The 60481-nt window shown below is 44.8% G+C and overlaps 1 protein-coding gene across 1 annotated transcript; it reads right to left on the bottom strand.

Moving 5' to 3' along the window:
* Positions 1–40042: 40042 nt before the first annotated feature.
* PROKR1 (prokineticin receptor 1) lies at positions 40043–59969 on the bottom strand. The gene is made up of 4 exons (XM_084623071.1): positions 59894–59969; positions 49166–49273; positions 46752–47424; positions 40043–42121 (listed from the first exon to the last, which is right to left on the bottom strand). The coding sequence occupies exons 3-4, from the start codon at positions 47237–47239 to the stop codon at positions 41425–41427; spliced, it is 1185 nt and encodes a 394-aa protein (XP_084479197.1). The 5' UTR covers positions 47240–47424; positions 49166–49273; positions 59894–59969; the 3' UTR covers positions 40043–41424.
* Between the last annotated feature and the right edge of the window lie 512 nt (positions 59970–60481).

Here is a 60481-nt window from a genome sequence, read left to right as displayed (position 1 = left end):
AGATGGGGTGATCAGAACTGCACACAGTATTCAAGATGTGAGTGTATCATGGATTTATATAATGGCATAATGATTAAGGCTGCATGATTAAGATTCCATGACTTTCTGTGACCTCTGTGTCTTCTGCAGTGGCTGGTGCTGGCTTAGGGGCTGCCCAAGCCAGGCAACCCCTGGGCCAGCAGCAGCAGTTTGGGAGTGTGCGAGGGGGCTCGGGGCTGGGACAGGGGTTGGGCTGCTGGGGCGATGCTTACCTGGGGGGCGGGGGGGCTCTCTGGCTCCCACCAGCATGTCCCTGCAGCTCCTATGCTGAGGGGGCTCCAGTACCAGCAGGGGTCCCAGGCTGCAGGCCACCACCCTGCCTCCCTCCCAGCACCCACAGGGCTCCCGGTCCATCCCCCCAGAGCACCCGCGGTCCCCCAGTCCAAGTTTTAGTTAGGAGTATATAGTAAAAATCATGGACAGGTCACGGTAAGATAATTTTTGCTTACTGCCCAGGACCTGTTGATGACTTTTACTAAAAATATTGTGACTAAAATGTAGCCTTAATTATGATATTTACTATCTTCTTATCTATCCCTTTCCTAACGATTCCTAACATACTGTTGCTTTTTTTGACTGCTGCTGCACATGGAGCAGATGTTTTCAGAGAACTATTCACAATGGCACCAAGATCTCTCTTGGGATCTAAATTATCTGTTACGTGTTACCACTCATCATTTTGTATGTATAGTTGAGATTATGTTTTCCAATGTGCCTTACTTTGCATTTATCAACATTGAACTTCATCTGCCATTTTGTCACCCAGTCTTGTGAGGCTCCTTTGTAACTCTTCTCAGTCTGCTTCGGACTTAACTATCTTGAGTAATTTTGTAACATCTGCAAATTTTGCCACCTCACTGTTTACCCCTTTTTCCAGATCATTTATGAATATGTTGAAAAGTATTGGTCCCAGTACAGATCCCTGGGGGACATGACTATTTACCTCTCTCCTTTCTGAAAATGAACCATTTATTCCTCTCCTTTCTTTCCTATCTTTTAACCAGTTGTCGATCCATGAGCGGACCTTTCCTTTCATGACGCCCTACTTTTCTTAAGAGCCTTTGGTGAGAGACTGTGTCAAAGGCTTTCTGAAAATCTAAATACACTATATCCACTGGATCACCCTTGTCCACGTGTGTTTGACCCCCTCAAAGACTTCTAATAGATTTGTGAGGCATGATTCCTTTTACAAAAGCAGTGTTGATATTCCCTAACAAACCGTGTTCATCTATGGGTCTCATAATTCTGTTCTTTATTATAGTTTGAACGAATTTGCCTGGTACTGAAGTCAGGCTTACTAGCTTGTAATTGCCAGGATCGCCTCTGGAGCCTTTTTTAAAAATTGGCATCACATTAGCTATCCTTCAGTCATCTTGTACAGAAGCTGATTTAAATGATAGATTTACAAACTACAGTTAGTAGTTCTGCAATTTCACATTTGAGTTCCTTCAGTATTCTTGGGTGAATACCATCTGGTCCTGGTGACTTATTACTGTTTAATTTATCAATTTGTTCCAAAACTTCCGCTACTGACACTTCAATCTGGGACAGTTCCTCAGATTTGTCACATAAAAAGAATGGCTCACTTCGATTGTCCGATGGCCCCACTGATTGTATGGCAGGCTTCCTGCTTCTGATTTTTTTTTAAAAATTGGTGTTAATTTTTGAGTCTTTGGCTAATTGCTCGTCATATTCTTTTTTGGCCTGCCTAATTATACTTTTACACTTGACTTGCCAGAGTGTATATTCCTTTCTATTTTCTCAGTAGGATTTAACTTCCAATTTTTAAAGGATGCCTTTTTTTTCCACTAGCCACTTCTTTTATTTTGTTCTTTAGCCATAGTGGCACTTTTCCCCCTCTTACTATGTTTTTTAATTTGGGGTCTATATTTAATTTGAGCCTCTGTTATGGTGTTTTTTAAAAAGTTTCCATTCAGCTTGCAGGCATTTCACTTTTGTGATTGTATCCTTTCATTTCCATTTAACTTGCTTGATTATTTTTGTGTAGTTTCCCCTTTCCAAAGTTAAATGCTACTGTGGTGGGCTTCTTTGGTATCCCCCCTGCTCCGCCCCCCAGGATGTTACATTTAATTATATTACGATTGATATTACTAAGCAGTTCAGCTATATTCACCTCTTGAGTCATAGACCTGCAACTGACTTTACGCCAGTCAGCTTTACTGACTTTTAAGCAGTAGAGAAATAGCCCCCAAATCAGTTAAACCTACCTTTGTGTCTGTCCCACCAGCTTCTTTTCCCCCCTTTGAAATTAAATCTAGCCTGCCTGGTGAGTACTGGCAGGTATGATCATTCATCTGCATGAAGGTGAGAAATTAGCATAGTGACAAGACGATCTTTTTACATTTTATATTGTGGTGGTTGATATTACAGTTTCCCAGTACATTCTCTTTATTAAGGGATTTGATTTTTTCTAGCTGGTCTCTAGTTGGATATTGGCTCAGTCTTTCTGGAGGACCTTATAGTTCTTGAGATGAGCACATGGTAAAAGATTGTGGTACTGTCTCTTTAAAATTAGTCAAGCATAACAACCAGTGGGATCCCTCCTTTTGAGGGGTCTCTCACTTGATGCTGACACACTTAGGATCTGCATCCTCAGAGTCTGTAGGAGCCATTGTGTCATATAACTAATAAAGAGAGCTCTGGTTTAAACTTTATATCCTTGGTCTCGCTCAAGTTCCTGCAGCATATTCAAGAGGAAGATACTCTCGGCTGCTTGAGTGGGCTAGACAGCATGACACACATAGGGGACACGATGGGAGGATGTTGCATGTTGTACTTACCATGCACAGAACTGCAGGATTTAAAATTAAACCAGAAAATTGTCAACTGCTATTACAATGTGTGACATTATTAGGCCATGTTATATTTATCAAAAGGGGCAGCCACCGACCTTGCAGAAATAAAGTGCAAACTTGACCTAGCTAATCTGAGGAAGTTAAGTAGACTTCTCTCTTTGGGCTGTTGTTTTTTCAGATTGCTGAAAAGCGTTGCTGAAACTTCAGAAGCTCTTGCCCTGCATGGAGACGAGAAGGCAAAATTTTCAAACAGAATTGAGTGCAAATAATCTTTTAATAACTCCCCACAAGTGTCTCTGCAACCTTAATGCCCAGTTTTGGTACCAGTCCATCCCACATTGGAGAAATATTTTATATGGGTACCTGGAACAAATATTCCCTTATCTCCTGTTATTCAAACCTTAATGAAAGCAGGCAGAAGATATAAAAGAAACATTGCTAGACTCCATACAGTATGTGGTCATAAACACATTTGATATTACCAGTGCAGCTCTTATTAATAATTGAAAATCACCGACCACCCTATGCTTAACAACAACCTTCACAGAATTCGGCCAGCTGCTCAGCAGCCCGTCAGAGCAATTAGATATGTTTTATAAATGTGATATGCATTTAATAGGGAAACTTGAGGTAAAGGGTTCCCTTAATGACTTGGTTTAAAGTATGGTCTTTACAGAGAGACATTTCTGTAGTGATCACCAGCACTGGAAAGCCATTTGGCACCAATTGAAAAGGCATTATTATGCAGGAATCACTGGGTGAAATTCTGGGGCCTATATTTTTCAGGAAGTCACAGCTGATGATCACGTTTCCTTTAATAGTGAAACAGTTTCCATTATAAGTTCAATTTCACCTCTGATCCCTGCTCCTAGAATCCACAAAAAAAGAGAGTAAAATTGGCCTCAAAATTGCCGGGAAACTAACTTCCCTTCTATGGGTCCTAGGAAATGTTCATTAAGAACCCCTTCCTGCAGACATTAGGAAGGTGGGAGGGGCATCCTCACCCTTCCCCAGGCTTATTGTCCTTCCCAAGCTCCTCTTGTGACTATTTAAAAAAAAAAAAAAAGGAAATTTCTCCTTCCTCCCCCAACAATCACTGAGATTAAATGAAGGTTCAGTGGTGTGTCACCTTTAAGAATATTAGAATTGAGAGAAAGAAGCACCAGACTTGAACCACCCAGAAAATGCAGAAGGCCAAAGAATGAATGGGGACGGAGAATGAATTACCTACTCCTCCCTCCAGAAGAGGTGGTCCCTCCAGGCAGGGCGAGGTTAAGGCACGTTCGCAGGCCATTGTGAGGTAGCCTGCATGCTGATGCCTGTGCTGTATCTGTTCTGGGGCTATTCTAGTAGTTCTCAACCCAGGTGATACAAACAGGTGTCAGTGGGTCATGACCATCCTACTCTTCCCATGTCACTAAATGGCAGAGTCCCAGCTAGATCCTGTATAGATGGGAGAAGAACCCTGGAGGAAGAATATGGGAATAAAATGAATTTGGGGTCCCAGTATGGGAAACATTGAGACCCACTGAACAGGAGGACTTCCCTCTCCATGGCTGTCAGCCTAGTAATTTTCAGGATTGTTAAATTCAGATGAAAAAAATTAGAAACAAACTTTTAAAAGAAACAAATCTAAATATTTGAAATATGAAACATCTCTGGGTAGAACAGTCTTTTCTCACTAACTCCATCAACACAAGAAGCACCCTAATCATCCCAACATCCTAATCAATAAAACCGTGTTTGTGGCAAATTGTTTGTTACGTGCAGCATTTGGGAACACACAATTTCAGGAGGCAGGGGGCTTTGATGACATTTTGTAGCGGCGAGTGGATCTCCTGTGGAGCAATCCAAAGCTGAGAAATTACTGAGGTGACCTCTCAAACTGCTGTGCATCGGCAATATTGCACCCACTGAGTCTCATTTTCCTCTATTATTTGCTCAAGAATAGTTTTTTTTAATTTTTTGGTTGTTTCTTTAATTGTCTGTATTGCTGCATGTTTGCAGAGAGGCTAACACTTTGTCCATTACTTCCTCAGGTCACGTGTCCTCTTATTTATCACTGTCAGTTACTGTATGTGACCCTTCTGCCAGGCTTTGACAACAGAAAAAAGGGCTGGGTTCAATTTTCCTTAAAGACTTAGTTAACACTGGCTCGAGCCCCAACCCAGAAACCTAGGAAACTATATCTACCATCCTGGTTGCCTTTGAAGGGCAATGCTTCCCCACTCGCAAGCACTGAATCCAGGGGTTTAAAATGAAGAACTTCATTAAGGGGTGGGAGGGAACAACCAAAAAGACTCGGGAAAACCAGCAATTAATAAATCAACAAGTCTATGAGGTAAGACTCCCACCGCTGTCCTGGGCTGGAGAAGTCCAAGGCCCGTGCTGCTCTGGGGTCTTTATCCCCTAATCTAGATGGAGTGATTTCAGCTTTAATTGCTGGGTAGGGCGGCTCACACCAGAGTCTGTTAGGTAGGCTGCTGCTTCAGCCCAAGCTGCCTCAGCTTTGCTCCAGCTGCCGCTTGGCACCGTCCATCACCTCAGAGCTGCCAGCACCTCTCTGTGCCATCCATCGCTTTGAAGCTGCCCCCGCTCAGCTCTCCACTGTCCACTGTTTCCTAGCAGTCTCATCTCTTTAGAAAGGAATAAGTGGAATCTAGGACCCTTTACAGGGTCCTCACCACTAGAAAGGCATGGTTAGCAGAAGACGAGCCGTTTTACCTCCTTACTCTCTTCCAGGCTCCCTTACCCAATGGTGCATAGGTGCATTTGATATCAATGTCTTGTCCTTGTACTTCCCAACAAGGCTGGTAGCACTTTATTCCCCCTTCCCCCCAAGCCCCCCGCCCCGCTAAATTTAACTGTATTTTAAACAAAACTCATCAAAATGTCTTATAACACCAATGCAAATAAGGCATGGCCCATTTAGTCAGTTCCCCTTGCTCTCCAACTGATGCCAGCAGAGAGCTCCCTCACCAGTGGAGCCCTGCACCACCTGCAGTTCTGAAGCAGTTTGGAGCTGCTCTTCTCCGATTTTGCCAGCAAGTAACAAGAGAGAACTCTTCACTCTCTCTAAGGCTTCAGGCCACAGGACTGGCTCTGTGGATGAGGGGAAAGCAGTGGACGTGTTGTTCCTTGACTTTAGCAAAGCTTTTGACACGATTTCCCACAGTATTCTTGCCAGCAAGTTAAAGAAGTATGGGCTGGATGAATGGACTATAAGGTGGATAGAAAGCTGGCTAGATTGTCGGGCTCAACAGGTAGTGATCAACGGCTCCATGTCTAGTTGGCAGCCGGTATCAAGTGGAGTGCCCCAAAGGTCGGTCCTGGGGCCGGTTTTGTTCAATATCTTCAATAATGATCTGGAGGATGGTGTGGATTGCACTCTCAGCAAATTTGCGGATGATACTAAACTGGGAGGAGAGGTAGATACGCTGGAGGGCAGGGATAGGATACAGAGGGCCCTAGACAAATTGGAGGATTGGGCCAAAAGAAATCTGATGAGGTTCAACAAGGACAAGTGCAGAGTCCTGCACTTAGGACGGAAGAATCCCATGCACCGCTACAGACTAGGGACTGAGTGGCTAGGCAGCAGTTCTGCAGAAAAGGACCTAGGGGTGACAGTGGACGAGAAGCTGGATATGAGTCAACAGTGTGCCCTTGTTGCCAAGAAGGCCAATTGCATTTTGGGCTGTATAAGTAGGGGCATTGCCAGCAGATCAAGGGATGTGATCGTTCCCCTCTGTTCGACATTGGTGAGGCCTCATCTGCAGTACTGTGTCCAGTTTTGGGCCCCACACTACAAGAAGGATGTGAAAAAATTGGAAAACATCCAGCGGAGGGCAACAAAAATGATTAGGGGACTGAAACACATGACTTATGAGGAGAGGCTGAGGGAACTGGGATTGTTTAGTCTGCGGAAGAGAAGAATGAGGGGGGATTTGATAGCTGCTTTCAACTACCTGAAAGGGGGTTCCAAAGAGGATGGATCTAGACTGTTCTCAGTGGGAGCAGATGACAGAATGAAGAGTAATGGTCTCAAGTTGCAGTGGGGGAGGTTTAGGTTGGATATTAGGAAAAACTTTTTCACTAAGAGGGTGGTGAAACACTGGAATGTGTTACCTAGGGAGGTGGTGGGATCTCCTTCCTTTGAGGTTTTTAAGGTCAGACTTGACAAAGCCCTGTCTGGGGTGATTTAGTTGGGGATTGGTCCTGCTTTGAGCAGGGGGTTGGACTAGATGATCTCCTGAGGTCCCTTCCAACCCTGATATTCTATGATTCTATGACTTGCATGTATGTATATTGACAGCTAGATCAGAAGCTAGGTCCTGTATTGTTAGCCTTTGTAATGATCCTTAATTTCAAAGCTTTTTACAGAAGAGCTCAGACCCTCTGTTGGTGTAAATCAACAGACCTCCATTGATTCAGTTTACTTCATCCACTCACTGCAGTGATGCTGATTTACTCCAGCCAAAATTTGGCCCTGAATCTTTTTACGAGGAGGGCAGTCCTGTGCAGAAGTCCAGCACCTGTCTTTGGGGGATGGCAAAAATGGTGCTTATTTAAGCACATTCAGACTAGAAGAATAAAGAGGAAACAAGGAACCATATTTACTCCAGGGTCTGGCAGGCCCTGCCTCAGGATCCCTGGGGCAAAGACAGCATCAGGAGGGCTGTTGTGGCACCACAACCTCCCATTTGCTGGGTGTTCAAAAAGGCACTTAGCATAGGTCCTATCTTCCAAAAGTGGGCAGTACAGGTAAAATAAGTGTAGTATGCTGAAGGCTGGGTGAAACTTCACTGAAACAGTGTTCAGAATAAATGTAAAAAGCAATTAAGCTCCTTTGTGAAATAGATAGCTAAAACTATAGGCATCACATGCCAGCCTGGAATCAGGGATGCCGGAACGAGGGGGGGGCAGGGGCTACATTTAAAAGTGATGGGGCCTCCCACTTTTTACTAGCTGTAAGGGCAAGCTATGGGAGGGAGGGGGCAGAGAGGAGTGAGAGGGGGATGGGATCTTGGGGGGAAGAGGCGACATGGAGGGCAGGGCCACAGTTCGGACACCGGTGGGCCCCTGCACACTTTTAGGGACCTTCTGTTGTCCCAGGCTGGCATAAGAGTTGAGCAGTCTGAGGGATTTTACCCAGAGGTGGTGGTAAGTATTGACTTGTCCTATGACAATCTTATCGAGCCATGAAGTCTGAGAATGAATGTGGCAACTCTTACAGTGTCCTTTTGTCAGGGCTTGATCCAAGGTGTCAAATCAGAAGAGCAGCACTTGCCTTACAATATTACATTCAGCAGTGTGGGCAGGTGCTAAAGCTTTTCCAGCACATCTTGCAGAGTGGATATATCTTGGCCCCAGCTCTGTTGATTTTCATTCCTGCAGGGTGCCCTGCCTGTACTCTCACAATAGTTGATTCTATTTTCTGAGCTGCTTTGAGATCAATCAGAGGATCTTTTATTTTTTTGACCATTTATTTCAGCTAATATTTTTCTTGCTAGGCAGTCAATTTCCTCAACCATTGTCACTCCAACCCAAGTTTCTGATCTTCCAACTTTGGCCAGATCATCAGCTACCTCACTCCATATACATGTGATGGAATCCATTGAAAAGTCAATTTATTGCCTCACTCTCCAAGTGTCCTTATGAATTGCATTGATGATAGCCCTCTGGTTTCTTCATAAAGAACTGATGATCACATCCTGTGAGCCAACAAACATCACATCGTCCACCTTTATTTCTGCTCTGTTTATTGCTTGCAATGCAGTGAGAATAGCTTTCATTTCAGCAATGTAATTTGAGTTAATATAGCCTGAGCTAATGCACTTTCTTGTATTCTCTAAGGGTATGTCTTCACTACCCCCCGGATCGGAGTGCAGCGATCGATCCAGCGGGGGTTTATTTATCACATCTAGTCTAGACGCGATAAATCAACCCCCAAGCACTCTCCCATCGACTTCTGTACTCCAGCTCAGCGAGAGGCGCAGGCAGAGTCGACGGGGGAGCGGCAGCAGTCGACTCACCGCGGGGAAGACACCACAGTAAGTCGATCTAAGTATGTCGACTTCAGCTACGTTATTCACGTAGCTGAAGTTGCGTAACTTAGATCGATCCCCCCCCACCCCACCCCAGTGTGGACCAGGCCTAAGTAAATAGGTTCATGTGGAGGAATTACTGGACATACAAGCTTCTTCATGCACACTACCCTCCTATCATCATCAAATCTGTCATTTCTTCAGAAGCCTTTACACATCTGTCAGAACAAGGTGATTGTTTCAACCTTGATTTGGTTTTCCAGTTTCTGAACAGATCCGAACAGTGGTGACATTCAGGTAGGGAATGGAGACCATTTCCATACTACATTTGCCGGTCTTTCCTATGATTCCTATGTGGTTGAACATCAGACTACTGTTCACGAATTGCTGTTGGAGTGGATCTTACGGCTCCAATTATCATGTGGACTACAGGTGACTGCACAATGTTGATCTTGGCATGGTTACTGGAAGCAGTGTGTGGCCAGACAAGTGAGGCGTATTCAAGTATTGGGCAAACTATTGAGCAGTATATTGTTTTCAGGGTCCTAACACATGAACCTCAGTGTGTGCTGGCAACACATTGTAGAAGATTGTCTGTTGCTGCTTTGGCTGCCATCTTTCTAACTTATGGTCCAAACCTTAGTTCTGTATCCCAAGTCACTCCAGATATACTGATTCCTCTCAATGTCAATATCTTCTCCACCCAGTGTGAATTTTGACCAGTAGTTGAATCTCTTATGATTTGTGGCAAAGCAGGCAGACTTTGTTTTTGCTGCATTCAGCTGGAATATAATGTATATACAGAGGATTTCAAGTGGCCTGGTAGTCCAGAAAAGTATAACTGGAAAAGGAGAGGACTTAAAACTAAGCCCTTGAGAAACTCCCATTCTGAGTGGCCTTGTCTTAAAAAAAATTAGCATTTAGTCTTACTGTTGTCCTCTACCATAGGAAATCTCTTATCCAGAGGTATGTTTTGCCACAGATTTCCATCTCATTGAGTTTCACTAAGAGCTGATCACACCAGACTGTCTCAAATGCCATACTGAGATCCAGAAAGATTCCTATTGATGACTATGGTGGCTTTTGTTGGAGTTTATTGATAACAAGCTGACAGAAGTCCATCAGTAGATTCATAATTGAGTTCAAGAGTCTGTATGCCTTTTGGGTAGGTTCTATCTTCCCTTCTTTTAGAAGCCACCATAGTAGCCTTGATTGTACCATTCTTTCCATTATTTTGTACAGGTGATTGGTTAAAGATACAGGCTGATAGCTGCCTAGAGAAGAGGGACCCTTGCCAGTCTCAAGAGGAACTATAACTGCTAACTTCCACTGATTAGGTAGCTTTCCTTTTATCCACTATTCATTTATGATGATTAGCAAACTTGGATTTAGCCTTCTTCCCAAAGAGCTTTATCATATGACCATAGATGAAGTCTAACCCACGGGATTTGCTTTGTTCAAGCTTCTCTGTTGCATCTTCTAATCTAGCTCATGTATAAAAAGATTTTTCTGAAGCCCGGGTACTCAGTTGGATCTGTGTGCACATTCTTAGATTCTCTTTATCTTTCCATTTGAATGCTCCCAGGGATCTGAATGCAAATACAGGGGGGTGGATATTTTGTGTGTGTGTGTGTGAGTGAGAGAGAGAGAGAGAGAGATGCAGCAGAAACACCACACATGCTGATGGAGAAGGCTGCAAGGAAGCCTCAGAAACAGCCAGGGAAGTGTTACCTTGAGAAAAAGCTAAGAGAGAGCATTTGAGCAGAGTGCTGACTGGAAAGAGGCTTGGAACTGTGAACAAAGAAGCTATCCTGCTGTTTGATTCCTACCCCGTTCAGGGAAACAGGATTTTGTGTATGTTCTTTGTAAATAACAGAATTACATCAAGGAAATACCTAACTTCATCATCAGTTTTTCCTCCTAACAGAAACAACCCTGAATATTGGCTAACCACTCAGGTCAAAATAGGTAATAGGTGGGTGTTGAGGTGTTTAATACTCATTGTTAAAATAATTCTGTGCCAGGAAAAAAATGAAATGTTAATTTGTCAGTGGGATAAGTGGTGTGGGTTAAATGCCAAAGGGCCTGTTCCTCAGAAGCATTTACTGTAGGTAATTTCTGTTGCTACCATTGGAAGTTAGAGGGGCTCAACACAGACTAAGCCCTGAGTATTCCACCCAAGTAAATAAGCACTGAATTCATTGTGCAGCTGCTGCTCGTGCTTGCCTCTCTTGCTACCAATTCCTCATGACTAGTGCCTGGATACCCTGCAACCAATAAACTATTTCACAATGCCTTCCATTCCTGATTGTGCAGGCCTCCTCCCATACCACTGACAATTGAAAAACATCTCAGGGGTAATTACAGCAGGGGCTTACATGGGAAAGTAATGTTAAGTAAGTATTTAATGCATGCTTAGCTTCTTTTGACACAGCAGCTGCAAACAAGGGGAAGGAGCAAGCACCAGCCATTTCTCAGCAGACCACCATCTAGCACTCCATGAGGCACAATTTAAGAACCATTGGATCAGATGGCTAGAGGGTCCCCCCAGGAAATGGTTGTCCATGTTTTCTTTCTCTCTCTGAATATTCTATTTTTCCATGGAGTGGGCCAGATCTTCAGCTGGCATAAATTGACAGAGCTCCAGGGAGCTGAACAGAACTAGGCCGATTTGCAGCAGCTGACTCTGGTAGTTTTTGGTGGGTCACTTCTTGCATTTGAAAAGCAGTCTTGCATTCATGTCAATATTGATTCTAGTTCTGCCTGTATTCCCCCCACTCTGTCTCTCATTCTTTACAGCATCGAGTAGTAGATTTACAGCAGCAAGGAGAAGTGGGGACTAGAGGTGCATTCTGTCATGCCCAGTGCATGAGGGACAGCTGGGAAAACTTGGAGACTTTCTTTTGTAGGTGCTGCCACGGCTGGAGCAGTTGGACACCATGCTGGAAGTATTAATAAGCACCCTTCAACAGATTGGTGCACTTTCATATGAATTTTGCTTTTCTCAGCAAGACAGATCAAAAACTATTTTTGAAGATTTAAAATCTGAAAAGTGTCCTTTGTTTCCAGCAAAATACAACATTGCTTTTGCTTTTCCTGTTTTGTACCTTGCTATAAGCCTCTTTCACTACCTTAGAAGCGATCAGATTGTTTGTAGCATCTAGACTGGAGATCATTATTAAACCACAATTAAAATCAATCATGAAAAACGTTTGGTTTTCTCTCTGAAACTCTGCAATGTGCACTCTCTTCTTGCCCCAGTGATTTCTCCAGAGCTTTTATGTATGTGATGACAAATGGGTAAATGTACTATGTTATCATGTGCATCCTAGCTATGCTATTTATTCTCTTTCATAGTTTTTTTTCCCCCACTGGTGTTTAAAGGGAACTTTAAGTGAATTACTGAGAATAATAGAGATAGGAGACACAACCTTTTATTCTTTTCTATTTTTAGATTTAATCCACTGGAGAGGGAACATAATCAGAATAATTTTTGTGCTGTTTCTGCTGCTGGGCAAATCTTCCAAATGAAAACAAGAAAGAAGTAACCTTTCAGGTCCCAGCTCTTATAATGATCATTATTCTTGGAAATTACATCCAGTAATTAATTATACACTGGGAACCTTAACACCTACCACGAGTGTCTCTATGGAATTAGAGAGATCCTCCACCTGCCAAATTAAAAATGATCTAACACTGTTTTTAAAGTAGCAAAAGTACTAGGGGTTCAATAAGAGCCTGCTCCAAAGCCCACTGACGTCAATGGGACTTGGGAGATTTTAGCGATGTAAGCAGAAGAATGTACATGGAGCTTAATTTAAAGAGGCCCATAATATAAGGGGGCCCCAGTTACGCAGCCTTTGATTCACAGCCAGCAGAACTCTGTGGGTTTGTCTACAGTGCATCTGGGAATAAGCCTCCCAGCCCGGGCCCACAGATTTGGGTTGGTGGGGCTTGCCCTAGTGTGCTCTGAGTAATTTTGTAGCTATTGAGACTTGGGCTCCCAGCCTGGGAGAGGCTCACTCCCAGATGCAGTGTGGACGTACCCTAAAGCAGGGATGGGCAAACGTTTTGGCCCGAGGGCTACATCGGGGGCTGCAAAACAGTATGGAGGGCCAGGTAGGGAAGGCTGTGCCTCCCCAAACAGCCTGGCCCCCACCCCCTATCCGCCCCCTCCCACTTCCCGCCCCCTGACTGCCGCCCTCAGAACCCCTGACCCATCCAACCCCCCCGCTCCCCGTCTTCTGACCGCCTCCGCCCCATCCAACCACTCCCTGTCCCCTGACTGCCCTCCAGGACCTCCTGCTCCTTATCCAACCCCTCCGCCCCACTCTCCACCCCCTTACCATGCCGCTCGGAGCGGCAGGACTGGCTTATTGGAAAGCCTGGGAGGTGGGCGGGTGCAAGCTGCGCTGTGGCAGTAGGGAAGGGGGAACAGCAGGGGAGGGGCCAGGGGCTAGCCTTCCAGGCCGGAAGCTCAGGGGCTGGGCAGGACAGTCCCGCGGGCCATAGTTTGCCCACCTCTGCCCTAAAGCATTAACTGATTTTTGCCTAATATTTGGACTAGAATTTGCCAACTTTAGAGGATTCAGATTCACTGGTATAATAATGATGAAACCCAGCTGTAATATAGAGCTATAATAGATCTCTACGTGCTTTGCAAAGGAGGTAAGTGTCATATAATTTGAATAGATCATCAGATCAATAGATGAATATGATTTTCTTCTAATCTAGCTATATAATTTGTGTCAGTGAGGCCATTAAGGCTATAGGCCATGTAGTTAGTTGTTGACTGTGTGTATGTTCTCTCTGCATGCTGCACTGGCTCTGGCCAGATAGCCTGTACAGCAGGCTCCGATCATGCCCAATAAGATCACAAGACTTGGTTTAGTAGTGAAGGCACCCGGCCAGGTTTATTGTCGACCAAACACGGTAATAGTACCCGGCAGACTCTACAGGAAGACTAAGACATGTATGCCAGAAGCAACGGTATGTCCCTTCTCTGGTTCCTATACATAGGGGCAGTCAGGGCACTCTGCGCATTGCCCTCCGCCCCAAGTGCTGGCTCCACAGCTCCCATTGGCCAGGAAGTGCAGCCAATGGGAGCTGCAGGGGTGGTGCCCGCGGATGGGGCAGTGCGCAAAGACGCCTGGCTGTGCCTCTGCATAGGATTTGGAGGGGGGACATGCCGCTGCTTCTGGGAGCTGCTTGAGATAAGCACCACCTGGAGCCTGAAACCTGACCCCCTCCTGTGCCCCAACCCCCTGCCCCACCTGCTGAACCCCTCAGTCCCAGCCCAGAGCACCCTCCTGCACCCCAAATCCTTCATCCCCAGCCCCACCCCAGAGCCCGCAGCTCCAGTTGGAGCCCTCACACCCCTCCGCACCCCAACCCTCTGCCCCAGACCAGAGTCCCCTCCCACACTCTGAATCCCTCAGCTCCAGCCTGGAGCCCGCTCCTGCGCCTCAAGTCCCAGCCCCACACCCCCAGCTGGAGCCTTCACCCCCCTGCACCCTAACCCCCTGCCCCAGCCCAGCGCAAACTCCCACAACCTAAACCCCTCATTTCTGGCCTCACCCTGGAAACTGCACCCCCAGCCCAGAGCCTGTACCCCCTACCACACCCCAATACCCTGCCTCAGCCCAGAGCCCCCTCCCATATGCCAAATCCCTTAGCTTCACCGCCCAGCCTGGAACCCCCTCCTGCACCCCAAACCCCCTAATCCCTGGCCCTACCCCAGATCCTGCACCCCCAGCCAGAGTCCTCACCCCCCTGCATTCCAACACCTCAGCCCCAGCCCGGAGCCCCCCCCCCACCTTCAACACTTACCCATTTTCGGCTTTTGTAGTGATTGTTCACCATTTGGTCCATTCCTGTGCAACCACAAAGGCTTGACAGCCTGAGAGTCCAACATTGGAGGGGGTCTGCCTCTGGGCCGCCTCCACTCCACTGTTGGAGGAATTTTATCCTGGATGTTACAAGCCACCTGGAGAATGGCGTTTGCTGGAATGTCTTGTGGCATCCTTGTGACATATCTGAAAAGCGTAAGATGCCACCCATGGACAGTGGCCCCAGTAGTCTGTAGACGCAAGTGACCATAAACATCTGGATTACAGATGAAGTCATTCCACTTTATACACAATATACGAAGTTGACCTTTTGTGTGGAAAGCCTCCAACTTTATGCAATCTGCATGGCGTTGTGTCTGTGTTTTGCAGCCGAACAACAGTATGGGAAGGATACAGCTCGAATAAATTCTGAACTTAGTTGTCATACTAAGATGATGTTGATTCCATATCCATTGTAAACAGCCCATGGCAGATGCTGCAATGACAATCTAATGGAAACCGTCCGTGTGAGATTTGGAGGAGCTGTTAAGTATAGAACCCAGATAGCAAAAGGTGGAAACTGGTATGAGTTTCATTATTCAAAGAGATTGGAGTCACAGGTGGACCTGGTCCTAGATTTTGCAGTTTGTCTTTGACCATGAAACATGGAGACCAATCTTGGCTGACTTCTCCTTCATATGCTGGAGTACCTCACAAAACCTGTTGGGGCTCTGTACTAAAAGAACAATGTCATTAGTGTAGTCAAGGTCTGTGAGCGAGAGATCACCGATCTCAATGCCTATGGACCTGATGGAATGCTGCATTATGAAATCCATTGCCCGACAAAACAGTGCAGGGGCCAAAACACAACGCTGCTTAACACCAGATACTGATTTAAGAGGCGCTGACATCCGATTCCCCAGCTGAACACTGGCAGTGGTTCCATTATTCAGCTCTCTAATCAAGTCCAGCAGTGTGGTAGGGACACCTACCCCCTTTAAGGCCTTCCATAGCATGACATGGTCTACTGAATCAAATGCAGCCTTAAGATTAACATACACTACATGCAGGGGCTTCCTGAATTTGTGATGTATCTCTGACAACAAGCGAAGGGCCAAAATGGCATCTAATGTGGACCTGTTCCCTGTAAAGCCTGACTGTTGGGGACAAAGCTTCAGATGTAGCAAAGGCTCCAGGCATGCCAGCAAAACATGCGTAAACACCTTCCCTGGAACGGAGAACGAGGTGATCAGCTTGTAGCTCTTACATTCGCTGCGTGGTCCCTTGCCCTTATAGAGTGAGATCACAATACCGTCCTTCCCGGCAGTTGGCAGGGTTCCAGTTCTCCACACCAGATGAAAGATGGCCAGAAGTGATTCTGCTACAGGATCAATAACACATTTTAGCAGCTCTGAAGGGATTCCAAAAGCACCGTCTGCATGTTCATTTTTCAGTTAAGAGATGTCACACTTCATTTCATCCAATGTTGGTGCATCAGTACAAATGTCTGGATCTGGAACCGCAGTGACAAGTGGCAGCTGGAGGATGGTTCAGGACACTGTGATAATGTTCCACCCAGCGTGAGAGAATGTCAGCATCCAATTTAAATGGGTAGCCTTGGCTGTTGTTCAGGATGCCATTCGTAGTGACTACCACTTGACTGCTAAGGTTGTGAATGGTGTGGAATGCTGGCTTCAAGTCGCCCCGGCTAAGCCAAATTCAACATCATCCTCCATATGGTTATAATATGCCTCACAATCACAGAGTGCCAGGGTGTTAAATTTTCGCTTCAGCTGATTACAAGTGTGGTTATCACCATACTGGCGAGCTGCGGCCTTCAATTTAATTATGTAGAAGGCCTCCTATGATAGCCATGGTCAGCGTGCTGGATGCCTACAGCTAATCATCTGCTTAGCAGATCAGTTGAGGATAGAAGTGAACAGGGACCAGGCAACCTCCACGTCGTCTGGCAGATTAGCTAGAGCCAAGAATCTGTTGCTGACATCCATACAAAAACCTACTGGCTAAATCTGGCACATGCAGTGCGTTGATGTCAAACTTCTTCATCGTTGCAGAAGGCTTACCTGCTCGTTGGAGCATCAACACCATATGGGCAACCACTAGATGGTGATCTGTGTTCACCGTGCATTCTGCACCATGATATACTCTACAGGAGGCAAAGAGATGCCTATCGTGTGTAATGATGAGGTCCAACTCCTTCTGAGTGACACCATCATGAGAGATCCATGACATCTTGTCTATGCATCGCCACTTGAACCATGACCCAAGAATGGAAAGATTCTGTGAGGCACAGAATATGAGCAAGCAGTGAGAGTTATCATTGGGTGTGCCTGAACCATAATGACCAATGACCTGTTCAAACCCAGTTCTTAGGGAGCCAGTAACTGCATTTAGTCACCCAGGATCACGAGATTATCATGTGGAGGGACTGTGCATACTAGATGTTCCAATTGATCATAGAAATGATCTTTAACTGAGTCGACAGATTCCTCTGTCGGCGCATAGCCTACTATGGCAGTGAGGTAACCGTGCTGATGTTTAAGTCGTGCAATAAGTAAACGAGGAAATATGGGCATCCAGGTTGTCAGGGAGGACTTGGCCTCACCTTGCAGTAGTAGTGCTACCCTATATAAATGGTCGGGGCTGATAGAATACATCAGTAAAGAATCTTGCACCTCGTGACATCCGTGATTATCAGCACCCCTCCTGCACCCCGAATCCCTCATCCCTGGCCCCAGCCCAGAACCCATACCCCCTCCCACACCGCAATACCCTGCCTCAGCCCAGGTCCCCCTCCCATACTCTGAAAGCCTCGGCTCCACTCCTTCCCAGCCTGAAGCCCCCTCCTGCACCCCAAACACCTCATCCCCTGGCTCCACCCCCACCCCCTCCTACATCCCAACCCACTGCCTCAGCCCAGAGCCCCTTCCCACACCCTGAACTCCATAATTTCTGGCCCCCCCTGGAGTCCGCACCCCCTCCAGCCAGAGCCCTCACTCCCTTCCACACCCCAACCCCCTGAGCTAGCATGGTGAAAATGAGCAAGTCAGTGAGGGTGGGGAGAGCAAGTGAGAGAGAGAGGGGGGATGGAATGAGCGGGAGTGGGACCCCATAGAAGGGGCGGGGCAGAGGTGGGGCCTCAGAGGAGGGGCGGGGCAAGGGTGTTAGATTTCATGCACGTAGAAAGTTGGCAATCCTATTTCCAATATTTCAACTTGCCACTACTTGAATCTCGGTCTTTGTTCAATAAGCTTATACTTGATTTCACTGTAAACATATCTAAGTGCTGTGTGTTAAGCCGAGCAGTGATCTGAAGGGGAACTGGTAAGCTGAGGGGTACTTTTTCTTTGGAAGCAGTGGATCAGTGAATACTGCGAGTGTCCAGAGGACCAGAGGCTTGACAGTCCAGGGGGAGACACTCGGAGGGCTTTCAGATTGGGGTGTGCCAATCACTAACCTGTAGAATGTAAGAATGGCCATACTGGGTCAGACCAAAGGTCCATCTAGCCCAGTATCCTGTCTTCCGACAGTGCCCAATGCCAGGTGCCCCAGAGGGAATGAACAGAACAGGTAAATGTCAAGTGATCCATCCCCAGTTGCCCATTCCCAGAGTAACAGCAGGGCCTGAGGCCTAGGGGAAGTGATTGTGTTGCCTATGGTGACTGAAGTTGGGGAGCTGACCTATGGCAGGCACAGAAAAAGCTTTCTCATGTTAATGGCAGGTGATATTGAGCTACCACACAACCCCAGGAAGCATAACACGTTCATCTCCTGGGACAGGAGGGTGGTATTAAGATGGGGGTGGGGGGAGGATCTGAAAGGAAACAGTGTTGGAGGGGGGAAACAGTGTGGGAGGGGGAGGGAATCTCAATGCATTTAATTTGCACAAAACATCCACATGAAGCCACATAAGACTGGGCAGCTTTTGGAGTGATGTGGGGGTGGGGGGGATTTGTGATGTAGAATGTTTGTATGATTTGCCCATGTTTGCCATGTGGAGTGAGGTCAAAGGGTGATTGGTTGGGGAGTTAGGACAGAAGTGGAAGTGTTGGAAAGCAAGGTATGACTGTGTGCAATGCTGGTTTCTCATGTTTAAGAAAGATAAATTCAAATGGCAACAGGTGCAGAGACAGGCTACTAGAACGATGACACGAATGGCAAACCTATTTTACAAGAAGAGAATTAAGGAGCTTTGCTTGTTTAGCCTAACAAAATGAAGGCTAAGGGGAGATATGGTTGCTCTCTATAAATACATCAAAGGGATAAACACCAGGGAGGGAAAGCAATTATTTAAGTTAAGGGCACAAGAACAAATGGTTATAAACTGGCCATCAATAAGTTTAGGCTCGAAAGTAGATGAAGGTTTCTAACCATGAGAGGAGTAAAGTTCTGGAATGAGCCTTCCAAGGGGAGTAGTGGGTGCAAAAAACCTAACTCGTTTAAAGACTGAGCTTGACAAATTTATGGAGGGGATGGTATGATGAGATTGCCTCCAAGCTGCAGTCTTCTATAATTTCTGAGAGATGACACAGAGACTAAATACTTGGGTGCTCTCTGGAGACCAAAAGAGCCTTTAAAAGATTTTGCTAAAAACAATGCCTTGATTCAAGGAATTTAGTTGATATTTTGTGGTGGGAAAGGATTAAACAACAATTCACAACTGTTTTAGTAATGTCTTCATAGTGTCTTGAGTAACTAGGCAACTCCGATGATTTGAAATGGAAGATGGAGATTTTCATTTCCAAGTTGCTGGCCTGAATCTAGTCCAGACTGGTAGTGACCAGAAGTGGATAAGTATTTAGTGGTACATGAAATGAACTACACGCTACCCCTTATCGGGAGTATTCCTGTTAAGGACTGTGGCATACTTGGGTTCAGTGTAAGAAAGTTGCATTGCTTCTAACTGTGGTGTACTTCACTGTTCTCTAGTGAGAGGACTGTATTCACTAAGGCTTTACTGTCTGTTCCTCTGCCTAGTGCAGAAGTGGAGGAGTGGGGATGAGAGTGGCTTTAAGCTACATTTACATTCACTGTATTCTTGGACCGTTCAGGAACCTGTCTCTAGTGTAAGTTAGAGAAGCCCCAAGGTTGCTCTAACTTATGTTTTGCTTTACTCTGTGGTACCTGTAAAGCATTCAGACTCATCCCTGTGGCACCTCCTGCTGGTCCTTCTTGGGAATTAGCTTGTCCAGCCACCAGAGCGCCCTCTGCAGGGTGGTGATCTGCCTTACCACTGGCCCCCCGTGTCCGTCCCAGACCCAGTGCCCTTGCCTTGGGAGCTTCCCCCCTGGCAGTACCCCCACTCCCTGGGTCTCCCCAACCCAGGAAACCCTCACCCACTATCCCCACAGCGCCTCAGTCGTGGCTATTGCCAGTCACCGTCTAGCCCCACACCCTGGGGCGGACTGCAGTGTAAAAGCCAATCATCACAGGCAACAAGAGGTTTGGAGTGGCTGCCCTTACCCACCCTCAGGTTGCCCCTCTGCAACCCCAATACCTATATGGGGCTGGGACCAGGACCTGCAGCTTGGGGAGTTTCTGGCCTAAGGCTTCCCAGCTCCTAAGGCATTTCCCCAGCCCTGCCTTACTCTAGGTCCCCAGATAAGTTCCCCTGCAGGCAGGCAGGCCTCTCTCTCTACCTCTAGCCTGAGCTTCTGGCTCCCAGCCTTTATAAGGGCCAGCTGGGCCCTGATTGGGGCATGGCCTAGCTGCAGCTACTTCCCCAATCAGCCCAGCTTCTAGCCCCCAGCCCTCTCCTGGGCTGTTTTAAGCCCTGAAGGGCCAGAGCAGGTGACCACCCCGCTACAGTACCCCATAGGGAAGCAGGAGTGCACCACCATCTGACCATTTCCTTTCTGTCCCCCGGCACACCTCCTATGTTAAAGTCTGGGTGCAAGAAGCTGGTGTAGAGACATTACTGCAGCTCTGTACTTTCTGGGGAGGTCCACTATGTTGGTCATATTTCCTGGGGGACATCTCAATCAGCTTCCTATCTCCTTATGCTGATGCAGCACTGGAGAATCAAAACCTTGATCTCTCAATTCAGCATCTTTCAGGAACAATACTGAAATTTACTGCAAAGCATATAGAAAATATAAGAATCTAGAGCACCTTTCAGTCTTCTGACCAGCAGTAATGTGAGTTGAGCATCCAAATCATAGAATCATAGAAGATTACGGTTGGAAGAGACCTCAGTAGGTCATCTAGTCCAATCCTTTGCTCAAACCAGGACCAACCCCAACTAAATCATTCCAGTCAGGGCTTTATCAAGCCGGGCCTTAAAAACCTCTAAGGATGGAAATTCCACCACCTCCCTCGGTAACCCATTCCAGTGCTTCACCACCCTCCTAGTGAAATAGTTTTTCCTAATATCCAACCTGGATCTGCTCCACTGCAACTTGAGACCATCACTCCTCATTCTGTCATCTGCAACCACTGAGAACAGCTTAGCTCCATCCTCTTTGGAATGTCCCTTCAGGTAGTTGAAGGCTGCTATCAAACCTCTCCTCTCTCTTCTCTTCTGCAGAATAAATAAACCCAGTTCCCCCAGCCTCTCCTCATAAGTCATGTGTCCCAGCCCCCTAATCATTTTCATTGCCCTCCACTGGACTCTCTCCAATTTGTCCACATCCTCTCTGTAGTGGGGAGCCCAAAACTGGATGCAATACTCCAGATGTGGCCACACCAGTGCTGAATAGAGGGGAATAATCACTTCCCTTGATCTGCTGGCAATGCTCCTACTAAAGCAGCCTAATATGCTGTTAGCCTTCTTGGCAACAAGAGCACACTGTTGATTTATATCCAGTTTCTCATTCACTATAATCCACAGCTCCTTTTCTGAAGAACTGCCGCTTAGCCAGTCGGTCCCCAGCCTGTAGCAGTACATGGGATTCTTCTGTCCTAAATGCAGGACTCTGAACTTCCCTTGTTGAACCTCATCAGATTTCATTTGGCTCAATCCTCCAATTTGTCTAGATCACTCTGGACTCTGTCCTTACCCTCCAGCATATCTACCTCTCCCCCCAGCTTAGTGTCATCCGCGAACTTGCTGAAGGTGCAATCCATCCCATCATCCTGATCATTAATGAAGATGTTGAACAAAACTGGCCCCAGGACCGACCTCTAGGGCACTTGATACCAGTTGCCAACTAGACATCGAGCTGTTGATCACTACCTGTTGAGCATGATGATCTAGCCAGCTTTCTATCCACCTTATAGTCCATTCATCCAGCCCACACTTCTTTAACTTGCTGTCAAGAATACTGTGGGAGACGATATCAAAAGCTTTGCTAAAGTCAAGGTATAGCATGTCCACTGCTTTCCCCATACCCACAGAGCCAGTTATCTCATCATAGAAGGCAATCAGGTTGGTCAGGCACGACTTGTCCTTGGTGAATCCATGTTGACTATTCCTGATCACCTTCCTCTCCTCCAAGTGTTTCAAAATGGATTCCATGAGGATCTGTTCCATGATTTGTCCAGGGATTGAGGTGAGGCTGACTGGTCTATATTTCCTCGGATTCTCCTTCTTTCCTTTTTAAAAGATGGGCAGTGTATTTGCCTTTTTCCAATTGCCTGGAACCTCCTCTGATCGCCACGAGTTTTCAGAGATAATGGCCAATGGCTCTGCAATCACATCAGCCAACTCCCTTAGCACACTTGGATACATTACAGCCGGCCTCATGGACTTGTGCTTTTCTAAATAGTCCTTAACCTGTTCTTTCACCACTAAGGGCTGCTCACCTCCTCCCCATACTGTACCGCCCAGTGCTGCAATCTGGCAGCTGACCTTGCCTGTGAAGACTGAGGCAAAAAAAGCATTGAGTACTTCAGCTTTTTCCACATCGTCTGTCACTAGGTTGCCTCACCCATTCAGTAAGTGTCCCACACTTTCCCTGACCTTCTTCTTGTTGCTAACATACCTGTAGAAACCCTTCTTGTTACCCTTCACATTCCTTGCTAGCTGCAACTCTAGTTGTGCTTTGGCCTTGGATTACACCCCTGCATGCTCGAGCAATATTTTTATACCCCTCTCTAATCGTCTGTCAAAGTTTCCACTTCTTGTAAGCTTCCTTTTTGTGTTTAAGTTCACTGAAGATTTCTCTGTTAGGCCAAGCTGGTTTCCTGCCATATTTGCTCTTCTTTCTGCACAGCAGGATGCTTTGTTCCTGCGCCCTCAATAAGGCTTCTTTAAAAAACAGCCAGCTCTCCTGGACTCCTTTCCCCCTCATATTACCCTCCCAGGGGATTCCGCCCATCAGTTCCCTGAGGGAGTCAAATCCTTTAGACAGCTCTGACAATCTCAGCCATGAAGTACTAGTTGTTTAGTAACCTATCTAATATTTTCCTCCTTTTTATGGTTCTTGGACTATAAAAGCTCCTTCTCCCTCCTGTTTATCACTACAAGCTAAACTGCCTTTTTCAGTAGAGCAGGGGAAAATGTTTCAACCAAAAATTTTTCAACCAAAAATCCAGATTTGGGTAGACTGAAACATTCCACAAATCCATGTTGATTTTGCTGAATTGTTTTGGAAAAATACAAACAAAAAATCCCAAAATATCTAAGCATTTCATTTTGGTATTTTTCAAACAAAGAATTTAGATCTTTTGATTCAAAATGACTTTGTTTTGCAACTTCCTTCAATATTAGGAAAAAAATAAAATCCTTTAAAAAAAAAGAAAAGAAAAAAGTAAAGCTCAAAATTGAAACTAAACTTTTTTTAAATTTTTCTATTCACTGAATTTTTTATTTATTTTTGATTTTTTTGGATCTGCCAGTGGACCAAAAAATCAGTTATTCACACAGCTGTACTTTTCAATTCCAGCAACCACTTTCAATTTCCTTTCTATTAATAAAACGAGGGACATGCAGAGGTAAAAGTAAGCCGGTACGCCACAAGAAAAGGAGTACTTGTGGCACCTTAGAGACTAACCAATTTATTTGAGCATGAGCTTTCGTGAGCTACAGCTCACTTCATCGGATGCATACCGTGGAAACTGCAGCAGACTTTATATACACACAGAGATCATGAAACAATACCTCCTCCCACCCCACTGTCCTGCTGGTAATAGCTTATCTAAAGTGATCATCAAGTTGGGCCATTTCCAGCACAAATCCAGGTTATCTCACCCTCCACCCCCCCGCACACAAACTCACTCTCCTGCTGGTAATAGCCCATCCAAAGTGACAACTCTCTACACAATGTGCATGATAATCAAGGTGGGCCATTTCAATCCAGGTTCTCTCACCCCCTCACCCCACTCCAAAAACCACACACACAAACTCACTCTCCTGCTGAGAATAGTACGCCACAGTACGGCATATCCGCAAGAGCCGGTGCACCGTACTGGGCCAGCCTGGCTTCCCCAGGGGACAATTTAAAGGGCCTGAGGCTCCCAGCAGTGGCTGGAGCCCCAGGCCCTTTAAATATCCTCCAGAGCCCCACTGCTGGAGCCCTGGCGTAGTGGCTGCGGGGCTCCGGTGGCTATTTAAAGGACCAGGGTGGTAGAAGCAGGGGAGCCGCAGGCCCTTTAAATAGCCCCCAGAGCCCTGGGGTAGCGGGGGCTCCAGGGGCTATTTAAAGGGCCGGGGCTTCAGCTGCCTCTGCCGCCCTGGTCCTTTAAATAGCCCCCGGAGCCCTGGGCTGCTGCTACTACCCCGGTGGAGGAGGGGAGGAGGGGGAGGAGAAGAAGAAGGAGGGGAGAGGCGCTTACCTTACAGGATGGGCTGGGGCTGGCTCTGACCCCCTCAGCCCCGCTGCTTCCACCGTAGGCCCCGCCCCTTCAGGGGGCCAGAGCTGGCCGCAGCGTACCAGTAAGTCACTTGACTTACTTTCACCTCTGGGGACAAGATTCTGCAAACCTTACTCAACTCCTGTCAGGAATACTTACTCATGTCTGATCTAATTTTTCTTCATATTACACAACCATATTGAGTGGAATTTCCAAAAGTGCTGAGGTAATTGACAATCACTGGGACTTGTACACTTAAATCACTTGCGCTCTTTTGATAATCCCATCCATTGTCTTCAGATATCTCCACTTCCTTCAATATTTAGAGATGTAACTAACTGGCAATAATATAAACAGATTTATAATTCTTGGGACTATCTGTGTGTGAAAGAACTGCAGAATCTTCCTTTCAGTGTCTCCAGCCATACCTGGATTATTACAGGCAGAGTTGGTAGTAAAAGATATTGTTAGTTATCCTATGCTTCCCCCTACATGACTCTGTTTTCAGTTCCTTATAACTTTCCCAAATTATAATTGTTCTGGCTGAAATTTTGCATGCCAGGTGTCTGCCTCTGGATGATTTTTTCTGAAGGTCTCAGCAAATTGTTCAGTTATTTCCAAGAAAGAATGTAGGGGAAAATATTAAAAATATTCTTACAACCATATTTTGGAGCAGCTCTAATGTCTCCAAGCTTTGGAGCAGGGACTTGAAATATGGAAAGGAAAGGGTACCCTAATATCAGCCGAGTGCTTTTTGGTATCCCAATAAAAATCTGCCCAAATTTAGTTGAGAAATCCCAGTTTGCACATGCTCCAAGGCTTGTTATTGTCTGGCAGCTAAATTCTCCAACGATTCTGTCTGCACTGAGCATTATTCACCCCCTCACAACTCCTAAATGCAACAGAACAGAGCATGCATCATCCCCACAGAGCTGCAGGACTGAGCAGGATTTTGCCTGCAAATATCCTTCCTGGCTGCTGCAGGTCATTGTGTTGCAGGCTATTGGAATTGAAAGCAGAGAGACACAGGCTTTTACATGCTCCCCCTGCTGGCACCAGGCAGCATGAAGGAGAAGATGGAAGCAGCCTAACTAGAATGCAGAAGGGCAAGGGCCTGACTGAGTGTGGAGTCTTGGCAAGAGGAGACTCAGACAGGCTGGCCACAGAGAGTAGGAGTGGAAGCCAAGGGGAGAGACTGGGACTTGGCTGAGAAGCCCAAGGAGAAAGCCTAAGGAGTCTGAGTTGAGGGGATTTGGATGAAGAGCCTGGGGATGGGGTTAGACACTGGGACTGGGTGGTCAGGAGGCTGGGACAAGGAGGTGAGTCGGGGAGACATGGATGAGAAGCTCAGGTGGGGAGGGAGAAACGGGGCTGGGTTAGGGGGAAGCTGCAAGGGATAGGGGCAAAGGGGATAAGGAAGGGGTGGGTGGGCAGGAAATAACTTTATCCCAGAACTTTAGATGATCTTTTACTATACAGGGACCAAATCTTCGAGTGCCTTAAACATAAGGGTGGAGTCACTGAATTTGACATGATACTCTATGGAAATCTAGTGTAGTGGGGGGCAGGTTTGATGAGCTCATGGCAGCCTGGGCTGCTGAGGAGACAGATGCTAATAGAATTTACACTGGCTAAGGACCTGGCCCTGTATATTTGTTATATTTTTAAAAGCGAATTGGTGGTGTCCTTTTCAAAGCTGGACTCTAGGACTGACCCTTTGGCCATCACTCATGAGTGGAGGGCAGATTGTGTGTCACCTCAGATTTTCAGCACAGATTTTCAACGATTCTTACTTTGAATTTTAGTCACCCCCTTAACATTGCTTAAGCAAACACGTATACACACAGGGTTGAATAAAAGAGAAGCGTTTAAATGAGGTTTATGTAACCTTGTCATCGTCAGATAAGATATGTGGATATAACCTGTCAGACAGTCTAAAGCATGCCTTGGGCACACAAAGTCTAAAGACCATATGTGCACTAAATTATGTACAAGCTGAACAAAAAGTCAACTCACTATTGATGCACAACATTCTGCCAGAAGGGAGGAAGCATCATCCCAAGAGGTGTCTATCATGTCGCTAGGCTAATTATTTCTGTCAAGAATTTGTCCTTTCATTTTATAGGGAAAAGTCTGTGGTTTAATGTCTAGAATAAATTGTTTCTCATCAAAGTGACATGGCAGGTTTCTGACAGAATAATGAGTTATGTTGGGTGCCAGTCAGTTTGCCTGGACACCGTCTGATGCTATCTAATCACAGCAGAGCTCAGAAAATGTTGTGTATGCTGAACAGTGTAGCTATGAATATTTAGGACAGAAAGTGTGAAATGGAAGCAGCAAAATATTAAATGTACTGTACATGGCTGAGCCTTGGTTTAGCAACATAGCACACATCCGGAGCCAGTCATGGAAACACGGGTGCCAACAAAAGGTGATGACATTCACCCTCCAATGTCTAACAGCACATTATCTGGAAAATATGAAGTCTATGTTATCAGCTATTCTTTGATGTAAGTCTCTCTTCTTCCCATTCTACAACTGGCATTTAGGACAGTTATTATGGAGTTTACAGGTTTTGTATATTATTTTTCTTTCATAATCATTATTAAACCAAGAACTTGAATCTTATGGCAGGTCTTTATATAATACCTCTATTTATACAGTGTTACTGGGCCCTCAACTCCTTTTACTTTCATATGAGGCTTTATCTCATGATGAGTGTGGTATTAGTTGTGAATGTTTAGAGCCACTGTTAGGGTGGATACTAGGGGGCATTTACTAAGGAGGTAAGAGCCTGTTGAAAACAGGAAATTAAGACAGTACTGGGCTGGGGGGGGGGGTGACGGGAGGGAATGCTGTAGGAGCAACCAGGGAGTTGAGAGGAAATTCTGCAAGCTCATTTATGTGAGTGGTCCTTTGTACCTGTATGGAGCCTCCCCTGCGATCTGCGTGCAAATATCCCAGTGTAGGATGAGGGCACGGGAGAGCACAGTACTTTAGAAAATCAGAGAGAATGATCACCCCTTTCAAAGGCTGAATGTAAGTGGAGACCAAGGAGGGGAGAGAAAAAAGGCTATTCAGGTTGGGCAAATGAGGTCATTAGTAACGCTGATGAGAGCACAGTGCAGTGAAGAAGGCAACATAAAGTGAGGTGTGAGAGAGAGATGGAGGAAAGGCTTTCAAGAGTGCAGAAATAGTCCACTCAAGGAATGTGGAGGCAGGGGGTAGCAGGGAGATGGGATTTTGATTAGAGAGGCAGGTGAGGTCGAAGGATAGTTTCATCAAGAAGGGGGGTATTTTGATGAGACTGCCCAAGGAAAGGGAGGGATTATGTGAGCACACAAGGGAAATCAAGGAGTGGGAGTGAATGAGATGAAACAAAGAGAGTCTGTGGACTTAGAGGTGCATTGCAAAAGAGAGAGAGAGAGATGGGAGTCCCATAGATGGGGAGAAGTATCATAGGGAAGAAGGAGGGGAGTAAGAGTTGATCCAGAAGGGAGGAAGGAAGAGAAAGAAGATAGTTTCTGCCAAGTGGTATTGACTTTACCCTTGACGTCCATCTACTGAGCGGAGGAATAGAGAATTTGAGATAAATCTGGATCATACTGTCCATTGTTAACAAAATACTATCCTGCAGATTTCACAAAAGATTTTAGCATGAAAATTGACTATTCCTCATTAGTAAGTTAATGGCCAAACTGAGGCTTTAAGCCACCGGTCACACTGCTTGTGGTAAGAAAAGGAGTACTAGTGGCACCTTAGAGACAAACCAAGTTATTTGTGCATAAGCTTTTGTGAGCTACAGCTCACTTCATCGGATGATGGAGCTGAGCTGCAGGAGTCTCTGGAGGGATTCTGGCTGATTCAGACATACTTCTCGAAATTGCATGCAAGAGGTGGAGTTCCAGCACTGGGTTCCGGTGTGCAGATTGGGTTTCTCAAGGCTGGCTCAATGCCATTGGCAAAGGGTGAAGCTGCCACACTCATGCCAACTCTTCCAGCCCAGGACAGGGGGAAGCTAGTACCTCTATCGGTGCCAGCCTAGCACAGTTCCTGTGCATCACACTTGATTTCACCTGCATAGGCGAGGCAAGAAGCGGGAGAGATAATCCTTGCAGCAAAGCTCCTTGCTTCTTTTCAGTGACTAAGTAATGCACTTTGAAATCTTCCTCATTTGATACCATATAGCTACTGTCATTGGAATTGTCATTGTAAGAGAAGGAATCCCTGCCATTGGAGGATTTAAAAAATAGGGATAGACAAACACCTGCCAGGGATGGTCTAGGTACACTTGGCCCTGCCTGAGCACAGGAGGCTGGGCTTAATGACTTTTCACGACCCCTTCCAGCCCCACCTCTCTATGATTCTATGGTTGTATTATACATTGATAGAAAGATTGGTTAGACACATAAAATTCTGCTTTCAGTGATATGTGATTTCTAAGAGCCTCATTCTGCCCTTGTCCTTACCCACATTGAGTGTTTCCTTATTGTGCAAGTGGTCCCATTAATTTTAATAGGACAACTCCCAGAGACAGGTGCTACTACTCAGCATGATTAAATGTGGCAAAAATTAGCCCAGTGCTATGATATATGAACAGTTCTATTTTAAAGAATGCTATAAATATATTGAGGCAAGTTCATCTTTATTGTAGTTAGTTTTCCATCCCAGTCACTGTGTGTAGTTTTTGATGCTTACAATCAGTGTGGCTCAGCCATACAGTAAGTGACCTTGAGCCTCCATTGCTAATTAAGTTGTTTCATTTTGAACTGAACTGATTTATTTTTTCAGAGCACAGAGTTATGTTGTTACCTATGTCAGGAGATTACATATTATTTTTTTCCAGGCCAATGGCTCTAGCATTTAGGGGCATTTAGGAAAATTGACTGACTTACTTAAAAGAGGGGGGAACCACAGGATACTAGATTAGAATGATTTTCAGTGTTTAGATTTAAAGAAAAGATCTCATGTGGATGCATCTGTATGCCCCAAAATTTAAATGACTAAACTCAAAGATTGCTGCCCCATCCACAATATCTAAAAACAGCCCAACAGAAAATGCTAGAGCCATTGGCCTGGAATTTCCCAGAGTTTCAATGGGTTTAAACTGCCCCTTACCCATACTCACATTCTTCTCATAGAGACCTACTGCCTACCCTGTCTCCGGAATGCCAAGCAAGTCCGATAGTCAAGATCTTGAGGCTTGATGGTGGCTGGACTTATTATAGGGTTTGGTGGCTTCTGTGAACATTCATATAAATGCCTGGCCTCTTTTGTCCATAGCTGACTTCCTCACCCTAATAATGTCAGGGTGTCCTTATTCTATAGATTAATATATTATTAATCTAAATTTATCATATATGTAAACTTGTTGCCCAAGCAAGTTTGTGATTATGCATTTGTGGATGTTCTTATCCTAAAATATCCAAAGATGGCATCAGTTTGATTTCCTGCGGTAACCTGGTATCATTTTATACAAGCTTTTAGCAAAAATCATTTAAGCAAAATATTCCCAGAAGCTCCGGGTTACTACTGAGTAACTCACTTATGCTAAGAACATAAGAATGGCCATACTGGGTCAGACCAATAGTCCATCCAGCCCAGTATCCTGTCTTCCAACAGTGGCCAATGCCAGGTGCTTTAGAGGGAATGAATAGAACAGGTAATCATCAAGTGATCCATCCCCTGTCGCCCATTCCCAGCAAACAGAGGCTAGCAACACTGTCCCTGTCCATCCTGGCAAATAGCCATTGATGGACCTATCCTCCTTATCTAGTTTTTTTTAACCCTGTTAATGTCTTGACCTTCATGACATCCTCTGGCAAGGAGTTCCACAGGTTGACTGTGAGTTGTGTGAAGAAATACTTCCTTTTGTTTGTTTTAAACCTGATGCCTATTAATTTCATTTGGTGAGCCCTAGTTCTTGTGTTATGAGAAGGAGTAAATTACACTTCCTTATTTACTTTCTCCACACCAGTCATGATTTTATAGTCCTCTATCATATCCCCCCTTAGTCATCTCTTTTCCAAGCTGAAAAGTCCTAGTCTTATTAATCTCTACTCAGATGGAAGCTGTTCCATACCCCTGATAATTTTTGTTGCCCTTTTCTGTATCTTGTCCAATTCCAATATATCTTTCTTGAGATGGGGTAGCCAGATCTGCACACGGTATTCAAGATATGGGTATACCATAGATTTATATAGAACCAATATGATATTTTCTATCTTATCTATACCTTTCCTAATGATTCCCGACATTCTGCTGCTACACATTGAGTGGATGTTTTCAGAGAACTATCCACAATGACTCCAAGATCTTTCTTGAGTTGTGCCAGCTAATTTAAACCTTTGTAACACTTTGCAGTCTGCTTTGGACTTAACTATCTTGAGTAGATTTGTGTCATCTGCAAATTTTGCCACCTCACTGTTTACCCCTTTTTCCAGATCATTTATGAGTATGTTGAACTGCACCGGTCCCAGTACAGACTCCTGGGGGACACTACTATTTACCTCTCTCTTTTCTGAAAACTGACCATTTATTCTTACCCTTTGTTTCCTATCTTTTAACAAGTTACTGATCCAAGAGAGGCCCTTCCCTCTTATCCCATGACTGCTTACTTTGATTAAGAGCCTTTGGTGAGGGACCTTGTGAAAGGCTTTCTGAAAATCTAAATACACTTATCTACCGGATCCTCTTTGTCTACATGCTTGTTGACCCCCTCAGAGAATTCTAGTAGATTGGTGAGGCATGATTTCCCTTTACAAAAACCATGTTGACTCTTCCTCAACAAATCATGTTCATTTATGTGTCTGATAAATCTGTTCTTTACTAAGGCTCATAGGCCTTAAAGCCTTATGCTAACTACTTAAGCTAATGTCTTACAACGTGTTGGCCTGTAGGTTTCTTGTGTTTCTGCTAAATTAAATACATTTAAACTAGCTTTATGAACTATAACCTTGGGCTGCAGATTGAAAAAAGCTGAATGCTGATATTAGACTCCTGAGAGCAGGAATCACAAGTATTAATGTGATCTGCCAGGACCTATATTATTTAAATGTACAACAGCATTCAAGGAGAGATCCAGGGGAAAGATTGATACGCTTGGGCTTCTGCCCTAATCCCTTCTCTTGTGCCCACTTCCACAGTAGGGGTAGTGAGTATAAAAATGACTCCTTTTCCTAAAGTAGTTGTTGCTGCTGCCCTCCAAAAATGGGAGCAAGAGCTTAGATCTGTAGGGCTCCCTTGAATGCTAATCTCTGACATTGCTTCCTGCCATGATCTGCATCTCCTCACCAACTCACCCTTGAGTATCAGTTGGCGAGGGGAGTTCACAATACCAAGGCTCTGTACACCATTTCTATGTCATACATCTGCCTTCCCCAGCATGTCCTTTCTGCTTGGGAGCAAGAATGAGCTTCAGAAATTGGATTGATCTTATATTGTTGAAGTCAGTGGGAGTTTTACCATTGATTTCAATGGATGCAGAATCAGATGCTGGAAAGGGGCGGGGATCTGACATTAGTAAATACAGTGGATTTAATGAATGTTATTGTGGTGTATTGAAAACTTTGTTAAAATTGTGATCTATCATTTTAACATCTCAGGGGTTTTCCTTGTCCTGCTTGCAGGCCAGTGGGCTCTCTAGGGAAGCATGCAATCAGTCAATTCAGGGGACAGACAGCTTAGAGTAAGGTGTGGTGAATTGTGTCTCTGTTTTGGGGAGCAGCCTGCTTTCTCTCTCTGATTTGTGTGTTATTGGTCTAAATTCTATGAAATAAACCTTCCAGGAAGAATATTTATGTTTTTATCCAACTTCTCTCTGTTTATGCTGTTAGGGAAAAAGGTTTCCCCTCCCGTCTAGGGTTAGGTGGGTAGCCTTCCCTGGACTTCTGTATTAGCCAAACAAAACGCAGAGTCTTGGCTCTTTGATAAAGTGAGGCACTTTAATGCTAGCAAGTACGACAGCTGAAGGGCTCACCAATTCCTTTACAGAGGAAAATGGTGAAGCCCCGAACAAAGAACAGAGATGGGCTTTTATAGCCTGGTTCAACATACAGTGTGATATCTCTTCCAGTTCAAGCCGGTTAACCCAGTCCGTTTGAAGTTCTGGGGTAGGTATAAACATGGAGGTTTATCTGTATAAGGAATTCTTTCCCCAAAACAGGGAGTACAGGTTACACACAGTTCACATTCCTTCCACCCATAACCTTAGAGAGAAGACAGATAAGCATAGAAAAAAGACAGAGGCCTAGCTTCACATGATTATAGGGTTGTTTTCTGGTTCTTTTCTTTATCAATGCCATGACTATAACAGTTATGAATTTGGTTGTTTAAAAGTTGCCAGGGTTTTGTGTTGTGGTTCTGGATTGTTGCTCGAGTCGGGTATAAACAAGGCTTGACTTTTCTTTTTCTATCAAAGCTCCTGTTCTATCAGCTTTTTCACTTTGAGTTATGATGTCTGGGATGGTCCTTAAGGCTTGATTAGTTTAATTACTGGGCATAAAGTTTCAGTTATATTGGAATATTTGTGGCAGTTATGATGGGGTGCTGAAGGGAGCCCAAATAAGACAGAAGTAGGAGCAGGGAACTGTGGCACAGTCATTCTTGCCTGGCAACCTGGCACAGTGCTAAAAGGAGAGGCAATCACTAAGGAGATGCCTCACCTTCCCCACTGTAGGTCATTTTCAAAACCTGGGCTAGAAGAGGACTCTGTGTCTCTAGGTGTGACTGCAAGATGCAACTCTTGCAAGTTTCTCCTTGAAATGCTACTTCAGGCTATTAAAGCACTTGAGACTCTAAAAATAGCGACACTGGAATATAAACTAGGTTCTCTAGCTCCTCATCTGAGTGCAACAGATTTTTTTAAAAAGTGCTCAAACGGCAAATAGAAATACTCCTGATACTGTTAATATTCATCAGTGTGAGATTGCCAGAACCTCTCTGCTGCCTTGATTAAGGATGGTGATTTGCTTTATAGGAAGGCTGAAGTCCTTGAAAACTTGATGAGAAAATACCTCCCTTAGGGCATAAGGCCTTCACAAAGAAGCTTTCCCGTATGGAGTTCATGTATACCCTTATGGGAAAAAGTGTTACTTCTTTGAGAGTTAATACAGGTTTTAAAAATTATAGTTCAACACAGAGTAAGAATCCTGTGTTTTTCTTTCAGGCGTATAATTGTTTAGGCCTGGGGTATCTCTGGGGATATTGGGGGCCCTATTGTGCAAGGCAATGGATACCATACCGCTGAGAGGTGCTGAGCAGTTTAAACTTCTGTTAACTTCAGTGGGAGTTGAGAGCCCTTCAGGAGGCTCTGAAAACCTTGCAGGATTGGGCTCTAATTGTGTCTTGTGTTCTGCTTGAGACAGTGAATGTGACAAGGACTTGCTCCTGCTCCCATTGAAGTCAGTAGCAAAACTCCAATTAACTATCAATCCCTCAAAGGCAGAAGGATCAAGCCATAGATTTGGAGGATTGGGTCCAGAAAAAGGAGTGTGGAGATTTTTATCAGTGCTTACATGGACAAGAGTCACACATCCGACAGTAAATTGTCCATTGGGCCTGCCAACCCAACCTGACAACTCAGTGCAAAGGTGGACTCTTGCTGTTATCTAGCCACACCTAACAGAAAGGGTGTCTTACATGGCAACACCTTTTCAGTAATATCTTTGCCATTCAGGTACTCAAAGACTTCTCTGGTAGTTTAGGGCCATCCAGCACAAAAACAAATACTACCCTGGTTTATCCTTGAACCCAAACAATGAACCTTGGTGTACATGTAATCCAGTTCTAGATCTGAGCACTGCTTTGTCAGTCCTGCCCTACTGTAAAAATTATTGGAATATTTGTGTTAATGTGTTTGAAAATTTTATTGTTTCTACCATTAGAGCAGAGTATTAATATTTGATTTAGGTCTAAATAGCGTGTAATTGGATGTAAAGCTTGGTGGCATTTGCAAAGATCCTTTTGCACTGAAATAGTTTAAGTTGAGGCAGCTGTAAAGAGGACAGATGCAAATGCTGCATGTACCAAGAACAGACTATTCTGAATGTAGTCAGACATCATTAATCTGTCCTTGGTTTATCCAGATGTCTGGGTATCTGGTAGACTTATAGTATGCATGAATTGTTGCCTGGTTGAAGGGACACTATGTCAAGGCTATTTTAGTCCCAGAGTTTAAACAATTTAACTTTTTTGTTCTTTCTTATAAGGTTTAAGTTCCTTATTTTCTCTCTCTCATACACACACTTTTAACTAATCCTCCTAGTAGATCCAAAATTTTTGATGATCAATGTTGCACAGCTGCATTAGTGGTGACACAAGATGGTTAGAAAGAGAATCTGTCTTGTATTGGAGATTGTGTGGTCTAATCAGAACAATGAAGGCCCAATGGTATGATAGTATATTCCAGGGCCCCAGGAAGGTAGTCAGCATGATGGTGAGGTTGAGCTTAGTTTAAGGAAGTTCCCAAGGGACCACTCAAAACTGGAAGGTCAGAAAATGGTGGCAAACTCCCTGTACCAGGATTACCTAATCAAAACATATTGCAGGTGATCATAATTATAAACATTTCCTTCCATTTCTAAAATCCGTCAGCTCATTATTATGCCAATCTATAATCTTACCAGACCCCATATCAGTTATTTTATCTCAGATCCATCCAGTTTATACCATTCTTACTGCCACAAACTTTTGCTCATTTTATCAATAATTATATATAATAGGCTTTTGTTGCATTTCACCTACTTTGGACAACAGAATATAATAGGCCACTGCACAACAGAGAGAGCTGAGGGGAGTTGTGGGGGAAAAGTAGGTTTTTGAAGTGGGAGGGGGAAATGGCTGGAATGATAGACTTAAGTGGAGGAGACTTAGGTGAGTAAATGTGTGAGCGGGGCTGGACGTTGCGAGAGCGCTCTATGGATTTGTTGAATTAATACAGAATGTGCTGGTACACGGCACTCAATAGGTAGCCTTGTTCCAGGGTTTTATAGGACCAAACTTGTGCAATGGAAACGGTTTCCTTTGTGCAATTCTTTACATTTACTGTGGGAGGATGGGGAGAGTATGGAATGTGTGTGAGAAGGGTGTAGAGGTGAAGACAATATGAAGAGAACAGAACCTTAGAACATGACTGGAAGAAGGAAAAAAAAGGGAGATTCAAAGGGATGAATACTTCTTCTCTCACTCACCATTTTCTGAAGTGTCCTAGTTCTTCATTGTGGTGGGAGAGGGAAGAGGTGGTACCCTCCCCATGATACCTCATTGGTCGCCCCCAACCGATGTCCCAATTCTATCATTTTAAAATTTGGCCAATCCCCAGGGGAAGAATGGGGCGGGGGGAAGAGAGGGATGGGGGAAGGTTCCTGTAGCCCCCACTGCTTCTTTTAGGACATCAGCTACCTCTGATTCAGTTGCTATGGAGGAAATATTTTTTCTTTCTAAGGGTCTCCACTGCAATCAGAGGTGTTACTGAAGCACCGGTAGACATACCTGAGCTACCTTTCATCTAGCTAGCTTGAATAACAATAAGCTGCAGCAGTTTGGGCTAGCCCCTTGAGGGTTCTAAGTGGGCTTGTACAGCCCGTGCTGCCTCGGCTTCGTTGCTATTGTTATTTGATCTAGCTCGATCAAAGGTAACGCAGGTACGTCTACACGGGCTGCAGTCACATCTCTACTGCAGTGGAGACGTACCCTACACTAAGACCTATGTCCCCAAATGATGTCATTAAATGATAGAGGCATTGAGATACTTTGCCACCAATGGTTATCCTTAGAAGCAGTGTTTAAAAGCTACAGCACTCTAACAAGTATTCAATTCAAATACGCACTCTTCTGTGCCATCATCTTCCCTACAATTGCACCAATGGGAGAGAGAATCATTGGATATTACAGTTATCTTAAATTATTACTTTCAGCTCACCCATCAGCATGACTGATCGCAAAGTGTTATACTAGGCACTTTTTTGCAGCGGGTACGGTAATAGAAAAATGTATTACAGGTACGGCAATGTAGATAAAAACAGTGACGTGAGATACTGGACAGCTGTACTTATTTGGCATGGATTGCTTTTTACTTCCACCAGATAGAGATTTCCTTAGTGCATGTAGCATGAAGACATGAGATCCAATATTACATTGTAGAAATTCACAGCCTGGCTTCTCATGGAAAAAGCAATCAGAACTATCCTTTTAAAAATCGTCTGAGTAATTCAGTTCTATTCTGGCCTGTAGAGTGTTTTGTATACAAAGAAGTATTGCTAGAAAAAACACCAACAATTCGAGCAGAGAAAGATATGATTGTGCCAGATTCTGTTCACATTTACACCATTGTAAATCAAGAGTACGTCCGCTATAATAAAGGGAGTCACTACAGATTTACACCCAGTGTGAATTACAACCATATTACAACAGTGTTAGCTGTTTAAAGAGTTGAATGAAATAAAAGAGGCAGATGTTTGGCCAGTAGAACTTTCCAGATTTTGTGTGTCAGTGTAAATCAACATAACTTAAGTGTATGCAAAGTTTCCAGGCTGGATCTTCAAAGGGGCCTGTAGGAATAAGGCACCCAAATACCATTGACTTTCAAGAGGAGTTGAGTGCCTAATGCCTTTAAGTGTAGAAGGTTGGAATGTTGTTACTTTGGTAACACTGTTCAGTGCGTCTGTCCTTGGAGCTCCAGTGTCCAGTGCAGCCTGCTAATTCAGCAGACCTCGCTGTTAATCAAAGAAAGACCACAGGCACAGTTTGGTGACAAAGGCACTCAGCCAGGTTTATTGCCTTCAAGGCACAGTCCTAGCATCCTGGCTCGGTGGTTACAGGTACACTAAACATGTATGCCCAGTGGTAAGGAGTGACTCGTTACCCCAACATGTAAAGAAGCCCTAAGTAATGAAATCAGTATACATTTGTTGTCAAGATAACTTTTTGGATCCCACGCTGGAACCATTATGGGTTAAGAACTTACTCTGTCCTACAGTAACTACTCCACAGTAAAGGTTGAAGCTTCTGATGTAACCCAATTTTTCAACTCCATCTGCTCCAATTTATGTTAGGGATTGGATACAGAATTTGAGAGTTGGATTTTGTGTCCTCCCCCACCCCTAACTGATTGAACTGCATCACTTGAATAATACCTTCAAGAGCCAGGACCAGAGATTCTAAATTACCCCTCCTATGATGTCTCCTCTTACCAGGGTAAGTATGGACACAGCTTGGATTTTCTGGAATGTTTCCAGTGCAAATATCCCCGAAAAGTGTCATTAGCAGTCTTGGTAGAAGGTTCCTGGAGCCCACTCAAAGGGGATGCACTCCTGCCAGAATTCACTGACGTTGTTGGGCCTAGTGTTCAGGTGCAGGGTGGTGTTGGTGGCCTGTGATATACAGGAGGTCAGACTAGATCAGTGATACTCGGACTGAGGCTTGTGAGCTTCAAACGGCTCTTTGATGTGTTTCCTGAGGCTCTTTGATGTGTTTCCTGTGGCTCTTTGCAGCACGTGCCATTAACACATGGTGTGATTTTAATTATTAACCAATCAGGATAATAATTATATTTGATTGGTCATTTTGCTCTGAGAATATTATATATATAAAATTCTAAATACTGCCCTTATCATACTGTTTAAATATGAATGTATAGTACATGAACTATCCTTTTAAAAATCATCTGAGTAATTCAGTGAATAGTGAATGAAACAATGAATTCACTCTACTGTAGCTCTTTTGGGTAATGTTGATCGCTAATTTGGTTCCTGAACCCATTGAGGTCTGAGTATCACTGGACTAGATGATCGGGTGGTTCCTTCTGGCCTTATAGTCAGATTCTATAAACATAATATGGTAGCCCTCAGGTTTTTAGTTAGTTAGTAAACAATCCCCAACTTTTCAGATTTCTATGCAGGTCTGTGAAATAAATGGATTTAATACATTTCTAAGCCATAAACTGTACTCTAAAAAGTGTGCTTAATAAGTTTTCATACTAAAAGCATGTGAACATGGCTGTAAGGCCCTCTATAGTACTCAGGCTTTAATACGTGCAGATAATTATAGGAGAATTTGAATACCTTGGGTATTTTTTGCCTTCCTCTGCAGCATGGCATGTGTCACTTGTCGGGATTATATGGGTGTCTTATTTTATCAATTCCTTGCCATTGCAGGGGCCTCAAGGATCTTGGCCCCTCCTATTCTCTCTATGGCACACAATAGTTTAGTCTCCTGTAGGCTGTAATACTTTGGTCTAATTTTGGTTGTTGGGTTTAGTATGTTGGTGCTAGGGAGCTTTGGTGGCCTGTGATAAAGGAAGTCAGATTAGATGGCCTTAAACCCTTCTGGCCTTAAACTCTCTATTCTATATTACTTCTATTAGACATACTTGTTCACATCTGTAATGGCATGGCACCCACCTCTTGCAAGTGTCCACTTCTGGTCAAGTGTGTCTCCACTTCTCTGTTTATGGTGACCCCTTCTAGCAGTTTCTCTGGTAGTTTCCACTGACTCAGCCCTCCGGTTGAGTGACTCACATTCTGTATGGAACACAATTCAAACAGACCCCTTCTGGGATATTAGTACAACAAGTCTTTAAGTGCTCCTGGCCCTGGTAGGAGGCCATGTCCCCAGGGCTTCCTCCAGGAGACTTTTTGCTCACTCTGGTCTGTTCTGGCCCCCCATCTCTCCAGCTGGTCCTCTTAACAGTTCAGATCCCTTTCTGGGGATTTATCATTCTCTAACTGGGGGGAGACCCAGGTCCACCTATTACTCTGGGTCCCAGCCTAGGGACCCTAAGAATAGCTGCCACGCACCTTCAGATCCCTCTAACTCAGTGGTTTTCAACACACAGTCTGCATGCCACTTGTGGCCCAATCACAGCTGTGGTCCATGTGATATCCTCAGGGCAATACAGGTAGTATATATATTCTGGGCCACATATGTAGCCCACAATGGTAAATAAGTTGAGAACCACGGCTCTAACTAAACTGCTTTCAGTTCCTTGGGCCACTACCCCATGACCCCTGCCTTCACCAATTCATCAGCCCTACCTCAGGACTCTTCTATGTTCACGCCTAGCAGCCAGCCAGATCTTTCTTGCTCCCCCAGACCCTCCCAGCACTGAGCTATCTGTGGTGCTGCAGTTCTCTTTGGCCAGCATAGAGCACCATCTCCAGTCCACTGACTCTGGTCTGCACTGCAGCTCCTTTTATACTATTCTGCAACCCTCTGATTGGCTAGCTCCTTGAAGCCTTCCCCAGACTGACTGACTGCTTCCTGTGCAGTCTGTCTAGGCAGCTTCAAGAACTTAGCTCAACTGCTCCTTTCCTGGGATGATTGTGGCAGGACCCTGAGACCTCCAGCAGTGGCCTCTGGATCTGCTCCACCCCATCCCAGCACCACTGATCTTTGCTACCAAAATGGGATTATTGACATTTTAGTCCATTCTCTGATGTAAAAAAATTTGAGTATGAAAAGCAATTTTCGTAAAAATAATCTTGAATGCTGCTCAGATTCCTTCATTTATTGTTTTATTAAGTAACAGACATTTCTGTTCACTTTAAATTCACAAATAGACGAATTATTTACAAAAGCAGTTTACTTCAAAGGGAGGCAGTATCAATCACACAAAAATGACAAGCGTTCTGCAGCTCAGTAGAAAAGCCTTGATTCCAATACATGAAAATTCATGAAGTGTAATGACTGGAGCTTAAATGAATGTACTTCACTGACATTATCTGTATAATCACAGTTACTAATTAAAAGATACACCGATCCTTGTGCTGTACAAAAACTGAATGATAAAGATGGAATTAAAGAAGATCACACAGAATTCATCTGGACATGTTGCATGGTGCATGATTTTGCTACATTTACACAGATAACAAGTGACAGTCAAACAGCAAATCAGTGACGGGTTCATAGAGGGACAGATTCTATCTCCCTTACTCACAGTGGGTGAAATTCACCCTTTTGCAGAGGGCCAGCACAAGCCCAATACACTATATATGTCCCACTCAAACCCTATTTTAAGGGCATACATGGAATTTAAGGGATGGCTAGGCAATGTGCACAAGGGTGAATTTTAACCACTAAATAGCTCCTTACTCAGAAAGTAGTCCTATTGAAATGAATGGGCCTGCTCTTGGAGTATGATGGTCATAACATCGGTGAGGGTGACAGAATCTGGCCCTAAGCAGGCGAGGAAGAACTCCTCCATGCCAGTGGGAAAATGGAGCCATTCCATTTTCAGGTACACAAGAGCAAAGTAACATTCTGCATAAATGTACAAAGGGGGAGGAGATCAAAGTGTTCTATACAGGATGCCACAGTAAAGGACTCAGGCTCTTTGCTAGAGCAGGAAATGGTAGAAAATGGGCCTGGTGGCAGGAGGCTATGCTGTGGATCAGGAGGCTGTGTGGGGTTGAAATGACAGTGGGTTGCTAGGTGCTTGGGTACTTGAAGGAGCCTGGACATTTTGAGAGGATAAGGAGTACCATAAAGCCGTAAAGGCTTGCTTCCCACCTTAGCGAGGTGGAGAGGATATGTGTGGGGAAGGATGAGTGCCTTAAAGGCAAGGGTTATGGGCTGGAAGAGGTCAAAGGTCACACCCAGAGTTAAGGGGAAATGGAGGGAATTTTCAGCATCATTGCTAGGAGAGCCAGGGGAATTTCAGACCCAGACAATACAACCTTGTTCTTATATAGCACTTGCCATTCCTAAATCGCAAAGGGATTTACAAAAGAGAAGTGTCAGTGTTCCAGTTTTATAGATGGGGAAACTGAGGCAAAGAGCGTTGGGACAGAAGGTCACTGGCATAGTCAGGAATAGAGCCATGGTCTACTGACTCGTAGTCCAGTGTTCTCTGCATTAGTAGATAGCATCACAGAAAAAGAGAATTTTCTGAGGCAACCCCTCTCCCCCCACGGAATATATATGTCATGACAATAGAACCACAAGAAATTACTTTAATTTTATGCAGTCTACCTCTTCTGTGACAGGCATTGCACTAGTTTTAATGTCTAAATCTACACTCGATTTGCTGCTGTTATATGTAGATCTCCACCTAAGCAACATGATCTTCTTCAAATACTTCATGGTGTTATTCTTTACAGTTACAAAGCACATAGTGTTGATCATGCTGTTGCTCATGGCAATGCACTCAACTATGTAAAAGGCTGTAAGGTAATGCTTCTCTTTCACAAAGACTGTGGGGAAAAAGTCACGGACAATTGTGAATCCATAGAATGGGGCCCAGCAGAGGACATAGGCTGTTAAGATACACATAAGTACCATGACTGTTTTTCTTCTGCACCGGAGCCTCTTTCTGATCTGTTCTGTCTGGAACCCTGGGACAGTTTTAAACCAAAGCTCTCTAGAAATCTTGGCATAACACAAGGTCATTGTGATTACAGGTCCAACAAATTCAATGCCAAAGATGAAGAGGAAGTAGGATTTATAATACATTTGCTGGTCAACTGGCCAAATCTGGCCACAAAAAATTTTCTCCTGATTTTTTACTATGAATATTACAGTTTCAGTCGCAAAATATGCAGATGGTATCGCAATGAGTATGGAGACTATCCAGACCAAAGCAATTAGGAAAGTAGCTGTTTGATAATTCATTCGTGGTTTGAGTGGGTGGACAATGGCCAGATACCTACAAAAGATAAATAACATACTCAGAACAAAGTCAGGAAAGCTTATTATCTAAAGTACATTTCTGAATCCAAGCAGGGTAATTTACTGGGGAGGGGACAGAAATTTTCATTGTTTTAAAAATGGAGAACTTGATAGATATTTGCTTTCTTGAAGGAAAAAGAGACAAAAATAAGTAAAAAATGAAGCAGCCTAAACTTAGGCTCCTAAATCCGTAAATAAGCATCTGACTGAGTGACTGAACTTCCAGAAGTACTGGCCATCTTGTTATTGCTCAGCACTTTGAAAATCTGGCTGTCTATTTAGGTGCCTAAGTATGGATTTAGGAGCCTACATTTTAGGTTCCTGTTTTTGAAAAATCATGGCTTAACTTCCTACCAATATGGAAACATTCTTTCTTTAACCCTGATCCTGAGTTATGAGAGACAGGATGAAAAGATTTCAGAGTAACAGCCGTGTTAGTCTGTATTCGCAAAAAGAAAAGGAGTACTTGTGGCACCTTAGAGACTAACCAATTTATTTGAGCATGAGCTTTCGTGAGCTACAGCTCACTTCATTGGATGCAAAGAATTGGATGAAAAGAAGCTGTAAACATCTTTTAAGGGTTAGTCGGTGACACAGATACAATACACAGTGATTTATTTGTGTTGTTCTTAGATGGACTAGATGCACATATATCTGTGTGAGACTTGAAAGCACACAGTAATATATCCTTAGAGGACAAGGAGGAAAATACATTCCTTGGCTGAGAAGTACTTGAATGTGTAGGATTAGGGAAGATACAGTTACTACCATTCAATCTCTGTGTAAAGATATTTAAAATAATGGAAACACAACTATTTTATACGGTAATAAAGGTTTGAATTGAAATCAGACCTACCAATACTTTTAAATATTTACATCTCAGGATGTTTTCATATAATTGATAAAGGGTTTTATATATAAATCCTGGCAGTTTACTCTAATGTGGATTTTTGTTTTGTGTGTAGCAAGAGACTATTGGTAATAGGAGCGTAAATTTTCTATGACCATTTAGCTGCCATATTACTTACCATGACGACAGCTGCTTGCACTCATTAATTATTAGAAGACTGCAATCAGTTTGCTGCTGCCATTCACCACACAGCAGTTAACAAAAGCTAAGGAGAAAGCTTAGTATTTTATATGCAAGATGAATCAATTGCTATTGACTCAATTAAGTTAAAAAGGCACAAGGGGCCATATTATAGCAACTGTTTTCACTCTGATTTTGGTGGGGAGTTCTGCTTAATTGGGGACACAATTTGGCACAAGAAGATTTGAACCATCTTTTCCACATAAAGAACATTTTGATCAAATGTATTCACAAAATGTGTCTACCCTCCCAAGCGATCTGTAGTTTTGTATTCCACATCAAGGTGTAATAACTGTTTAAAATAGTGCAATTTATCATTCATTAGAAGGATTTTATGCCTGTATATTATATATTATTGGATCACTAATTCATAAATAAATGAAATGTCAGTCAAGCTACTTGGGTGCCCCATCTGGGGTCAAATGCACACCTCAAAGATCTTCTTGGTACAGACAAGATCCCATGGAATGGCAAAAGAGGTCACCCCCAAAGCAGTGCAATGGAACTGACAACTGTATATATTTTTATTATTAACTAAGTGCTGCTTCTCTTTTCACCAAGTGAAAGGTTCCCCATTTTAAATAAATGCCAGTAAAACAGAAGAATACACCAGCCCAGCTTCTTAGTGCTGGCTGAGAAGTGCTTGGCAGAACTAAGGAGGCATAGGTACAAAGGTGACTTAAGCCACCTTCCTGTCCCCCTGATCCTGGGGCTTCTCCGCCCTAATACCATCTTCTTGCACATGGTAGAGCACTCTTCAGGCTGCTCTAAATTGCACTAAGCGATCGTGGCTGCCATTATGGAAGCTGGAGATTGTGCAGTTGCAAGAATGCTCTAGCCATTCCCCAGCCATATCCCCTGCACTGGCTGTGGCTGGGGAGCTAGTGGATCATAGGCGCAGCTGTGGCAGCTCTACATTACCTGAGGATCCTTCTGTGTTAGGGGGAATCTGCCAGTGGCCAGCTAAGTTGCCTTTAGGGCAGCATTGCACCAGCTGAGTTGCACGAAACTGCCCTGATATGTCTCAGCTCATCATAATATGTACGAATTATTCCCATCTAGGGTGTCCCAGGGATGCAGGATGGGCTCAAAATGTTGACCAGCAAAAATGGAGAGGTCAACATACTGTATTGCCATATCTCCTGAACTTTGTTCCAAAAATAGAGAATACTATGGATATGAATGTTTCTACTTTAGAGTATCTTACTGCAAAAATGTTTTCCTGAAATATCTTTTAAAATAGTGCATCTTAAGCTTGCTTATCACATAATTATCCAAGCTCTCAGATAAACAGAATGTTAGCAATTTCTTCTTCTTCAGTTAACCATTTTGAGCAAAAGAGATGTGAATGAATTATAGATCGACATTTGCCCGGTCAAAGAAATAACCACAGGGGTTTTAATTGATTGCTATTGGGCAAAAGGAGCTTTCAACAATTTTTAAAAAAAAAATTTAAACCCTCTTACAAAAAGAGAGAACACTTAGGCTTTAAAATTGCATATGGATTTATATAAACTTTGTGGCTTGGTTTTGCAATAACTTTTTAAAAATACTTTTCCAGGATCATTTTAGTAGATGGACTGGGAGAGATGCTGGAAAATCTTCTTCATGCTTTTGGCAGGCACAAGGACTTGATGACAAGTACCTCCTACTGTCTGTTTGGGAACAACTTTGTGTGAGGTGGTGGGACAGAGGAGGTGACTGAACAGGTCTGTCCAAACCATTTGTTATGATCTAAGAACAATTAAATCAAATAGAAAACTGTAATAAGCTCAAAACAAAGACATAAAGCCAACTCCTGAACTGGTTCACACAGACTACACTGGAGCTATGTCAGTTCACACCAGCTGAAGAGCTGGCTCATAGGGGCTGGTTCTTCTCCTACTTAAGCCAGTGAAAAGGCTTGACCCAATTCCCACTGGAGCTAATGGAAAGACGCTCATTGATTTCAGTGGAGGCTGGATCAATAGTATCTACACAACAGTCAGTGGAGTTACATCAGTGTTAAATTGGTATGAGAGGAGAATCAGGCCCCCAAACGGAGTAACTGAGATTATAACTTAAAATGGCATAGAAAGGAAACAGGATCAATTGCAAATATTAAGGGGAAAAGACAATAATACTAATACCCTGAGCTGTTGTAAGTCTTCAAAGCTAGTCATGTGGCATTGTGGTGTAGGGAATGACTTGTGTTGTGTGATCTTTCTCTTTGGAAACAATCTTTTCTGACTTGCCTTCTACAGATCAATTGTGACAGACTTAATTTTGGTGTCAAGCAGGTATCTGAGTCAGTGGTGCACAGGACCAATAAAACAAAAAGTGGTAGGCAAGAGCAGTAGCCACCCGATGTGAAGTCAGTGGTTATACTTTAAAAATTCTTACAGGGAGAGAAACTCCATACAAAGGTCTCAGGGATGCAAAGTGAAGCAAATTGTGTGGCATCTGGGCATTGTGAGGCACCCATGGTCTCAGAACCCAATTTGAAGAGGCTCCTTTAATGGAACTAGGGCTTAAACTAGGAGTCATTTTCATAACGGCTTGAAAAATGCAAGAGTCTCGGGTTTGATGCCCACATGGGTTCCTGTGGGACCTTGATATAGTCATTTGCCTGGGAAAATATTTGGTGCCAACCATGGAAATAAATAAATAGGAGAGGATAGTGAGTTATTGATGATTTAGACCCAGAGAGAAGATTTTTGGATGCCTAAAGCTTAGCACCTAATTCTATATTTAAATGTCCAGCTTAGTGCTGTCAAGTGCTTGATTGAATGGCAGGGGAGGGTTCTCAATAGGGCTGGCTGGAAAACAAGAATTCTGGTTCATAACATTTTTTGAAGTGCTGCCATTCATTTTATTTCCACATCAGAATGAAAACTAGATGTTTCAAAATACTTTATAGGAGAGACCAATAGACCCAAATAGCCAATAGCCCAGTGATCACCAGGTGAGTACCCTAACCAGTGGACTACAGAGTAAGTCTCTCTCTGGCCCAATGAATATATAATTATGTATGAAAAGTGGAACAGCTTCAAGAGAGGAGACTGAGAGAAAGTGACTGTATAGTGCAGTGGCTTGGGCTCTCACCTTGGATATGGAAGATCCAGGCTTAAGTCCCTGCTTTAAATCAGGCAGAGCAGGGACTTGAACTTGGGTCTCTCACATAAGTGCCCTAAGGGGTAGGCTTTTGGCTATTCTGGGATGGTTCTCTTCTCCAAAATTCCATCCTGGGCCTGAGGAAGTTTTTCTCAAAACTGACAAAAAAAACCCCAAACAACCCCAACATATCATCAAAGAATTCCTGACCTCTGCTTAGCACCTCTCAGGATCAAGCTTTTAAGTGGCCTGATTTCTACAAATCTGCTGGACATCAATAGGGCCCATAGGTGCTCAGCACCTCTAAACATTAAGCCACTTATTTAGGTGGCACCAACACTTGAAAATCTTGGCTGTTGAGAGGGACAGGGATCCCTGGTTTCCTCTCCCTGTATAAATTAAACCATCCATTTCCCCTGCTTACCTGTCTACGGCTATAGCCAGGAGAGCATTGGTAGAGACATACAGGGAGACGGTGCGTAGGTAATTGACAGAGGCACAGAGCACATGGCCGTGCTCCCAGGACAGCTGCCGCACAACGTAGTAGTCCATCTCAAAGGGACAGCAGACAATGGCCACGATGAAGTCGGAGATGGCTAGGTTGGCAATCAGCAGGTTGGTGAGGTTGCGCAGCTTCTTGTAGCGGGCCAGGGCAGCAATGAAGATAAAGTTGCCAATGCCACAGACCAGCATGATGCCGATGAGCGCCACCCCAATCACAATCTTGGCCGCGAAGAAGGTGCGGGTCTTGGTCACATCATCCTCACTGTCCAGGGGCAAGTCGTAATCGCTGTAACTAAAATTGAATGGGAAGGAGAAATTTCGGAAGGAGGGGAAGTCCCCACTGTGGAGGTTGTAGATGGCAGCTAAATTGATGGCGGTAGTGGAGGTGTTGCGCTCTTCCTGCCCCATGGTGGTGTCTCCGCTCTTTCCACACAGTCAACTGTGCTGGGCCCTGGGATCTTGTTAATATCACCCAAAGAGTGGGAGAGGACGTAACAGGAGAGCTTGCCTGATGTTTTCCCCAAGGAGCAAGTCACCTTCTCCTCCTCCTCCTCATCGCTGTGAGGCTGAAGAGCAACAGCAACATTTGCCACCTTTTTATGGAGACAAAAAAGAAGGAAACGTATGTAGAGAACAAAAGGTGAAAAAATTGCTGAGCTGTAGGGAGAGCGTCTTCTCTTCATTAGCAATGCTCCCCTTTCCTCTGGTGATCTGCAGCTGCATGGACAGATCTGCATGGGGAGACAGTGCCCTGGTATGGAAAGATTTCTTTGTGATTATTGTCAAATCCTGTGAACTCTGACCACACGTTGGATTTTGATCCTAATTCAGCAGCAGCGTTTCATTTACTAGGCAGTTGCATTTGCACAGAATGAAGTGACGTGGCAGGACTGTGAAATTCATGTCCAACCTCCGCTAGCCTCTCTGCCCACAGGCTGTCATGTAGCTGAGTGAGTATGAGAAGTTAGGACATGGCACCTTAGTTTGCTGCGAAACACCTGATGTACCTTTGGATACAGAAGCTTTGCAGTCTGCCTAAGGGTCTCTGAAGGGCAGCACATTACAGGGCAGAAAAGAGGGAGAACTGCCTCATAGCATCTAAATACATTAGCTAATTAAATAAGAGCCTCCAGGGATACATGAGGGGTGGAGTAGCCAGGAAATTTCTTTTGGGCAACATTTAATTGAGTACATCGTGCCAAATCCTCAGCTAGTATAAATTGGTGCAGCTCTGCTGAAGTCATGAGCACCTCACCAATTTACACCAGCTGACGATATTGCTCGGTGGAGCTGATCAGAAAGGTCTAATACAGGGGTCCCCCATGCGGTACCCGCAGGCGCTGTTGTGTGCGCCGGCAGGACACTGCGCCACAGAAATGCCGCCGGTGAGCGCAACCACCTGAGAACCACCCGCTTGCCAGAGTCTCTTGGGAATAGGAATGTGCTATGGGAAAGGTTGGGGACCACTGGTCTAATACATGGACAAATGTATCTCTAAGAGTGAGGACCCTCTTCAACAAAGAGGGACTTTATTTATATGAAAAGGAACATCTTTCTGACTTGGAGAACAAATGTTCAGAATTGTTGAAAGGGAGGGAAACCCCCTCCATCTCTTTTCTTGTCATTTCTACAAAAGATACCGAAGGAACTTCCAATAATTCTGTACATTTTGAAATGCGTCACATACCAACAACCCCCTCAGCTCCCATGCCCATGTGTGCTTTATGCACCAGAATGCTAACAGAGATGTGTCCTAGCATCCTCTTAACTGCCCGCTGGAAGTGATCCAGCCCTCCAGTTACTGATATTTAGAGGCTCAAAGCGGCACATAGCACTGGGATGAAATTGGCAGGAGCTGCTGCTTCATTGCATTAAAGCACCAAGTCCCCACAATGTCAGATGTCATCAAGTGGGTCCTACTTTGACTGCAGAGGACAATCTGCAGAGCGGAGCTGTCCTCCTGAGCTGCATTTTCCACAACACTGGCCACGGGCTGCGGGGCACTGATGCTGATGGGTTTGTGAGAGAAACTCTCATGCAAAACTTTCATTTCCAATTACACTCGGGCTAAAAGAGTTGCAAAATGACACGCGCCGCCTAGAACAGCGAACAAACTAGATTATAATTTCAAACAGCCAACCACATCATACAATGCTGCACCCAGCCACTTGGCAGCTGTGCAAATTCAACCCCCCAGACCCCCATACAAGAGGCAATCCAGGTGCACTGGAACAACATGCTTTACAGAGAAAGTGATGATACATATTTCAAACAGTTTTCCTGCGAATAGCAGAGGAACTCCTAAAACAAGACAACACAGCAACAACTGACTACCTGTGACAGGGTTCATCTTCATCATGTTCTCTGATGCTCTGGGGGTCGCCTCCAGGGTCACTCCCTGTTGCAGTCACTGGAACTCAGGCAGGATCAGGAGGAACGCAGCTGAGCGAGTTAAATAAATGACACTTTATTGCCAGAGCTGGAATAGCGTGTCAGCCCCGGAGCTCAACAAGGAGCAGAACGCCTTTCTCTGTGTGCCTGCATCTAAAGCCTTTTCTCAGTGGGAGGCACCTTGATGCTGGCCGTGCATATGTAATTTTAAAGATGCAGTACGCAATACCACATGACAGCCCCTATTTTACTTTAAGGCTTCCCTACTGAATTGAACACACTCAGTGTCCTTGTCACCAAGCTTGTAATAGGAATGTCCGCTGCCGTCCTGGTCACTGCATGCTGTTTGATCTTTGTTTGTATTCGTCAGTGGTTACTTACCCAGGAGTGAATGAAGGGCTGGATTCAAGCCCTACGTTGGGAGGGGACCCTCGAAAGACCTATCAAAACTAAGACCTTCCTGACCAATTTCCTAGACATGGGACATGGTATTGAGTTGAGAGCTAAGCATTGCTGGGACACAGCAATAGCAGAATAGCTCCTTCAGCAGCTGTTCCCCCAGCTTGCAGTCAAGTAGCCCTGCAGCAGGAGTGTGCCCTTGTTATGAGTCAACAGTGTGCCCTTGTTGCCAAGAAGGCTAACGGCATATTGGGCTATATAAGCAGGAGCGGCTCCAGGCACCAGCATTCCAAGCAGGTGCTTGGGGCGGCAGTTCGAAAGGGGCGGCTGTTCTTCCGGCTGCTGCAGCAATTCGGCGGCAGCTTCTTGGTGTCTCCCGCTGCGGCAGCAAAGCGGCGGCAGCTTCTCCCCTTTGCTGTCCACGGTGGCAGGTTTTTTCACGCTTGGGGCGGCCAAAACTGTAGAGCCGACCCTGTGTATAAGTAGGGGCGTTGCCAGCAGATCGAGGGACGTGATCGTTCCCCTTTATTCGACATTGGTGAGGCCTCATCTGGAGTACTGTGTCCAGTTTTGGGCCCCACACTACAAAAAGGATGTGGAAAAATTGGAAAGAGTCCAGCAGAGGGCAATGAAAATGATTAGGAGGCTAGAGCACATGATTTATGAGGAGAGGCTGAGGGAACTGGGATTCTTTAGTCTGCAGAAGAGAAGAATGAGGGGGGATTTTATAGCTGCTTTCAACTACCTGAAAGGGGGTTCCAAAGAGGATGGATCTAGACTGTTCTCAGTGGTAGCAGATGACAGAACAAGAAGCAATGGTCTCAAGTTGCAGTGGGGGAAGTTTAGGTTGGACATTAGGAAAAACTTTTTCACTAGGGGGGTGGTGAAGCACTGGAATGTGTTACCTAGGGGGGTGGTGGAATCTCTTTCCTGTGAGGTTTTTAAGGTCAGGCTTGACAAAGCCCTGGCTGGGATGATTTAGTTGGGGATTGGTCCTGCTTTGAGCAGGGGGTTGGACTAAATGATCTCCTGAGGTCCCTTCCAACCCTGATATTCTATGATTCTATGGAAGCTGTTCAATAACTGAAAAGTACGAGGCAGCCTTCATGCAACTGGTGGCAGCCTTGATTTTCCTATGATTCTGCTGAGCCTTTCAAGTCCTCCATCACCAAGACACAGGAAAGGAAGAGAACTTGAGCTACTGTCTACTGATACCACGTTGGGGGAGAGTAATAAATGGAAAAAGAAACTCCACTCCTTGGGTTTGAAAATGTGACTGTGACAAGGTGTTCATTAATGTGATAAGTTTTGCGTTTTGTGGAAAGTCAGCCAATTCACATGTGTGAAGCTATAAGGGACACCATCTGACTGAGGACAGAGGCCAGCAGCTGGCTGGCTGGGTAATTAGCCCCACCTGTTGCACCTGGGAAAAGACCTACAGCTTAACCGTCTGACTCATAAAAGGAGGAGCAGGAAATAAAGAGGAGTAGCTGTAGTACCTGCCAGAGGCTGGAGCGACTGCTGGGAGGAACTGCTTCCACAAACAAAAATGGACAGAAAGGAGACTGTGGGGAAGTTCTATTATCAAAAGGCTCTGAGATAAGAACCAGGAACTTTGGGTTGAGGAACATATGGGGGAGTGAGGGAGAGACTTGGGGAAGTTTTGATCCTACGTGTTGAGGCGACTTGAAATAAAAGAAAAAGAAACCACAACAACTGACCCTGCTGGAAATTACCTTCCTGGACTCAGTGAGAAGGTTCCAGGTAGAATTCTCCCATGGAGGGCGCTGGCTCAGTAAGAGCAAGTTGGGTTCCAGCCAGAAGAGGGCGCTATAAGACAGAGCCTAATCTCTTACAAGAAGTTACAGTTCAGGGCAACCGCACCTGTATTTCCCCTCTATGCTCCAGCAAGGGCACCCACTCTCGGCTCTCAGCACCTCAGCCATAACCTCTTTTGGGCAGAGACCTGCATCTCTTCCCCTCCTAACTGGGGTTTTTCCAGGCTGTGCAGTTCCCTGCCTAAATTGTGTTATTCCCAGCAAGCCAAACTGTCTGAACAGGCTAGCACCTGTGCTTTGCTCTCTCTCCAAAGACTATCAACTGCACACTGAACAGCTGCTGTAAGTTACCACCTAGCTCAAAGCAAGCACATTTATTCTTAAGGGGAAAGCATTACAGAGAAAACATATTAAAAACAGTAAAAGAACCTTCACGCCGGCTGAAAGCTTACCAGAGGTCACCCCAACTCCAACATCAGGCTCTGGCAGGTATCGGTCCTTCCTACATTTCCCTAAGGATTAGGGTCCCTCATTCAACAGAAAGGCCTGTCTGTTTGCTAAAAGAAAAGGAGTACTTGTGGCACCTTAGAGACTAACCAATGAAGTGAGCTGTAGTTCACGAAAGCTCATGCTCAGATAAATTGGTTAGTCTCTAAGGTGCCACAAGTCCTCCTTTTCTTTTTGCGAATACAGACTAACACGGCTGCTACTCTGAAACCTGTCTGTTTGCTGGCTCTGAAAGAAGATCCTGAATCAGTTTAACTGAGGATAGTTATCTCCAAGTCCTTTCTTTGTTTGTTGGTCCTGGAGAGTCCAGTTTGAACAAGTAGATACACATCATCTGGTGGTGCTACCTCTTGAGCAGTTTTACAGCTTGAGTGAATTTGCCTCATCACCCCTCCTGCACCTGTTCCTTGTTCCTGAAGGGCTGTGATCCCCCCACCCCCATGGGATTACATACAATCCCCATAGGTGCAGGTTTTATGCAGGGTGCCAGACGCCAGCCCCGCTCCGGGCTGTGGGCGGGGTCCCAGCTGCCAGCCCCGCTCCCGGCCACACACATAGGGTCCCACATCATGATTGCTGGCCCTGCACCTGGCCCTGCACACAGGGTCCTGGTTGCCAACCCCGCATGTGAGGTCCCGGCTGCTGGACCTGTAGGCAGGGCTCCACTACTGGCCCTGCGCCTGCTCCCAGCCTTGGCCCCCTTATCCCTGTCCTTGTCCCCCACTCCTGGAGACACGGCCCTGCTCCCAGCCTCAGCTCTGGGGCGGGGGGGGGCAGACGAGGTAAAAAGTTTGGGAATAGTTTTGCTGGCTTTCAGCACCCCCCCTATAAAAAGCATTCCAGTGCCACTGACGATCCCTGGTCCTCAATGATATATAAACATAAATACAATAAGATCTTCCAAAAGTATTGCAGGAATAATTTCCCCCCCTTTCTCTCTCTCTCTCTCACTCACACACACACACACACATTTATAATGTCAAGTAAAATATTTCACTGGGCCTAAATTATAATACTCAGTGTAATAAGTCAAAAGCCATAAGACAGTTTTCTGGTTGTCCTGAAAGCATGCAACCAAATAAGGCACAATGAAATTAGATACACTGTACTTTGCCATATTTTGCCACAAAACATTACAACTTTCTGTTGTCAAATGTCAATGCCATGTGTGTGAACAAATATAGGGAGAAATAAAGCAAAGTTATAATGTACAATGGAATAAGACATAAAACATCCTTACATAAAATAGTACACATGAACCTTAGTGAACTCAAAGAAAGATTAATTACTGCACAAGGAACTGTTTGGAGCTTTATATTAGAAAGGTCATTCTTCTGATTAATTCTTTGCTTTAATCTCTTAAATAAAATTATATAGGATCTCAAATCTAGGCAGGATCCAAATATTTATTTTCCTTTGGTCCAGATCCTCAGTTGGTGTAAATCTGTTTATCCCCAGTGACTAAAAACATTACCTCAATGGAGCTATGACAGTTTTTATCAGCTTAGGATCTGGCCCTTTTCTCTCTTGAGCTTACACTGATCTTCCTCTGTATACAGATTAACATTGCCAAGTCTAAGTAGGGGTGTGTGTGTGTGTGTGTGTAAAAGCTGAATTCTTTGAAACTGCCATATTACCTTATTTAGAATGCAGAAGAGGAGTTGAGCATTGCCAATATTAAGCAATATTTTGTTGCTCATTAGATAGCAATGTTATTGATGGTTTAAAAATCAAGCAGGAAAGTGAAAATCAAATGCTGGGTCTCATGCTTGGTCTACACTACAAAGTTAGGGCAACATAAGGCAGCTTACATTGACCTAACTGTGTAAGCTTCTACACTAAAATGTCACTTCCTCTGACATAACTCGCCCGCTAAGTGGACTTAACACCACCTCTGCGAGAAGTGTAGGGCTTAGGTTGATGCAGTGCCAGTGTAGACACTGTGTTACGTTGACTTTGCTGGTCTCCAGGAAATGTCCCACAATGCCCCACCTTGACCACTCTGGTCACTAGTTTGAACTCTGCTGCCCAGTGGCCAGGTACACACCTCTCCCTATTAAAGCCATGCAAATTTTTGAAGTTCCATTTTCTGTTTTCCCGGCATGGAGAGCTCACCTAGCAACGTGCGAACATGTCTAGCAACTGCCCAGGTGGCCAAGCCGAGTACAGGCTGCAGACACACTCTTGCCTGGAGTACACAGGAGGTATTGGATCTCCTGGGTCTGTTGAGGGAAGAGGATGTGCAGGTACAGCTCTGAACCAGCTGTAGAAAAGTCAATATTTACGAGTAGATCGCTCGGGGCTTGGTGGAGAAGGGCTACAAGAAGGACACGCAGCAGTGCTGCGTGAAAGCCAAGGAGCTGAGGCAGGCATACCAGAAGGCAAGGCGGGCTAACAGCCACTCTGGTGTGGAGCCCCAGACATGCCGCTTTTACAAAGAGCTGCATACCATCCTTGGCAGAGACCCAACCCCCTCTCCCCAACAGCCTTGTGGATACTTTAGGGGAGCAGGAGTTACAGGGCCCTGCAGTGAACAATGATGAGGAGGAAGAGGAGTATGGGAGGCAAGCGACCAGAGGATCCAGTGGTATGGCAAGCCAGGATCTGATTTTGACTCCTGGGCAGTCCACCCAGTACCTAAAGTCCAACTTACCAGGGGAAGGAACCTCTGGTAAATATGTAGGTTGCTTTGAATTGCAGGAACACATCTGTTGATTTACTCTTTTTTATTTATGCTAGAAAAGGTAGTGAAAAACCAAGAGAGGTAGAGGTATCTGCTTCTCATTCACCTGTACAGTTAGGCAAAGGGGGTCCTGCAGAACAGTTTATTTATATGCACCAGGAAGTCCTGTGAATCCTCCATAGAGATCTCAAGGAAATTTTCCGGGAGGTAGTCTGACATCCTCTGCTGAAGATTTCTAGGGAGGGTTGCCTGATTTCTTCCACCTCAGTAGGATGTTTTCACATGCCATTCAGCAATTACTTCAGCAAGCACCATTGCAGATCACAGGCTAGCAGTATGCGGCCTCAGTCTGCAACTGAACACCTGCAGAAGCTGTTCCCTTTCAGCTTCTGTTAACCTCAGGAGTGACATGTTAGCTAAAATCACCATGGGCTGGAAAATGTTGCCAATATTCAGTTCAATTGCCCTATACGCATATACTCATGGCCGTGAGCTACCTCCCCCTTCTTATCGTTCCCCAACTTGCTCCCACACCATCGCTGGGACTGCCGCAATGCTCTCTCCATCCCAAGAAGAAGTGAGAATGTACTACTTGCAAATTGACAGGTTTCAGAGTAGCAGCCGTGTTAGTCTGTATTCGCAAAAAGAAAAGGAGGACTTGTGGCACCTTAGAGACTAACCAATTTATTAGAGCATAAGCTTTCGTGAGCTACAGCTCTGTAGCTCACGAAAGCTTATGCTCTAATAAATTGGTTAGTCTCTAAGGTGCCACAAGTCCTCCTTTTCTACTTGCAAATTGTGTGGCTCAGAGGGATGAGTTATGTACACCTAGTTTCCATTTATCTTGTGAATACACCCACAATGCACAGAGGTACTACGTATCTTTTGCACTGGAAATGTGGCCTGGAGGGTCTCTCTGTCCACACCAGCAGAGTTGCTCAGCCAGATAAGGAGGAGAAGGAAGAGGACACGGGATGATGTTCCAGGGGATCCTGCAAGCCTTTGCTCCTTTTTATAGCAAAGACAGGGCTTGGAGGATTACCCTCACAGACAGCATGGCCAGGGATAGAGCAGAGAAGAGAAAGGTGCAGGTAAAGAAGAGAGACATGCAGCAGGAGATGCTAGCGCTTCTCAAGCAGCAAGCAGGCATGCTGGAGACTCCTGTTGATCTTCCAGTTCACACATCACTTCGCAGCCCATAGAGAACTGCATTCCAGGACCTCCCTACACTCCCACCCCTCCACATTCCACGGGGGGTCCAGAGCCGCTGCCCTAGCTCTACCACTCGACCCTGTGCGGGAGAGTACGGCGGTTCACAACTGCATATATACTACCTGTGAGAGACAGGGTCGGTGTATGTGTTTGTGGAATGGAAATGACTGTTCTTTCCTCTTCAGAGGTTCTTTCCCCTGTATTTATAAAGTTTCATTCAGTTATAAATATGTCTGTTTGCCTGGGTTTGAACTAAAAGACCATTTATGGAAACTTAATTCATCTTTATTAGTTCACAACTTATGATGGCTGGGGCTGACATCATTCACAGAGAACAATAATAGGTGCAGTTGCAATGTTATATTAATACATACACAGCACTCCTTATAAGGTTCATACCAGGGTGCAAAAAATCAATGCAAGACAGAGCACACATTAAAGCAACACATATTACTGTGGCTCACTATTAGAATTGTCTTCCAAAGCCTCTCTGAGCTGAATATCTCTGTATTGAGCTCTTCTTATAGCCCTGGTATCTGGCTGCTCAAAATCAGCAGACAGCCACTCCTCCTCCACCAAGGCAGAAACTTTTCCCCCTTTGCTTCACAGATATTATGGAGCACACAGCAGGCAGTGAAAGCCATTGAGATATTTTTTTCAATGAGGTCAAATCTCATGAGCAGACAGCACCAGCGGCCTTTCAAATGGCCAAAGGCACATTCAGTTGTCATTCTGCACCTGTTGAGCCTGCAGTTGAAATGCTCCTTGCTGTGTTGAGGAGGCTGGTGTACAGCTTCATGAGTTAGGGGGAGGCTGTGTCTCCTAGGATCACTATTGGAATTTGAACATCCCCAGTGGTAAACTGCAAATACTGCAGGATCATGCGCCCCATGCTTACAACACTCATCACAATAGTGCAGAGCTGTGCAGGATTGATGCTTCTCACAGGGATAGTGGACGTATGGGTTTGCAGAGCTTTTGAAAAGCGGTGCAGAACATTATGGGATAGAGAAAACTGCATTATGGGACATTGAAATCATGTTCCCAGTCACCCCTAAATGACTCGTTTGCCCCCCATAAGGCATTGCAAACCCTTCCCAAAACACCCTAGAAGGTGGCAAGTTGCCCAGTGGGATAGCTACCCACAGTGCACTGCTCTCTGCATCAGTGCAGATGCTGGTAGTGAGCATGTACACTGCTGACATAAGAAGTTCAGTGTGGACACACAAAACCAATTTAATTACTGTGGTGGCTGTATGTCAATGTAACTTAGGTGGACATAATTTTGTAGTGTACACATACCCAAAGTCCCTGATTGTTAATAGTTATGGGAGAGTGAGATCCTCCCTGCCACATACTGCACTAGTCTCTTTAAAGGGGCTGGAATGGTGTAAAGAAACTGTAAAAGACTCAGACTAGTTAGAGGAAGCATCTGTGGAAGATGCCCATCAGGCTGCCTCCTGAAGACCTCCTCTGGATGGCACTGAGGCACTTAGGTCAGCCTGGGGAGGCTACTGTAACTTAGACATGCCCCAGGGCAGTATGTTATGCCACGGGCTGTTGAGCAGCCCAGGAGCTGGGGGGCACAATGGTGGCTTAAAACCACTTAACCCATCCTCTCCCTGGGCTGTGAAGGCATAGGGCACAAAAGGCCTTCGTGCCTCTGAAATCCCACTGATGTTGTATTTGGGGAGCCAAAGTGGGACTTACAGAGTGCTGGCTCTGTGCAAAGGTCTGGGTTTCACACCCAGAACCTTCACTCTGTTACTGTGACGTTCCTTTCATTGCTCTGGTATTTTGAACAGGCACTTTCTGAGCTCCAGGTTACAGATTTGAACCCTTCACCCTGCCAAAAAAAGTTTATTTTTAAACTTTCAAGTAAAGCTAAATAGGGCTCTGTGGAAGTCCAGGTAGAAGGTGGCTGCTGTAAAGTAGGAAGTGGTACTTCATAACTTTCAAATAAAGACTACTTTGTTCTCCTACTACAGGACAGGCCTAACAAAGAAAATAACAGAATGCCACTAGCCGTCACCTTCAGCCCCCAACTAAAACTCCTCCAACGCATTAGTAAGGATCTACAACCTATCCTGAAGGATGACCCAACACTCTCACAAATCTTGGGAGACAGGCCAGTCCTTGCCTACAGACAGCCCCCCAACCTGAAGCAAATACTCACCAGCAACCACACACCACACAACAGAACCACTAACCCAGGAACCTATCCTTGCAACAAAGCCCGTTGCCAACTGTGCCCACATATCTATTCAGGGGACACCATCACAGGGCCTAATAACATCAGCCACACTATCAGAGGCTCGTTCACCTGCACATCCACCAATGTGATATATGCCATCATGTGCCAGCAATGCCCCTCTGCCATGTACATTGGTCAAACTGGACAGTCTCTACGTAAAAGAATAAATGGACACAAATCAGATGTCAAGAATTATAACATTCATAAACCAGTCGGAGAACACTTCAATCTCTCTGGTCTCGTGATTACAGACATGAAAGTTGTGAAATTACAACAAAAAAACTTCAAATCCAGACTCCAGCGAGAAACTGTTGAATTGGAATTCATTTGCAAATTTGATACAATTAACTTAGGCTTGAATAGAGACTGGGAGTGGCTAAGTCATTATGCGAGATAACCTATTTCCTCTTGTTTTTTCCTACCTCCCCACCCCCAGACGTTCTTGTTAAACCCTGGATTTGTGCTGGAAATGGCCCACCTTGATTATCATACACATTGTAAGGAGAGTGGTCACTTTAGATAAGCTATTACCAGCAGGAGAGTGGGTTTGTGTGTGTGGGGTGTGTGTGTGTGTGAGAAAACCCAGATTTGTGCTGGAAATGGCCCTACTTGATTATCATACACATTGTAAGGAGAGTGATCACTTTAGATAAGCTATTAGCAGCAGGAGAGTGGGGTGGGAGGAGGTATTTTTTCATGCTTTGTGTGTATATAAAAAGATCTTCTACACTTTCCACAGTATGCATCTGATGAAGTGAGCTGTAGCTCACGAAAGCTTATGCTCAAATAAATTGGTTAGTCTCTATGGTGCCACTGTATTCCTTTTCTCTTTGCGAATACAGACTAACATGGCTGTTACTCTGAAACCTGTGAAATCTTGATCCCAGTGAAGACAATGGCAAAACTAACTCCCACTGGGGGTCTGGATTTCACCCAGTCTCTTGAACTTTGCTTATGTGGTTTGCTGAATCTGGGCCATTGTTACTATTAGCAGTGTACAAAAGAACACACTGCTTACATACTGTTTATTAAAACAGGGCTATAGCTGTATAATAGGTGATGATACACCATACTGCTCCTGTGTGCAAGTCTGCAGAACTGTGGCCTACGTAGATCACTTACGACACAGTTCTGTAGACACTTGCACATAGGAATAGTCCCACTGAATTCAGCGAGACTTACTAACATGCAGACAGTTTCCAGGAGCAGGCCTTACTTTTTTTAACCCTCCTGGGGTTAAAAGAGCATGGCCCCTTTAAAACCTTGTCCTGAGGCAGAGGAAGTGCTGATTGTTCCAGGGGCAAAGAGAGAGGAAGAGCGACAGGGCATGTGTGTCTGGCGCTACAGACAGGAGGGCTACAGCAAGCAGGCCCTCACACAGTGAAGAATCTAAGAACTTGCCCTAAGATCAGGAAGGACAGAGTAGCTGACAAGGAACGCCCCAGGACAGAAGCCAGGAGGAGCACTGTGCCAGGGAGGGATCACCTGGAAGGACAAACCGGTGCTGGACCTAGTATCCCTGCTGCCCAGAGTTGTATGGGGCCGTTAGTACTGGTGCTTGTGACCTTGCACTGGGAATAAGGAGGGAGGCTGTAGCTAGCTAAGTAGGGAATTGTTGCTTTGTATGGCTTTGCAGCAAGTGGCAGAAGCGGGCACCAGAGGGGTCTTTTGGGGAAAGTTTACTGACACTGAAGACGACCAGGAGCATCTAAGACTCACTCGGGACTCCTGAACCCTGAATGTAGACACATTGCTCGATGTCTGCCCTTTTATATTGTGGTACCGCTGGGCCTGTGAGGCATTTACATCACATCCACTTACCGATGGGTCATACATACCACTGTTTGACTGCTTCTGAATGGGGACTGGAGCATCTAAGGGTGAGGTAGGTCAATAACAGCAGAGTGGCACACAGTGAGGATTGCTGACATCACTGGTTAGAGAAAAATGGCAATAAGTATTACAACATCATTAGCTCTTGTGCATTCAACCTTTCTGAGGTTTATAACTGGACAACAAAGCATGGGGAGATGAACTGAGCTGCACTGTATAAAGATGAGAAGGTCAAGGTGACCGAAAATAATTTAATAACCTGCCACAGAGCATTTTCTTCCAAATTCTTTTCTTCCGTTTCCTATTTTCTTCCTCCTCATTCATCATTTCAGGGTCACACAAGAAAATTGCACTCACTTTGCTCAACCTAGCAGTTGTGAATGAGAAGCACTTCTCACAAACAATGGACTATGAAATCAATTTGACAAAGAAGTTTGAGACTGCAACTGAGACTAGCCTTCTAGAGCTGCCCATCTTGCTAAAATCATCATGTATGGCACTGCTGGGGGAAGACCCTTCTACAGGACTATCGACCAGTTTTGAGCCTGCTTTAATACACCATAAAAGTCAGTTTAGTTTTTTAAACAAAATGT

The sequence above is a fragment of the Lepidochelys olivacea genome, assembly GCF_965140295.1.
Source record: "Lepidochelys olivacea isolate rLepOli2 genome assembly, chromosome: 3".
Lineage (NCBI taxonomy): Eukaryota > Metazoa > Chordata > Testudines > Cheloniidae > Lepidochelys > Lepidochelys olivacea.
This window is presented reverse-complemented; position numbering and strand designations above follow the sequence as displayed.

Bases quoted from the DNA above. Each gene is read 5' to 3' on its own strand.
- PROKR1 (XM_084623071.1), bottom strand. From the start codon at position 47,239: ATGGGGCAGGAAGAGCGCAACACCTCCACTACCGCCATCAATTTAGCT. The intron at 42,122-46,751 runs GTAAGCAGGGGA...TATCTTTTGTAG, and splicing joins CTGGCTATAGCCGTAGACAG to GTATCTGGCCATTGTCCACC.